The sequence below is a fragment of the Rutidosis leptorrhynchoides genome, chromosome 8 (assembly GCF_046630445.1).
Source record: "Rutidosis leptorrhynchoides isolate AG116_Rl617_1_P2 chromosome 8, CSIRO_AGI_Rlap_v1, whole genome shotgun sequence".
Lineage (NCBI taxonomy): Eukaryota > Viridiplantae > Streptophyta > Magnoliopsida > Asterales > Asteraceae > Rutidosis > Rutidosis leptorrhynchoides.
In genome coordinates this window covers 337,101,558-337,173,646 of record NC_092340.1, presented here as the reverse complement: position 1 = coordinate 337,173,646, position 72,089 = coordinate 337,101,558, and the positions used below count along the sequence as shown (strand labels likewise).

The window sequence follows — 72,089 nt, the reverse complement described above, 5'->3', positions numbered from 1 at the left end:
AATTATAAATTAAAATATAGTTACTAAAGTAATATTATTATTACTTTCAATATTAATATCAACATTAATATTTTTAATATCATTATGTTAAATATATAACATATAAACATGAAAGTTGGTGTATATAAATATTATTAATAATATTACTACTATCATTAATATAATTAGTATTATTAGTATTATTATTATTTTATTATTATTAATATTAACAGATTTATTATTATTAGTTTTATTAATTACTAATATTATTTATATAAAATTAATGTTACAATTCTGTTTCCTATCTCTTTCATGTTGTAGGAAAATTTTGTGTTTATCCCAAATATTGAAATCAGTCGAATATTGTCAATACCATCCAAAATTTTGTTACATGTATATATCAGTTTATTTTCTTTTATATATAATCGATTGATTACAACCCTTGTACTTATTGTCTGCGATTTGTTAAACATCCATTTCATGTCTATATCATCAAATCAATTAGAATCTAATTTAAACTGTTAAATCATGTACTAAGCACATTATATAACACTAAACTTCACTGCAATTTAGGAATTTAAAACAGAAATAAAAAGAAATCAAATGTCGACCTCTGTTCTTGGACCTTTTGGCCAGAACTCAAATTTAAACACCATTTCAAAATCTGGATATGCAGTCTTGTTAGGAATTATCTAAGTAAACGATCTGTAAGTTTCCAACTCCCAATTCTTTCTATAAATTTCGAATTTGCGAGTCAAAGATTATTTTTAAAAAGTCAAACATATGAACAAAGATCAAATTCAAGTTAGTTTTAATGTTTAAAGTTTAATTAATGATTTAAAAAGTTTCTAGTAGTGATTTACTACACAATTAATGTGGAAATCGATATCTAAAACGCCCTAAAACTAAAAATGTGATTTAGTGTTCTTCGTGTTTTTGACTGTGGAGAACATTAACTTCAATTCACATGAATTTTAAAAATCTGTTAATGAAGTGTTGTTAGGAATAGTCTATTCAATCTAACTGGAAGGTTTCAGTTTTCAATTCATCAAATTGAAATCAAATTTGTGAAGTCAAAGTTTCAAAACCAAAAGTCAACAGATTGTTCATGAAGAAATTCAAGTTTGTTTTTGTATTTCAGATTAAATTAATGATTCATAGAGGTTATATGGATGATATGAAACCTATTTTATGTTGTAAGTATTAATCAAAACGTTCTCAAAATGGGGAATCAATTTTTTTATAAAAAAAAACCACGAACAGCACAGATATCTGTTTCTGTTCTTCTTTTAAATTTTTTATTTATTTATTTCGTTTTCCATTAACACAATTAAATATCAATGGTTATATATATTCCTAATAGATAATCTAAACAAGATTTATAAACTGAGTGAAGGTAGTTTGATCCTTGGATGTTTCACTCTGGGCGACTGGTAGAAGAAGCGACTGGTAGAAGAAGAAGGTGGAAATAAAAATACGCGTTATATATTTATGTTTATGGAATAAATCAGAATAAACGAATTGGACTAGATGGTTAAATATTCTTACGGGTTAGCGGGAGGTCTTGGGTTCGAGTCCCGTAAGCGGCAGTTTTCTTTTTAAGACTTCTTTTGAGGTAGTTTTCATATTAAAAATTAGTATTATTATTATTATTATTATTATTATTATTATTATTATTATTATTATTATTATTATTATTATTATTATTATTATTATTATTATTATTGTTATTATTTAATGTTATTATTGTTAAGAATATCATTAGTTTTACTATCATAATACCAAGTATTATTATTATATTGATATCATTATATAAATATTAATATCATTGTTATTGTTACTATTGCTATTATTATCATTATTATTTTTATTATTGTTATTACTATTATTAGTAGTTAAAATTGAGTATAAACACATATGCTAAAATTAATAATATAATTGTTATTATCACTAATAATATTATTATTATCAGTACTAGTATTATCAGTAAATATTATTATTATTACCATTATTATTAATTTTATCAGATTATTATTAATATAAGTATCATTATTAATATTATTACTAGAATTACGAATTAATGTTATATGAACTTTAGTCATTAGTTTAGAAATTAAACACAAAGAGATTTTGATGATTATAGACATAATAGTTGTAATGATATTGTTAAGATTATAATAATAGAAATATTGAAAAGAAAATAAGTACTATTATGAAAATGATTAAGTTAAAGCTATAAATAAATAATGATTTAAAGAAATTATTAAAAAATTATTATAATTATTGATATCATTGTTATTATAATATAACGAAGTATTAAAATCACTATTAAAATCATTATTATTTCTGTTAACCTTATTATTATCACTTTTATCATTATATAAATATAGCATTATTATTATTTCTAATATTAGTAATATCATAATTATTAGTAATACTATAATTAGTAATTCTATCATTATTATTATCACTATTAGAATTATTAATATTAATATTTTATCAGTAATAGTAAGTATTATCAATATTATCAATTTTACCATTACAAATATTATCTAAGTATAATTAAAATTACTAATTTCAACAAACAAATGATAATCATATAAAAGTATATTTAACTTAACTATGTTAATATGTTCATTTAAAATGAATACATTTAATTAAATAATAAAATACATATAAGTTATTAATACAAAGATTTTATCACTAATAATAATAGTATATAATAGTGTATATATATATATATATATATATATATATATATATATATATATATATATATATAAGTTCGATTACAATTATGTGTATTAATAAATATACAAATGATATAGGTTCATGAATCCGAGGCCAACCCTGCATTGTTCAATGTCGTCATATGTATTTTTACTACAAAATACAGTATTGTGAGTTTCATTTACTCCCTTTTTAAATGCTTTTGCAATATATATTTTTAGGAATGAGAATACATGCGCTGCTTTTATAAATGTTTTACGAAATAGACACAAGTAATTGAAACTACATTATATGGGTGAATGATCGAAGCAGAATATGCCCCTTTTACTTGGTAACCTAAGAATTAGTAAACCAGTCTACTAATTGACGCGAATCTTAAAGATAGATCTATTGGGTCTAACAAACCCCATCCGTTGTAGCAGATGCTTTAGTACTTCGAGTTTTTATATCATGTCTGATGGATGTCCCGGAATGATGGGGATATTCTTATATGCATCTTGTTAATGTCGGTTACCAGGTGTTCAATCCGTATGAATGATTATTTTTGTCTCTATGCATGGGACGTATGTTTATGAGAACTGGAATTGAAATTCTTGTGGTCTATTAAAATGATGGAAATGATTGTTTATGATAAACTAATGAACTCACCAACCTTTTGGTTGATACTTTAAAGCATGTTTATTCTCATGTATGAAAGAAATCTTCCACTGTGCATTTGCTCATATTAGAGATATTACTTGGAGTCATTCATGACATATTTCAAAAGACGTTGCATTCGAGTCGTCGAGTTCATTAAGATTATTATTGAGTCAATTATAGTTGGATATATTATGAAATGGTATGCATGCCGTCAATTTTTGATGTAAAGAAAGTTTATCTATTAAAAACGATTGCAATGTTTGTAAAATGTATCATATAGAGGTCAAGTACCTCGCGATGTAACCAAATATAATGTATTCGTCCAGATGGATTAGGACGGGGCATTATAACCAACATCGGTACCGGCAGCACCAGTACCACTAACAACAACATCCGCATCCCAAACCTCAATTTCACAATCTGTCCCACGAACATCAACATCATACGCACCATCGATACCAAGGAGTACCAACAACAATGAACGATGAAGTATTGATCCATAACTTCATTGAAGAAATATTCTGCGAAGAATATGTGGTTTCTAAAAGTTTTAGAGATTATTCATTCTAATTCCAACCGAAAACTAAATGAGATTAATATCATATTAACTCATTAAATCCATGATTACATCTGAAGAAAATATATATGTATATATGTTTTCATAAAGATTGTAATTAAAAATTCTTTTGTGCAAACTGTTAATGGTGAAAATATTTTAACGGGTAGGTAATACTCGATGAATATTTAGATTTCACATAAATAAGTTACATTGTACACTCTTCGAATCTGATTCAACGGTCATTTACCATCCTACTTACATCCACAGATATACGAATTCGTTCACCATAGAATAACCATTTTCATTCAATTTCATATTTGGATTTTTACTTATCAGAATCCAACAAGTGGCATAATGAAGAAAACATTGGACAAAATAAATTTTGTTAGAAACAAACTAATTAATTATGAAGAAATTTTTTTTAAGAATCCACGCTAACAAAATCCTAGCTAACTGTTCCTAGCTAACTGTTAATTCCTTATTACATTTATTTATCGCAATTTAATTATCGCAATTTTAATTCTCGTAATTTTATTTATTGTCATTTAATTTCTGTTATTTATTTTACGCACTTTATTTATCGTCATTTAAATACTGTTATTTACGCATCTTAAATATCGGGACACGTATACAAGGTTTTGACATATCATATCGACGCATCTATATATATTATTTGGAATAACCATAGACACTCTATATGCAGTAATGCTTGAGTTAGCTATACAGGGTTGAGGTTAATTCTAAATAATATATATACTTTGAGTTGTGATCGAGTCTGAGACATGTATATAACGGGTCATGACACGTAATAATTAATTCGAATATTATATATTAAACTATATATGAATTGTTGAACTACTAATTGTGGACTCTAACTATGGACTAATGACATTGGACAATTAAAATGAATTAAAATATTGATTATAACATATGAAACTAAACATTTCTTCAAGTTTGCCACTTGATTTCATCTTAAACCTCATTTGCATCTTGACGATTACAATCTGCGTTCAAACCTTTCATGATTCTTGAAAACACTTCAATCGAGAAAATGAACCAACCGCACTTCATCTACGGAAGAAAAGATTGATGCATATAGTCATGCACCTGAAAACACTCGGTACCTGGGTAAACGTTTAACACATAGCTGTGCTAATTCCTTTAGCGTTATTATTACCGAAAATAACTTTGCAATCTCTTTTTAAATTAGCCAATTTTGTCACAGCTCCATTAAATCAACATCGACCTTTCATTCGAATGAGTCTTATTATAACCTTGATATATATACATTGTCTTTTTGTCATCATTACCGGAGAACCTTTTATATTCCACCATATTACCAGCAGACGTACCAGCAACCTCGTTGCTCTTTGGCTTAAATCTCTCCGACAAATCACTATACTTATCTATTGAAGTCTTATCATGAACTCATCGGTATCTTGTAATGATAAATACCGTACCAAATACCGGTAGGCATCAATCGATAATCTTGAATTTCTCAGCGATTCTACAACAACAAGTATATATATGTATAAATATATATATATAACTTCTATCTCCAGTATTTACGAACTTCAATTCTGAATTTTTGAAAAACACTTTAGCCTATGAATTAGTTTTCTGAGTTTTGAAAAGCTGATAAAGTAGTGAAAGCTGAAGACTGCCTTAACAGTCAAAAGTTTGATGATAAAGAATGAAGTGTTGAGAAAACTCCAAAGTTTGACACTGAAAAACAAATTGAGCAAACCATGAAGGAGGCTATGGACAAATCACAAAGTCTAAACCTACTTCAAAGAATCCAAATAATTCAGTATCTATTGAAGTCATTAACGAATACCTTGCTCATGACTCTAAACCTTTACGGACAAATCTTCTTCATCATCCATCGATATTAGAAATTCTAAGATATCATTGTATCTTTCATTATAAATATCCTCGATATTTCTGAAGATATTTTCATAACTATTCTTATCTGAAATCATTTATCTCTTCACGCTATCGGTATTACAATAGAAAGGAAACTGTTTTAGTTTCTAAATTCTGAAACCTTCGAGTTTAAATTATGAATGTTTTTGAAGTAGTGTTGGAAATTGATGCATGAGTTAGTATAATATAATGACATTTGATCAACGTGATTATATTACAGTAAGTCATGCTGAGTTTCTAATGGAACGTGATGATTCACAGACCCTAATGTCATCATGTGACATGTTACCCGACTCTTACATTCTAACTAATATCTAAACATATCAAGAACATATTAACTTAATAGTTCTACATTTTCACTTGAAATTAGGAATTCAACCGTGACTCCGTCACCAGTTATGATGAATCTACATTTACTCATTTCACTCTTTTGTGATAGTTTCACCCATGCTCTTCGAATAGTCGAATTATCTTATCCATATTACTCACCAGTAATAAAACTCTATTTATCAGCTCATATTCGTCAGGAAAACATTCTTATTGTTAGCCATGACGACCACACTCAAATTTTGGGACGAAATTTCTTTAATGGGTAGGTACTGTGACGACCCAAAAATTTCCGATCAAATTTAAACTTAATCTTTATATAATTCCGACACGATAAGCAAAGTCTGTAATATTAAGTCTCGAAAATTTTAGAACTGTGTTCATATATTCAAATACCCTTTGACTACTACCGACGATTCACGAACAATTAGTTACAAATAAATATATATATATATATATAATTTATAAATATTCAATATCTGATAAAAAATATTATGTAAAATATATATTACATACCTATTAAATATTACATTAAATTAATTACAAGTTTAAAATATAAATTGTTATACCAATGTTATTATTACTTCCATTATTATTAGTAATATTAATATTAATATCACTACTTGTTAAATTATTGTCTTCAACATATAATATATAGATATGAGGGTTAATACATGTAAGATGTTATAATTACTAATATTATTATTATCATTACTAATATCATTATTATTATAATTAATAGTAAAATTTTAATTAGCATTATGATTATTATTTTTGCAATTATCATTATTACCATAAATAATACAAGTAGTAATATTATCATGAATAAAATTATTATTATCAGTTTTATATAGTTAATATCAGTATTATTAATATTATATAATTGGATACATTTAATTACTAATATTATTGATATCATTACTATTTTTCATTATTATTAATACCAATCAATATTAGTAATATTAAATATTAAAATTCTTTTAAAGTTATGATTATCACAATAAATACTGAAAATATCAATATTACTATATGAATGATTAAATTTATTATTTAGTTGCAAGTTAAATGTTATTAGTCATTATGATTAATACTACTATTAATATTATTATATTTATAATTATAATTACAATTAATATTAGAAACCATTATAAATATTATCATAAAGATAATAAAAATTATCATAAATATCACTAATAATAACATTCTTGATCATTATTAATATAGTTGTTAAAATTATTAATAATAATAATTATTATTATTTAGATAATTATTATTATTATTAATATTATTATTATTAATCTATTTATTTTTTTATACGAATATATAAATAAAAAGGGGGAATCTGTTTCACGTAAACATCAAACTGTACATAATTTTGTTTCCTATCTATGATTTGTACTGAATGATTCCAGTAGATATCAATTACCAAAAACAATCCAAATTCAGTTAGCAATCGTTTTCAACCTTTATTAATATATTTTTTTTATTTTATTTGTTCTTGATGTCTGATGGAAATAAAAATCGACAACCACATTATATATATAACGTATCAATACAGGGATTAACGCAGTCATTCCAAACTCTTTTCACTATCAAAAACAATTACAACAACGTGTTTACATTTAAGAATTTTTAATTAAACTGAATTTTTATAAAAAGAACTCATTATTCTCTGTTCTTGAATATTTTGCCAAAAATTTGAATTCGAGCTTTAATTCAAAATGTAATAACGCAGTAATGTTAGGAATTCACCAAATGAACTTTCTGCAAAGACTCAACCTTCAATTTTTCGAATTGAGCAAGAATTTTTGAGTCAAAGTTCAATCTTCAAAAGTCAATCAGTCTGTTCATCATAAAATTTGAATTCAATTGGGTGTTTTAAGTTAAATTAATTATGCAGAAAGTTTCTAAGAATGATTTGACACCTTTTTCATGTTATAAACTTTGTCTAAAACGTCCTTAAATTGTGAAGTCGATTTTGAGTTCATGAAGGAACTTAAATGAGCTGTTACAGCTTTTTAATTATATTTTTTGATGTTTTCATTAACTGAGTTAATCTCTAATCCTTTCTGTATATACTTAAATCGTAAAACCAATCAATTTACTCATTTTAATTGGGTTTGATCCTTGATCGATTTTTTATTGGTGAAGAAGATGATGAGGTTTGAATACGGGTTTTAATTATATGGGAATGGTTTTAATTCAGAAAAACACAAAGTGGTCGAGTGGTTTGGAGGGTTGGTGTTTGTGCTGGAGGTCGTGGGTTCAATCCAGGTTGTGGTCATTTTTTTTATCGACTTCTTTTGAGGTAGAACCTTTGTTATTATTATTATTATTATTATTATTATTAGTATTGTTATTATTAATAATAATATTATTATTATTATTATTAGAAGTGGTATTATTAAGTATTAGTAATATTATTATCAATAGCATTGTTATTAGTATTAAGTATTATGAACTTTATCATTATTATTATTACTAACACATGTATTATTATTATTAAGATTATGACTATTATTATTATTAACATAAGTATAAGTATAATCATTAATAATATCATTATTATTATTAATATCCTTATATATATTGTTAATATTAAAATTTTTATCATTTAGATCATTAATATTATGATGAAAATAATAAAAGTTACTATTAGTTATATTAATGTTAGTACTAGTGTCATTTTTGAATTATTAATATTATTAAGCATTATGATAAAATTTTCATGATTATAAGTACAAGTATGAACATTATTATTATCATCACTAACAGTTGTGTTATTATTATTATTTTGATTAGGATTATTATTATTATTATTATGAAAATAATACGAGTCATCATTTTTTTTCATTAATATTAGTATTAGTATCACTTTTGTAACTACTAGTATTATTAATATTATTATTAAACAAAAGTATTATTATTATTAACAATACCATTATTATTAGTAATATTATCATTTTTAATCAAGTTATTATTATTATTATTATTATTATTATTATTATTATTATTATTATTATTATTATTATTATTATTATTATTATTATTAGTAAACTTATTATTATCAAAACTACCATTTTCAACAAATAAATATTAGTTTCATAAAAGACACTTATTACATTTACTATAATTAAGATAATATCCCATATAACTATATATCAAACAGACTAACCTTTAAAATACTTATACAATATCGATTTTTAAATATAACACTAAACATATGTGTATATAAATATCAAGATAACTAAAAGTATAGATATTAATTATTATAATGATATATATATATATATATATATATATATATATATATAAAATAAATATATATAACATATAAGTTCAGATATGATTTACATAAATAAAGAATATGTTTTTAATGAAGATTAGAATAAATCCTAAATAACTACAAAGATATATAAAAAGGATGTAACTAATATATATATATATATATATATATATATATATATGTGTGTGTGTGTGTGTGTGTGTGTGTGTGTGTTCGATTACAATTATGTATATTAATAAATATACAAATGATACAGGTTCGTGAATCCGAGGCCAACCCTGCATTGTTCAGTTGTTCAATATCGTCATATGTATTTTTACTACAAAATACAGTATTGTGAGTTTTATTACTCCCCATATATATATATTTTTGGACTGAGAATACATGCGCCGATTTTATTAATGTTTTACGAAATAGACACAAGTGATCAAAAACTACATTCTATGGCTGGATTATGAATATTGAATATCACCCCTTTTTAGCTTGGTAACCTAATGATTAGGAAACGGGTATGGCCCCTAATCGACGCGAATCCTAAAGATAGATCTATGGACCTCGACAAGTCTCATCCGGGGTACAGATGCTTTAGTACTTCGAGATTATTATTATTATACAGACGAGAGGTTATGTTTTGGGGATATTCTATGCATTAAAGTTAAGTCGGTTATCAAGCGTTCACCATATGACTGATTTTTAATTCGCGGGTTACACGTGTTATTATGTACTCGGGTTACGTATACAATTGAATATCTGAAATCTTGTGGTCTATTAAAATGATGGAAATGAATGTTTTTGATAAACTAATGAACTCACCAACCTTTTGGTTGACACTTGAAAGCATGTTTATTCTCAGGTTTGAAAGAAATCTGCCGCTGTGCATTTGCTCATTTAGAGATATTACTTGAAGTCATTCATGACATATTTCAAAATACGTTGCATTCGAGTCGTTGAGTTCAACAAGATTACTATTTAGTTATTTATAGTTTGGATATATTATGAAAGGGTATGCATGCCTGTCAACTTTCGATGTAATGAAAGTTTGTCTTTTAAAACGAATGCAATGTTTGTAAAATGTATCATATAGAGGTCAAATACCTCACGATGAAATCAACTATTGTGAATCGTTTATAATCGGTATGAACGGGGCATTTCACGACTTTCGTACAAAATATAAGTTTTCGACTACATGAGTTTAAGTTCCAAACAAAACTACGAGCATGATGTTTGGGGATAAACTACCCAATCCTAAGTCGAAACCAAAAGTAATCCAAGCAAGCATCAAAAGGGAAAATCATCTAATCCCGAGCATACCCTTGTCACGTCCGCCTCCGAACCTAAAAATGTAAACAACGAGAGGGTAAGCTAATGCTTAGTGAATGCAATACTTATACGCATACATACATAATTCAATCATGTAACACCTTAAATTTTTTTATTTTTTTTATATCACAGCGGAAGACTGAGTTTACATAAATACCCTTAGTTAGTTACAAACATGATTATCACAAATCATAAGTTAATTACTTTATTACAAACCACAGGTGTTACGTTAAACGACTAGTTACATATTTACAAAACTTAAAACATCAGAGTTCGTCTTGTCAAACATATCGTCAGCCCAACTCCCGTCCCTACCAGCACTAAGATCCAAAACCTGCAAGGGAGGAGGTGAGGGGTTAGCACAAGACTAAGTGAATGGAACTATCAAAAGGTCTAGCATACAGTACCAACTTGTACTCCTATATCAACAGCTATATGCAACCACATACAACAAACAACAACTAGCAACTGTGCTCCAACTAGAGGATCGGCGGCTTGTACGGGCACACGACCACTAGCTGATCAGTCTAGCGTCTACCGATAGTCTTTACTACTGAATCCCCAGTATAGTCATCGACACGCAGGTGATGCGTCATTCAGCACTATACTCAACAAACAGTAGCCAACTAGACCCAACCACAACTAGGTTGACCTCTCCGAGCTGAACCTAACAACAATAGGTTCCAACAACAACAATAACAAATTGTGCACATACAACCAGTCAACTACTACTATTACAGGCAACTAATACTACTGAAAGTATGACAACCTTAAATGCGATCAACTGTACAACATAACTACTAATCATGGCAATTATCAACAATATAAACATAGTAGCACGACTTGCTACTCTATACTACACCAAGAGATAATCCCACTCACCGATTACCAGCAACTAGCTCATATAAACTATCACTGAGCTTCTTCCTTATCCTTATCACCTGAACATAAGGCAAATCAAGTTAGTTTCCATCCGTTAACACAAAACAACACAATATAGCAAATCAGTATCAAAAGCGCCACAAAAAGGTCTACTTAACACTTATGCATTTTCAAAATTTACATCATGAACACCAAAATACAAACGGGCAGCATAACGGCTAAAAATCAACACTTAGTAAAATGTTTCACTGCCAAAGACACTCGGTCGACTGTCAGAGACAGTCGGCCGACCGTCCACACTCACTCGGCCGAGTGTCTAGTCACTCGGTCGATGGTCTCTCACAGACACACTCGGCCGATGGTCGAGTCAGTTGGTCGATGGTCGAGTCAGTAGGTCGAGTGTCAAGAGACAGTCGGCCGACTGTGTTTATCTGCAGGAGCTGAAGAACAAAGTGACGGGTTTCTCACCAAACTCACCAATTCTTGATCTAGAGCTCATTTTTAACCTCAAAACTTACCAAATCTGATACACTGATCATTCTAAAACACAAACCCACAAAGTTTTGACACAAACAACACTAAATCAACCCATTTTGACCCAATTTACACTTTTATAAAAACTAACTCTAAGTTCTTAATTTCTCAAAGATTAAATCACGAAATGTTACAAATCTTACCTTAAAAGAATCAGTGAATCGTAGAGAACACAAAGATATGAACGATTTGAGCTCTAGAACAAGGATTAAAGATCTAGGGTTTGAGGTAGGAGATGAAGTGGGTACAGAGTATAATTTGGAAGCTTCAAGAAAAAGGGAGATGTGACGATCGCTCCAAATCCATATGGACGAACACGTCATTCATCGATTTCATTAAGAGGTATTTAACCTCTATATGATACGTTTTGTAAACATTGCATTCTTTTGAAAAGGCACACCATAAATGAATATTTAAATCAAAGGTTTTCGACATCTGATGATTTCTACATATAGACAATCATCGTAAATAATAGTTTACAATAGTACTTCCATTGACAATGCAGTCAAAATAAGATACATGGTGATGATTTGGTGAATGCAACGTTTCCTTGATAAATATGCCATGTAAGACTCCATGCACATAGCTTGTCTAACATATAAGCAAACAGCGGAAGACTTCTAGGGAACCTGAGAATAAACATGCTAACAAGTGTCAACACAATGGTTGGTGAGTTTATAGTTTTAGTGTTTCGCATAATCTGTATATAAAGGTGGATCACAAGATTTTAGTTGTTTCATCCAGAAACATTTATCAAAATATTCTACAAAATTGAGCACCCTGGTAACTAAACTTAACGTATATATATTTTATACCCTTTGTATAATCATCTTAATAATACACGCAAACCAACGTGTACACTTCTCAAATAGCATACGTCTGTTAAAAGGCTAGTGCTCTAGCTCGGACGGGGATATCAAGCCCTATGGATCCATATACAACTATTCACGCCCACCAGTTCTTATAACCAGTAGTTAATAGTTACCAAAGCTAAGGGATTTTCGGTTCAAACTCGGTGTAGAATTTAATATGTACTTGTATCCATTGCGTTTAAAATAAATTGCATGTATTCTCAGCCCAAAAATATATATTGCAAAAGCAACTAAAAATGGATCAATGAAACTCACCTTAGCAGCATATAAAGTCGTTCACCAAAATGTGACTGAAACTCGGATTACCAAATAACCGTAGATCTCAACCTAGAGAGCATATGTTGGTCAATAAATGTCTATTAAGCTAGGTCAGGTCATAGTGTATCACAATCCTAATGCTCGAGATCAATATACAAAAGTTATCCAAAGTCGTTTCAAAAAGTTAATTTTGACAATAGTTCAACAAAACGAGACGTACCTTATATAAGGATTCATTTACTCGGTTGCTAAAATTCAAAAATCCAATTTATCAATCTTACAAACAAGTTGTTTAAATATTAATTGCAGATTCAAAAGCAATTCCAATTAACGTCAATCATAATTCAGTTGACCATATCTTTTAATTCGTTCATCGAAATTACGCGATTTCTAAATGAAAATTTATTGATTTTTCGCCAGCTTTCCCAAAACATGTATATCATATACCTTTTACCAGTAATATATGTATTTAATTCGTGATTCATTATAAACTGTTTAACGACAAAATTTAGCATACAAGCATGCGTAAATATATATACTCGAGTACTAGACATGGATACACAATTAATATATAAAAGATAAGATATGAATGCTCACGTATCAATATTGTGATTCAATATTGCAGGGAAAGTATGTAGACGCAACAGAGATGATAAACACTAGGTTAGACTTGCGAATAATACCCACGTACATTACCCATAACCTCCATAGCTATAGCCCATAGTTTCCTTAGCTTTGACTCATTTGAAAATTCGGTTTGAAATTATTTGGACATGACCTCGTCGTAGTATTTTATGTATAATACTAATAATATTACTAATAATAATTAGATTGATAATAATATTAATCTTAATCTTAATAATAATAATAATAATAATAATAATAATAATAATAATAATAATAATAATAATAATAATAATAATAATAAATAAATAAATAAATATTATGGAGTATATATCTATATCTGTGTAAATATGTGTGTGTGATATTCGTTCGAGCAAAAACACTTGAATTTATAGTACATGGCCAGTTGTTTAGCCCCATGCGATCGCATGGGTTTTCAGTGCTTTTGCCATGCGATCGCATGGCCGCCTGATCCGCTTTTGTTTGCTAGTTAGTCGATATCAAATAGTGTTACTGTAGCAAAGTCGTTTTCACTGTAGCACCGTAGCAAAGTCGGTTTCACTGTAGCAAATAGTGTTTCACTGTAGCAAATAGTGATTTTCGAAAACACTGTAGCTTTTCAGGTACTGTAGCAATTCGAAAATTCTGTAGCAAATTAGTGTTTTACTGGTTCATCTTAAACGTTTTAGTTAACTTATCTAAATATCAATCGAATCAATAATCGAATGTTACTATCTTTTACTAAATAACTTGAAATCATATATATATATATATATATATATATATATATATATATATATATATATATATATATATATATATATATATATATATATATATATATATATATATATATGCACATTAAGTTATATATATATTGTTCGTGAATCTTCGAGAACAGTCAAAGAATAATTGATTACATGAATATTGTTCCAAAACTTTCGTGGCTCAACATTACAGACTTTGCTTATCGTGTCGAAAACATTAAATCATTTAAAGATAAAGTTTAAATTTGGTCAAAAATTTCCGGGTTGTAAGAGAAGAAGCTGACTTCTTCTTTTTATATTTAGGTTAAATACAATACCCCATCACACACGGGTATTTACCAGTTATCTGATAACTTACTTACCTCGTTAGGCGGCCCTAACGGAGTCCAAATTAAACAAACGAACCTGTTCTGTGACCCTTGTCACAAACTGGTCTCAACTAAACAACCAAATAATTATAAACATATAATTATTATAATAACATACAATCACACCCAAGGTCAAAAGGGTCATTTCAGCTAGGCCCGGTAACAGGATGTTACAAATCACTTGCATACACCTACACAAACAACACAGTATCATTAGCAAACCGCAATAAACGTAAAATCGTACGTACAACAAGTCAACACCATTAGCATAGAGATCTCAACAATAATACGTGCCAACAACAAAATATGTACAATGCTAGTGAAACTTACACACCCCAACATACACAATGTCGATATTCGACTCGATGGTGGTCGACAAAGAGCGGTAGGTCAAATACGTTAACCACTCACCACCCATCGCAACGCGTACGTGGCCGACGAAGAGCGGTAGGTCAAATACGTTAACCACTCACCACTACGCACCATGAGGCCGATGAAAATTGCAACCGAAACGTTAACACTTACCTCAATCACAAGAATGGCCGACGAAAAGCGTAACCGCTTACCATCCTACGATAAGTGGCCAACGAAGAGCGGATCCCTAAACGGATAACACTCACCACTTACCCCAACACACATATGTGGCCGACGAAGAGCGATAGGTCAAACATTAATCACTCGCCACATAACCAAGCAAACACATGTGACCGACGAAGAGTGATAGGTCAAGCATTAATCACTCGTCACATAACCAAACACACACATGTAGCTGGTGAAGAGTGATAGGTCAACTGTTAAACACTCGCAACATAACCAAACACACACATGTGACCAACGAAGAGCGATAGGTCAAACATTAATCACTCGTCACATGCCACACCTCCAATCGTGGTCATAAAAGAGTTATTCCTTCCGGATATCACTCACCACATATCGCAACCAAATATAGCCAACGAAGAGCTATCCACACGGATATCACTCACTATATTTTCCAACCCAATTGTGGTCCCCGAAAAGTGAATCCTAACGGATGTCACTTACCACTCCGCACACAAGCAACCAAATTATATACATAAACGTATAAATATTTCACTCACCTCGGTTATGAGAAAGGCAACTCCCGCTTGAGCTCCTAATCGTCCAAATGTAAATCACCTAAGTAATTCACAAACAAATAAGCTAAACACTCTAGCTTATACCCAAAACACCAATAAGTGCAATATTGACCCATTTGCACTTACTTCCACTTTGACTAAGTCAAATCTCACCCGAAAACCCCCATAATCACAATCGACTAGTGATTATGTTCCAACAACTCATTTAACTCGAGGTTTTATCATCAAAACACATTACTTGCAACATTTGACACAAAACTCATTTTGACCCAATCTCAAAGTCAAAACACCCATTTTGCAAGCTTACACCTCTAATCACTTATAACCTGAGTTAACTAGTGATTTCACACCCAAACATGATTATCAACTAATCAATTTCATCATCCAACCCAAAACCCACCAACAATGGTTATCGACACCATTTACTAGCTCAAATCACCCAATTATCAACTAGTGAGTTTACTCAAGAACACCCAAATCAAAACCCCAATTAAGAATACTAATCAAACTATGAAAACTCGGAGTTAGAACTTACCAACACTACCACAACGTAGCTAGGAACGAGATGAACAACTTTAACACTCGAGCTTTTGATCGATTCAAGATCCTTCTTCTCCAAATCTCCAAATCTCCAAATCTCTCTCTAGAATCTCTCTCTATCTCTCTCTAGATGAAAAGAGAGTGTTTGTGAATTTGAAAATGATCTAAAACTAGATCCAATTCTGGTATTAAGGCTACAGATCCGTCCTCAAGTGAAATGACCAAAATGCCCTTCATTTAACTCTAATTAAAAGAAAACAGAAAACTGCCATCAGACAAGGTGCGCGGCGCGCACAAGCTCAAACTCAGTCTGTCAGTTTCGATTTAATCCAGTTTGATTATTCAACGTTTATGTACACCTGTACACTTGGGTTTAGGGTCTTACATATAGTGATCTTTCGTTTAGTTGACCACTTGGTTCTCACTATGGATAGTGAGACTAAGCATATGATATTTATCGGTTGAGGCTATGCACGTGTTTTATGTTGTGTTTTGTTTTGTTTTAATTTCATTTTATATTTCATATTTCATATATTATATATTATGTGATTTATGATTTGTCATGGGAGAATTTTATTAGAAACACGATTAAAATAAATTAAAATTATTTTAATTTGTTAGACGAGTATTGTATCCATGAAATATTCAGAACACAGTTTTCTATATTTTTATCAAAACTGTAATTTATATACTCGTCATTTGAAGTTACCGTTCAATCGTTTTCGAACACTTATTATTTTTTAACTACGCTGACGCAGGTCCCTTTAGTCGTTTAGTTTGGTGGTTGTAATTTTGTGTGTTGTAATTTTTCATTTATATTCTTTGCCATAGTTGTATTGGTCAATGAGTTATATATATTCCTTCGTCATTTCATTTTATTTCATTTATTCCACAATTTTTATCCAGTTTTTTATTTTTCTGAAAAGAATATAAAATAAAATAATAATTTAGGCTCGATTCAGGGATCGTCAAATTATTTTCCAGAGAGAAGAACATCTGACGATTAAAAACCAATCGATCCTTCCATCCATCGATTAAGATGGTAAGATTTCTTCCTTCACGTTTAAAATTAGTGATGTTTGTCTTCGTTAACCCTAAAACATTCATTGAATTTATATTTATTTATTAAAAATTCATCTTCACTTGATGAATTTTATGGAATAAATAATTAATAAGCAATAATGTTTATTTATTTAATTTATGCTTAGGTGTGCATAGCTTGTCTGTTGCCGCTCTTCCTTGTTCCGATTGTAAACCTATTGCCCCTCTTGTTTGACACTATCATGGTATGCAATCATTGATCTTATATTTATTTATTTACAGGATAATATTTTTTTATGTATTTTGAATTAATGTCAGGCAAGAGTGTATAGACTTTTAGGGTGGGAATACCGGAAACCAGAGCGCGCACCGGCAGCCTGTCCTTATAAACCTGCTGCTAACATAACCAGTGAAAAGGTAAGAAGCCTTTTTTTTTTTGTGATTGTTTCTAAGTAATAGAACTTACTGATATGCAGTTTACAGTATTTGTCCATAGTGGCACTTGAATTCAGCTAGGGTGTTAGGTGTGTAAATTAGGTTAACTGAAACCAAGATTTGGGGTTATAATCGGATTACTTTGGAGTCGCAACATTTGTTCCCAATCTCAATTATCCTTTTTGTTTTTTCTTTTCTTTCTGAATTTTGAACATCCGTAGTATTGTTTTTATTGCAATGGTGGGCCTCAGTTATGATTGGGAAACGTTAGTGATAATGACAATAGTTTTTATTAGCTTCAGTGTTGTAAAACTCGGCCGAGTTCTCGGTTTAGATCACCAGCCGAGTTCTCGGTGCCCAACTCTGTCAATTACTAGGTCAACAATCTGAGTTACTCGGTCAACGGCCGAGTTTCTTGGCGAACTCGGGGAGTTCTCGGTCCACTCGGACAATTCGGTAAAGATGTTTGTATGGCTGTTAAGGAGTTTTTTGAAACAGGCAAGTTATTGAAGGAATTGAATGCTACTTTAATAGCATTGATTCCAAAGATTGAAACTCCTTCAAAGGTTTCAGACTTCAGGCCTATTGCTTGTTGCAATGTTTTGTATAAGTGCATTAGCAAAGTCATCACAAATAGGTTAAAAGTAGGGCTGGATAAGGTTGTTAGTTGTAATCAGAGTGCCTTCATCCCTGGAAGGTCTATACATGATAACATTTTGGTGGCACAGGAGGTGCTTAAGGGATATAACAGGATTAAAGGGCCAAAAAGATGTGCCTTAAAATAGATATTCAGAAAGCTTATGACACTGTTAATTGGTGTTTTCTAAAGGACATCCTTGTTGGTTTTGGTTTTCATCATGTTATGGTTCAGTGGATTATGGAATGTGTATCCAGCTCTTCATTCTCTATATGTGTAAATGGTGGCATTGAAGGCTTTTTCAAAGGTGGGAGAGGGCTTAGACAAGGTGATCCCATGTCACCGTATCTTTTTACCCTAGTTATGGAGGTATTATCTCTCATTCTTAGTAAATACACTCAAGGCAATAGTGGGTTCAAATATCATTATAAATGTAAGAAGATGAAGTTAACACACATATGTTTTGCTGATGATCTGATGGTGTTTTGTCATGGGGATGTCCATTCTGTGAAAATTATCAAAAAAGCATTGACAGATTTTGGTGATATTTCAGGATTGTTGCCAAATATGGGTAAGAGTACTATCTTTTTTGGTAGTGTAAACCCTGGTATTCAAAACACTATTGTGCAGGTTCTTCCATTTGAAGTGGGGAATTTCCCTATGAAGTATTTGGGAGTGCCCCTTCTTGCTAAAAGGCTGGGGATTAAAGACTGTAAATGTCTGGTGGACAAAGTTAGAATTAAAGTTGAAAATTGGAAATTGAGGAAGCTGTCTTATGCAGGGAGGCTTCAATTGGTAGCTTCGGTTCTGTCTGCAATGCAAACTTATTGGGCTTCGGTTTATACTCTTCCTTGTGGGATTATCACTGAAATTGATAAAATGTTAAAAGGGTTCTTGTGGGCCCAGGCTGATAGTTCAAAAGGTAAGGCAAAAGTTGATTGGAAGAATGTATGTATTCCAAAGGATCAAGGTGGTCTTGGTCTTAGACCTTTAAAGGAATGGAATGAAACTCTTATTGTGAAGCAGATTTGGAGGTTAATCACAAAACAGAATTCATTGTGGAGTAAGTGGGTTAATGTCATAAAATTAAAAGGTAGGAGTTTTTGGGAGATTAAGCCTAGTTATAATGACAGCTGGGGATGGAAGTTCTTGTTGAACTTGAGGGATAAAGTCAAAGATCATATTGGTACAGTTCATAATAATGGCATGTTAAAATATGTTTGGGTTACTAATGATGGCAGGAAAGTGCCTTTTTCAACTCATCAGGTCTGGAAGGATTTTAGAATAAATAGACCAAAAGTAACCTGGAGCAATGTTATTTGGTTTAAAGGGTTTGATCCTAAACATGCATTTATTCTATGGTTGGCTGTGTTAAATCGTTTGAGTACTCAAGATAGAATGTCTATTTGGATGAATAATCAGAAGCTTAGTTGTTCTTTATGTGATTATGAGATGGACTCTGTAAAGCATCTGTTTTTCAAATGTCCATTTAGTATGAAGGTGTGGAGATTTATTAAGATGAAGCTTGAGTATAGGGGATTGCCGGATCAATTGAATGAGATAGTTCATGGTATCTCAATTTATCCCTGTGCAGGTAAGATATGGAATGTTGTAAATAGATTGGTTGTAGCTGCTTGTTTATACTTTTTGTGGCAGGAAAGGAATCATAGACTGTTTAGAATGGTTAAGAGGTCTGATGAAGATTTATGCAAAGCTATATGCAGTTATGTTCAATGTAAATTGTTGACTATTAGGGTTAACCATAGTGGGGCTGTGAAAAGAGTTGCTAGGAATTGGGATTTGCAGTTGAAAGATGGTAGATTTTTCATATAGCATGTTGTTAGTTTGGTTGTATTGGCGATATTGTATTTTTCATTGCTTTCTTTTGGGCTTTGGGTAATGTCCAGCCCTTTTGTATGTTGGTTTGAAAATTAATATATTTTCTTTGTTTGCCGGGAAAAAAAAAAAAAAAAAAAAATTTCGGTAACTTGGTCAAAAACTCGTAAAATTAGTCAAAGTCTATTAGAATTTATGTTACAACATATATATATATATCTTGGTAAATTTAATTACTTCCAGTTAGTTGCCAGTTTGCGTACTATTAATTTGCGCACATGGTCCCTTCTAGTTAAATACCCGAAAAACAGAGATATTGTTTCTGTGTTATTAGTTCTTCTAAAAAATGGTGTATATGTCATTTCAAATGTGTAAGGGGACCAATGTTGCAAAGAGTTGGTTCTTTCAGCGACCAAATATGCAAAAGATCTCGAGGAGGAATTGAATCCTCAGAAAAATGATACTTATGTCCCTCAAAAATCGGAAAGATCAACCCTAGCCGTTTCAACCCGTACTATAAAGTTCTTGTTTTGAACATTTATCAAAGACATCTGACCCACCTTTTAATCACATTTAGTCCATATGTTGTAATAGCTGTAATTAAAACAAGATTTTTTTTAGTAAGCCATCATTTGTCATGGTGAAAGAATTAACAAATGGACCGGATAAAGTTAGTGATGCTGAGTAAAGGAAATTATGGACTACTCTAGAAATGGATGTGTTATGTTTAAGCATGTAGGTTGATCATTTACCGAGTAAAATTTTCAATATACGAGGAAGATATATCACTTCTTTGTTTATTATTGTAATTGTAATTGCCAGTAAGCATCATTTAGGTTCATTTTGTCTGACCAGTCCTCATGAATCTCGTTCATCATGTCTTAACAGGTTGCAGGTGAGCATGCTCCTATAGCTGCTGATATCGGTCATTCAGCAATGGCAGCAGATAATGGCAAACTTGATTGAAGTTAAATCATGTTATCTATCTATTTCCTGTATTTTTATCTTTGTTGCAAAAACAGATCTTATACAGAATTTAACATAATATTTGCTGATGTAATTTGGAAACTTTAGTATCTGAAACTATAGTATCTAAAATGATTATCTATTTTGGGACTGACATTGTGATTATATCTTTGTTTTGTGTTTACACAGCTTTATATATCACTATTCATATTTGTATGTTCATTAACTGCCTTGTCTTTATAAAATTAAATAAGAATCTTGTGCAACTCATGACCAAGGCCACGAGTTAGACAATCCAATATGAAATTTATATAATTGCAAGCATATACTATATAGGAAGGATATCTTTAACTTTTTAAAGTCATAGATTCTTGTTTACCTTAATATTTGTGTGGATACATTTATATAGCTAGTCTTGTAAACTGTATATGATCAGTCTAATAAAGGGGAGAACTAAAGCCCTCTTGAGAAGATAGCGAACGAACTGGTTGGTGTCTCTCTGAACCCAAAGACGATGTTTTCCTGAAAGATGGTCTCTTGTTGAGATGATGTAAGGTTCTCTTGGCGTACATTTTCCGAAACATAGGTGCAGCTCGTTCTTTAAACTTAAGCACAACGAAAAATAGCAATCTGTAAAATACGAGAATGGCTACAACAATCACTAGGTCCCACCACTTCGAGTGGTCCAGTGAAATCCCGAGCATGTCGGTTAAGATGAATGTACCGGAAAGTTTCGCTCCCCCTTCGTACGGAGAATCAAACTCTATACCGATCATATCATTTTTATATGCTCCCTACCACACAAAAACATAACATATTAATTTAATGCAGTTTCTCTTAGATTATACTCTCTATGTCCCATATTAATAGTCCGATATTCTTTTTCGGTCAGTCCCAAATTAATAGTCAACATCCATAAATAAATAAGAATAATTAGTTAAAGTTCTTTTATACACTTACTTTACTTTAAGTATGCAATACAAAAAGGTAGGTAAAAAGTTGGAGGTAAAACTGTAAAGTATACAAAAAGTACTTACATTTCCTAAACCATGTATCTTTTGGTCTGGTGACAATTAAATTGGGACGGAGGAAGTACAATCTAATGCAGAATCTATTAATTATACAATCTTGAGGGTTACCTGTAGGGCCCATGACATAGAATTGATGTAAGAAATTGGATACCGCCAAAATACTTTCGGAAGATCAGGGAGGAGACGAAAGAAGCCTGCAGTCATCATCATAACACCCTGCAGAAGGATAACAGTCAAAGAAAGTCAAAGTACTTTACGTGCAAAATGCGTGATTATTGTGGATTTGATCTTACAATGAAACCTGAACCGACAATGATTCCCATCATGAAGTTTGGAACGAGTGAAGCAACAACCATCATGCAGCTCTCAATGACAGCCATGGATAATAAAAGATCAAGGCAGGCGTACGTAATGTGGGTGAACCCCGACTGGAATTTAACCATGTTATATGTTACTATTGCAGTAACAAATGACATTATTGTTAAAAATGGGAACGAAGATATGAAGTTCGAAAACATAAACACTCCTACTCCGTAGTGTCCATTTAGCCTCTCTCGATGAAAGACCTGCACACAACAAAGACTAGTACTAAATCGACCTCAGTTACATGTTTCAGTTTTTAGTTTCGCATTTCATTTGTCATCTTTTAGTTTTCAGTTTCGCGTTTCAAAAAAATTTAGAGAAAAAATATGTTTTTAGTTTTTATCTCATTTTTTAAAATTTAGGGAAAAAATTAGGTCTCGACCCAAACCCAACCCGAACCGATTGGGTTCGACCCGTTTAGACCCATTTAAAATGCTGACCCATTTGGGTTCGACCCATTTTGACCCAAACTCGACCCGACCCGATTACTAGGTATACATATAACATATGTATGTTGTTGATACCTTCATTTCTTCGATGAAGGAAGGGAAGCCTCCAATGGACATGAAAATCATAAAACCGGAGATGAAACCTCCACAAGCTCCACGTGCATATGTTGCATGGTAACTCGTGCCGACATTGAAAAACACAGTACCAACACATAGTGAAACCGCAAGGTAAACCACTATCCTCAACCAGTAGTACCCAATATCTCTATACATGTTAACCGAAGATCTTTTTGTCAGTGTTGTAAGTTGCTTCCACCAACTTGCTTGACTCCCACTTTGTGTTTCAATCGCAAGCCCGGCCTAAAAATAAAAAAAGATTATTAATTTATTTATTTTTAGACAAATCAAACTTGGTTAGTCATTAGATCATTCTTTAAATACTCGTGAACATGAATGTTTTGTCAAACTTACAACGGATGAAATATCTTGAATTCTTTTTCGTGCGAATGCTGCGTACTCTGAGCACTTGTAGTTAGAAACAAGCATTTCTTTGATCTCTGCTGTTGATGTATGAGTGATGAATTTGGTTTCCTGATCCTGCAATGTACCGATAAACAACATAAGTTTGTCAAGATTTTTCAAATTACAAGTCTTTTATGCAAACAGAGCAAAAGTTGTTACCTTAAGCCTTTGAGAACCCTGCAAAGTAGCATTGACCTTATCGAAATCCGAATTAACACAACGAAGAAAGTGATCCGAAGGATTTCTTTTACTCGGACATGGTATACCCGCCTCAGAAAAGAACTAAAAGTCATGAAAAAGTACATACATAACTACATAAGGTAATAAACCAAAGATAAAAATGATGACTAATATATTATTATTAAAAAAAGTTTGTAACTTTTAGCTATAAGTACCTTCAAGGCCATTTTGGCTTCACCAAAGAACACAGTTTCACCACCTGATAACAAAAACAGGTCATCAAAAAGTGCAAAGACTTCACTACTTGGTTGATGGATTGAGGAAACAATGGTTAGGCTAGCCTCTCGAGCCATGTTTCTAAGCGTTTGAATGACAAAAAAGGCAGACGCACTGTCGAGGCCGCTAGTAGGTTCATCAAGAAACAACAAAGTTGGCCGGGTGAGGATTTCGAGTGCGATACTAAGTCTCTTTTTTTCGCCGCCACTGATTCCTCTTGAATGCCAATTACCGATGTATTTATGAGCACAATCTTGAAGACCCATCTCCATGATTGTCTCATCAACTATTTCGTTCACTCGATGTTCGCTTAAGCTTTCTGGTAACCTTAGTTTTGCAGAGTATGTCAAGGTTTCTTTAACTGTTAGTGTTCCCAGTAGTACGTCTTCTTGGGTCACATAAGCCTAGTCACACATAACATTAGTTTACATCGATTAATCATTACCACAGTTACATGCAATTAAATTGTTATTTGATGACATTTCAAATAAATCAAGATAAATTTTGTTTTTCAGTATCTAATATATTGTATTACAGTCGCATTCAAGTGTCGCATAATGTGTTATCAATGAGCATCAGGACCAAATTGGGATTAAGAAAAATACTCACAACGGCACCATAGTCGAGCCTTGTTTTCCTTCCATTGAGAAGAACATTGCCCATCATAATAACATTTCCGGCTAGTCTTCCTGTGTGTGCATTAAAAAACCATAAAACAGTATAACCTCCCCTAATATAAAGTTAAACATACTATGAAATGATATGTAGCTTCTAATTTGAAAACAGAGAAAGTGTATACTAAAAGGTTGTCTTTTGTGTTCTTGTCTAGAGTTGGCTTTTGTTAAAAATCACGTTCACTGAGACTGAACTAAGCTGTTTTTTCTATCAGTTTAGATAAAATTTTAACATATCTTGCTATAGGTTTATATCTTCTTAGCTTAAATTTTAACATATATGCTTTTAGGTGACATAATATTTTCATTTAAGGTAATAATCTTGGACCATATATATAGTTATTATTAAGGTCATAAAATATTAAACAATGCTATGTATCAAATACAATATGCATAATTTTTTTTCTAATCCTTTTAAAAAACTCCAACAAAAGTTTAACATAAGTTTATTACGCCAAGTTCCTTGAAAGTTGCCATGTATTCGTTTAACGAACCCTCATATTAAGCATCACGTCAAATGAATGAAACAGATGTTCATTTGAATTTGTTCTACTCGCCCAACTAACTTGATAAACCAAATAAAATACTTTCAAATTTAATACCACATTAGAAATAGATTTTAACTCATTAATGAAACTATATAAGTTTTTCAAGGAACATTTGGTTCATGTTATCTTAAGGGCTCAACCTACCATCTCAGTATCTCACACCAAATGTATGAAAAGACATTTACCAGATTATCATGGTTTATATTATGTCCTAAATTTTATGAAACAATAATGTGATATGCCCTATCTTGATTTATCATTAAAGTTAGTTTTATGAGATTGTCAAAGTTACAATTTGGGTATAATAAATAACACACCCAGTTAGTTATGGTCATATAGATTTCAACTAAATTACATCACTTAAAGGAATCTCATTGTTAATGATGATGGTGATCCCAATTTAGTAGTTAAGAATTAATAAAATCGTCTCTTTTTTGTTGTAATATTTGATTTGATTATTAATTATTATAGAATAGTATATATCTGTTTTTGAAAGAAATTACCGAATAATTAGGGGAAATAGCAGAAGTTTAAACATGCAGAGTATAATTTAAAGAAACATATGAAAATATAATCAACTAGACTTAAACAAACATGAATTCGAGTGAATCCCCAGGCAGTTACTCGAATAAACCACATTGCATAAGTTTGAAAACTAATGACTTGGGACAAGACTCATGTTCAGTATTTGATATTGTAACAAGAACACCAATTAACTCAAAGGGTATTCTACATCTTGTTAGTTTCTTACTTTATATCTAGTATAGGTCCTCGAGTTTCGCTCAAATTAGTGTTTCTCATGTTGTAATCCTCGTTGTATCATTTCCTTATCAATAAAATTATCTTGCTTTTCAAAAAAAAAAAAAAAAAACACAAATAAAATTTTCCAGTGAAACACTTTAACTCAGTTTTCAGTATTTGATATTGTGTCCAATGACAGAACCATAAATGTGTACAAATTCAGTCGTGTGTTTATCAAAAAAAGGTTTATGTCTACCATGATATAAAACTACTGATAAAATACATGATCATGCGAAGATATTTTGACCTTAAAGTGTTCTAGTTCACATGATTTTGTGTACATGGTCAAGTTCATTTGATAATTTTTGCTGATTTATTGTTTATTTGGTCTATATAAACTTAAAAGATACCTTAATTAAGGTTCATATATTAGTTTAAGATGCTTAATAACTAGCAAAGTTTGTATGATTCAAGAAACATATGAATTACCTGATAAAGAATCAAGAAGGGTGGATTTTCCAGAACCAGAAGGACCCATTATAGCCATGATCCTTGAAGGTTGAGCAAAACCAGTTACATCATTAAGTATCCTTCTGGTTGGCTTAATCTTACCATTAATATTAATATTAATACTAGTAGTGTTTGGAACCAAAACTGTAATGTTTTCCCACATCAAATAAACGTCACCACCGTAGTCTCTGTTGTCATCATTGCAACCACCGTTCTCCATTGAATTCATCACCTGCTCCTCTTTATTTTCTTCTCTCTTGCCTTCAACCATTACCACTTCTATCTCCATGTCTCTTGCTACTCTTTTCTAAAGTATTTTGTTACATTAAGCCTTTTTATATAGAAATTCATTTACATTTTGCATAAAGAGAGAGAGGGTAGAAAGGTCAATAGCATGATCAGTTAGTATATATAGTGATAGTGATATGAGTAATCAACCACAAGATTAAGTGTTATTTTACATGTGTAATGTGTTAAACTTCGTTCCTATATGAATAATGGTAGTGGTTCAAATCAGAACCAAGAAAATGTAAAAGAAAAATATACAGTAAATCCTAAGAACACATTGGCTCATATAGTCATATGTGAAGGTTTATACCTTTCACATGTAAATAAATCAATAGAAAATTTGTTCTAAATACACTGTTTTTTTTTTCCAACTTTCATTGAGTTCTTATTTGAAGTTTTACAAATATTCAATTTCAACTCATGATAAATTTAACAAGTAATCCTATGGCTCTGATAAGTCACAACTCTTTTCTTTTAGAGCAGAAAGTCAACATCATAACTCACTCACATACAATATACAATCTGTTTAAACCAAGGTTGCAGAAATCGGTTCTCGGCAGGGTCTCCAAAATGAGAACTCGGAGAACTCGGGGAGTTATCGGCGGTTGACTTTCGTTGACTTTTGAGATTTTATCGAGTTTTTTCCGAGATTTGACCGATTTTACCGAGATTTGACCGATTTTTCCGAGATTTGACCGATTTTTTGGAGATTTGACCGATTTTTGGCCGTTGGCCGATTTTTTGACCGATTTCAAAACGAGTTCTTGCCAGGAATGAAATTCCGAGTTCTCGCCGAGTTCTCCCGATTTTTGCAACCATGGTTTAAACACTTATAACTGTGTTAAACGACAACAATAAGAGTTGTCGTTAGAAAAATCCAATTTTTAAATAAGTATATAAAAGCTATTGTGGTCTACCATCGAAATGGCATATGATAGATTATGCAAATAACTATGAAACCTAATTAAAAACGATAAGAGCAACCAATTCCAAATCTTAATTACATCACCTATAGATCTGCATCACATCCCCACTTAAACAACCAAGTACACATGAGTTCCACATCTGAGTGCATCTCACATCCCATATCTGGTTCTTTGGTGTTTTAAGACGCTGAACAACGTTCAGATTCGACATGTCATGCAACACCAACTCAGAGGTAACCTCGTTTGCAGAAACAAACATAGTATGTCTTTCTTTGTTAATGATGATAGACTTTGGTAACCGTATGCTATCTACTTGGGCTAACAAGGAGTTAATTTTCAGATAATTTTGTGCCCCACTCCGTTTGTATATTATATGAGAGCCTTGAACTCCACCAGACATTGAAGAAATTGGAAGTGATTGAGAGACAGGCATCACAGTTGACATTTCAATCTTGGGTCGAAATGAAGCAACAATATCGTCACTACCAGAGTGTGCAAGAGATATACAAACTCCTTGGTTTTCTGATTCAGGAACCAGATACGGCCTTCAATAAATATGTTTTGAAGCGCAATAGTTAGAGAGCATAAACAAAGAATTAAAAAGGATGATTAAACATAAACTTATTGTCATGCAAAAAGAAGGCAAAATGGGTGGGTTGGGTAGTTGGATCAAAACAAGCTTTTGGAAAAAAATGGAACTTTTGTAGAGGTTGAAGGTCAAGTTGAATAGGACTACAAAATTATAAGTAATATTTTTAATCATAATCCAAGTTTTTAGCAAAACTGTTGAACCATCTGTGTTTAAGCTAACTACTTTTGTTTACCCATTTGACCCACTAGATATATATACACCCAATATATACAGAAATATACGAATTAACCGATCCATAAGAAAATGGGTTGCACCCACATTGTCTGTATGATACCAATATACGGTATTCCTAATCGAGTGAGAAACTTGTATAAAATAGTACAATTGTTTTGAAAATACTCAGTTTGACAAAATAACATTCACGTTGTTTAAACAGAATATTCATTGCCTAAGGTTATAAGATTATGTCAAGTAACGCAGTGTAGGAGGATACAAAAGTGCTCATATTTTATTAGTTATAACAAAAAAAAATAGTACCTTTCTTCATTGCAACCAATGAACCACTCACACATCCCAATTTGAGAGGCGGTTAGAAGGGATCTTGTACCAGAAGGAAGTAATGATTCAGGTGCAACAGAGATCACGGTATGAACAGGATTCGAGGACAACCCAGTCCTAGATTCTAAGGGTGTCCTAGTTTGACGCATATCAAAAGCCATTACCATCCCATTCTGCATGCAGAGAAACAAATAAGAAATTGCAATCAGACTATTTTGACTCATTTACTTAAAAAAAGGGTCAAAAAACAATTTAAATTTAAAAATAATAAAAAATAAAGGAAGGCTAAAAAGGAAGCGAGTAATATAAGGTACTTGTAATCCAGCATAAACAAGATGTGAAATGTCAATATCCCATGAACAGGACCAAGCAGGAACCTGAAGTAAATAGCAACAACATTCACAATAAAACAGAGTGCACAATCTTAACGGACTTATGGAAACTTAATATTAAAGAAAACTTACGAAGGACGTTTCATGCAAGTATTAAAGAAACCAACAAATCTATTCCCTACTATAAAAAACAAAATCTAACAGAAGAAATGATTCAGAAATCTCTGTTTCTCTATAAAAGCAGTGCATCACAAAAAGCGTAAAGAACATTCAATAAATTTACATAATAGAATGAAAAAGACGGGATTTTACCGGTAAATCAAAGGTAAGAACAGTGTTGTTGCTTTCGGTACTGAAGACAATATAAAAACCAGACATTTGTTCAGGAAAAGGAAACAGTGATAAGTAATATTTAGGTTTAACAGAGATACGAAGGAATATCACCTCACAACTGATAATTTTTTCCCTAAAGAAGTAAGAAGCGCAAGCCTGCTATAAGGTTTAACACAAAGAGACCTAACAGCTTTTGTATTTGGGGGAAGCTGAATATCCTCTCTATCATTTGGATCTACCAAACTTATCTGCACAATACCATTAATAGTGACTGATTCGGGTAAAATAATTCATGGGGGCACCATTAAGAATTCCAACAAACGCAGAGCCCATTAGTAATTGATACTCGGATGTATGTAATGGAAGCAAGCTTACTTTTGTCAGTATGTCGTTTCCTCCTATTCCATTTAGTCTTCGAGCAACCATTATAAGTTGACCAGAAGCATCCATGTCAAAATATCGACCACCATCTACCCGAAACTCTCCCTAGGGTAAAGATAATAATCAGAATCTGGATAATTAGTGTGGAATTATGTATAATAACAAGCAAAAATATTACCTGAATATGATAGTAAATACAGTATTTCAAGTGTTTCAACTTACTTATACATATTATAATAGTGAAAACAAGATGAACAAGCAAAGATAACCCTGTCGAAGTGTATAGTTTACACCTAACATGTGACCAAAGTGTAGTATATGTGAAGCTGACACTGGTCATAGCCAAATTGAAGGGAGATGAATATACTTGGATTCATGCAATTTCTAACAAGATTTTGGGTCTCTAAACTTCCATCAAGAAACTAATGTTGTCAAACAATGTACATGCAACAAAATGTACAGTGTGTGCAATGTTGCAAAAGTCGACCTAGACGGCCAACTAGTCGGATTCGGGGAGTTGGTCAGCCCGACTAGGCCCAAGTCGGTCAAATTTGCGGTCAACATATCAAAATCAGTTAAAAATGGGATTTAGTTGGTCAAAGTCGGATTTAGTTAGTCAAAGTCGGATGTAATCAGTCAAAGTTGGTCAATGGTAGACTAGTCTCAACTTGACTGATCCCTACAAGGTCCTGAATGACCAGTCCCGACTAATGCTTTTACATCCATGAATGTGTGATGGTCTGTTTTTGGCTAGTGTGTGCTTGATAGAGAAGGCTGGCGGACAATATGTTCCCTTCTTTTAATATAACAAAAAATAAATATATAAATACGTAGAACAAAAAAAATAAAATAAAAAATAATTACATACATACATATATGATTTTTAGGGTCTTTTTCCTCATGTGAAATCAAATAAGATTTCAACTAACAGATGTACTAAAAATAATAAAAATTGCTTCCTTTAAAGATAAATTGATAGCATAACGTAATCGTAAAACGTGCTACGAATAAACAACCATCAGTTAAAATCTATGACCACACCTTGAATAAACAGAAAAAACTGAAAAGAACGTAGATTTCACTAATTTTATTATGTTAGATTCTAATAAACTGAAAGCACAGAGAAATTATTACCTGTAGAGCAAATATCCCTGGAAAAGTTTGGCTTCCAGATCCATTGTCTACGCCACATGCTACGAGTCATATAAAAACAAATTAAAATTCAGTATACATTATAAATAGGCACTAGACCAACTATAAATAGATATTATTAGACAGTTTTCAAAAGGTTATCTATAGAACTTTTACCATTTATAACTCTACTTTGATAGTTCTGATTACAGTTGAACGCCTGTGACTCTCTCTGTGTACGTTCTAGCAATCTCTCCAAATTTTCTGCTTTCTAGCACAAGTTTTATGTTTAAAAATAAATGAGAAACATACAAAGCAGCTTAAAATGGGATCTCTATAATGTGAGAGAGTAAGTATACCAAAGGATCAACAACATGTGCGGAATAGTTAAAAGAATAACATAACTTGCATCCCTTTTATTAAAACAAACTGATACATGGATCAACAGAAATATATAATATATAAAATTTATTAAGTAACCAGCAACATACAAAAATAAAAGATACCTTTGTTAGCTTCTGCACTTCAAGATGCAAATCAGCTTCTCTTTCTTGTGCTTCAACTTCTTTCTTGCAGCACTCAATATTCTGATAAAATAAACAGGAATGTAGTTTCCATTATCAGAGCCGAAATAAGTAACCATCCTGAGAATGTAATATCTTATGCAAGTATTCAGAAACAACAATCTATCCAATCATGTTTGTATAACGGTGTAAGTAAAACAAAGAAATAACAAAATAGAAATACAACCACATCAAAATAACATGAACAAAACATCAAAACATTGTTTCTCTATCCTATTCTTGACTTAGTGGTGCCTTGGGTGATACATTTGTGACTGAAAAAGTAATACTGAATATAGATTAAGTTCCGCTACTCGCCATTATCACAACTGCACCCTTTTCAGGTGGTTAATAAACAGTATTGTTGTTTAAAGATGAGGCAAAATGATAATGGAAGAGGCCTTGAACCCCTATTCACCTGTCTTTTTACTCAAAATCAACTTCGTACCTTACCGTAAGCTTAAGATGATATCCATTAAACATGATATAGAAAACTGAACATGTGCAGACCTGATAGTCAAATAAGTATACATACGTTATCATATGGTTGCCATCCTCACTTTTCTTCCACCAGTTAATTAACAAATGTTTTGGTTGAGTATGATAACGGTTGTGACCTTAAACCCCTCAAAGCTGTTTTTTTTTTTTTTTTACTAAAGAGCAGTTGTACATTAAAATTAGCTATAAATAAAATCCATTTAACAGTATATCATCATAAGGAAAAAAAATGCCAAATTCATATATATCATGCTCAAATAGAAAAGACGATATCCTCGGGTCTTCACCTGTCTTTCTAGCTTCTGCTCAAGAGAAGCACATTTAGCTTCGAGTGACCGCACTTGCTGCAAACAAAAAACATATACTTAATCAGGAGATGAAACAATAAACATTTTATCTACTCATTTCACAGTATCATAGTCACCTTTTGTAATTCTGCATCAACAACACAAAGCCTTGATGCATAAAGCACTCTAACATCTTTCGTTGTGCATCTTCTGTTGCATTGAGGACACTGGTAACAGGAAATCAATGATTAAGCAAAAATCAAGATACAATTAAAGTGATACAAATTTAAACTAACATAAGTGATATAACAAACAAACCTTCGCAGAACTTCGGCTTTGTCGAAGCCACTTGCTGATGCATTTATATCCAAATATGTGCCCACAGGGAAGGCAACTGCAGTCATAATGCAAACAGAAAGAGTCAGATTCACCCAAACCACATATACTTTACAAGTTTGTTCATGATTATATAAAAAATTGATGAATGAAGGTAATAATAATACCTAATTTGATGTTGTCCAACATTAGTCCAAGCTTCCATACAAATTGGACAGCATAAACCATCAATCTCGAGCCCGTTATTATTATTATCATTCGAATTAGATTTAGAATTAGGTTTAGAATCATTACTATCGACCTGACTCTTTAATTTGTTGTTGGAATCATCAACCGCCTGCACCTGTGAAATACCTGTCCGCCGTGAAACCCTAACTGACGAATCTAACTCAGTTTCTTCCGATTCTTCATCAGTTTCTTCTTCAGATTCTTCCTCTTCTTCAGTTTCATCCTCTTCTTCGGTATCAGTATCTTGTGTGTCGTCCATTATAAGCACTCGGTTGTAATGATCATCATTCATCCTTGAACTTACGAATTTCAGTAATTAATTTAATTAATAATTGAATTGAATTGCAAACAACTATTGATTCTTCCACAAACACACTCACTCCTTTAACCAATTATTGATCTATTGATCTACGTTCATAACACAAAACGAAAAGGAAAACGAAAAAATAAAAACAATGAAGGGTTTTCTTTTTCGCATACGCAATGGAGGGAAAGCCGGAATTTATTTTCTTACTTACATTATTTATTTATTTATTTATTTTTTATTTAAAAAAAACAAAATATAATGAAAAATAAATGAGACTTTTATCAAAAAGATGACAATCCCAAAAAATAGACAAAATTTCGTCGTTGATTCTTCAACTCTATACCAAACAGCGTAAATGACCTTAAACTTTTATTTTGACTTCGTTGACCACGAATAGAATGAGAACAAAAAAAAAAAAAAAAAAATCCGTCAACAAGTCCGCTACACTAAGTGCACTAATAGTCAGACAATGTCCATACTTTTTCTAGAAACTCTCCACCTCGGCAATAAATTTCTTACTTTAGAAATCGGCATGAGGAGTTAGTCATCCACCTTTGAGAAGCGAAATGCTTTAATCGAGCGAGAAGAGAACATAAATCCCAAACTGAGCTCTGCCGACGAAGAGGAAATCAGATCAACATACTCGTCGACCTCAACCACATTATCAGTCCGGTTTATTTTACTTTAGAGGGTTTGTATTTACGTGTTATTATATCACGTTTTAAAATTATAAATACAAATAAAAAATAGTAATTCATTGATACTCTGTATTGTTAACAAGTTAAGCATAAATATCGATCTTTATCGACCATATATGAAAGTGTAATAGCTCCCTCACTTTTTTGGGTAAAGAATGTACCGGGTAAATATAATTTAAAAAATAATAAAAGTACAAATAGGAACAACGATCACAAGCGCGTCTTGCGACCTCACCGCCAACCAAAAACCAAGCTAGAATCTACACACCAAACAAGGATTAGCAACACTGAGAAATCTAAGACCCATCTAAACAAGGACATAAACATTACAACCAGCCAAACTTCATTCCAAACGGAGTCGGAGCCTTAGTAACCTTTTCCCTGCCATAAACCCGGTCGTTTTCTCTTTATCGGATTCAACATCATTCTGTTTATCGACTAGGTTATATGAGTCATTATTTATAGCTCCTGAATGGATTTTGTATACACTTGTGGACCCTTACTTGTCTCACTTTCCAACCCTCTTTTATCCACTTGTGCAACCTTCGGCGAGCCATTGTTAGTATCAATAAAGATGAATACATAACTAAAAGACCACTGGCGTAACGGTATATGATATTCTCCGTTAGTAACCATAGTTTTCATTATACAAACATTCCCATTAGTCCACTCCCAATGATTCTGCCTCACTCCCACCCTCATACACCTACATGAGAACACTGTTGGCACCAAATTCGGCCTCACCCACCTTCAATTGTAAATTGATGTATTTAATTAATACAGTGAGTTTAATTTTGTTTACGATTGCAAGTGATTCTGTCATCAATCAGTCATGTAGAGGAAGTGATGGTGTACACGTATGTGTTAGTATGTCCTAGAGAGGAAGTGTGATGGTTGAGAGTAGCGGCGGAAGTACTTATGTGGGGCTAATGTAGCATTGATGTGTCGGTTAGTTTTGGAGGTATGTGATGGTTGAGAATGATCTTAGACTGCCTTTAATGCGACAGAATTAACGGATTATGACTTAATTTTTTTGAGCTTGACGAAGGAGATCAAGGACTCCATTAAAAAATTGTTATTTTATATATCATTTTCAACAATTTTCACCATCTTTTGCTCACAACTTTTAATCATAATTTGACACATCACCATACCATCACTCCTTTTCATTGTTCTCCTTTTCCCATTACATTTGTCACGTCACCACTATTACCTCAAAAAACCTAAACATCTAATCACATTATCATTGCCAATAGCACCACCAAAAATAGTCTTAGTAACCATGACTCTGACTCTGATTGTCATCATCCGCAGTTCTACTTATTACTGCATTTACAAATTTTGTTGGTACAGTAATAACAATCAACTAATCCACACATAAACACACTCATTCCTTAATATGCTAATAAACCAACAATAAGATTGATTTTTGTTCACAACCAAAAATAAATCGAGGGGTTTCTTTTTTTGCACCCATAACGGATGAAAACTGAGTAGTGGGACGTTTGGGGAGCTTATATTACATGCTTGCTTGCTTACTGCTAATTAACAAATAAGCCCAAGTTTGTACCAGTATGAGGCTTTAAAAGTTCCTTCTAATCTAAATCTAAATAAGCAATAAAAACCAATTTATTCAATATACACTAGAAGGTGAAATCAGATAACGTTGATGGTAAGACCGTAAGAGTATGGCTCACCATGAATGCAGATATAGACAATACACGTTCTAATTAGTACAGTATTTAGTATGCAAGGATGGTCTTGTTAGCTATTCCTTTCCACTAGATCCACTCATGTACAACTATTTATGCACATAGTACAAGTAGTTATTGCATAATACTGAGTGGATCTATCGAAGTTGTAAGTAGAAATATCATATCATATCATTACCTATGAAAATATATACAATAATAAATGTCAAATAAACGTATTAATGCAAAATCCCATAAGATGCCAAATCAAACAAAACCAAATCCATGTCCCTTAGACCCTACTAGAGCTCAGAACCTCATTTGGGCCAGACTCAAAAGAAAGAAAACTCAACAAAAAAGAAAAGGAAAAAGGTCAACACAAACACGCGTTCTAACAGCAACAAAATACATAGCAAGACTTTGAATCAACAGCTCAATTGAAACAAACTAGAACATACTCTTCTTATTCCTGCATATTCATTACCATTGAGAAAGAGAAAAACTGGGTACACAAAAACAGATACTGCTAATAACGTTGATGGTCTTCTTACTGGCTTTTACCATTTTGTTGAGATGCAGCATAGTTACGAATAACTTCTATTGCCAGTTGATGAGCAGTCTTATTCTCGATCCTTGCAAGTGCATCTACAGCTTCATATGTTTCTTTGTCGGTAAATAGTTTCAAGTAATATCGAGATGACGACTTTGGTACCCCTTCCCACTTGTCAACTATCTCTTGAAGCTTCTCAAATCCCTAAAGCAACATAAAAAGAGGGTTTCCAACTAAATATCAGCCCACGTTGTTCCAAATGACTAACAAAAAGAAACTTCTTACATACAGAGATGACATTTTCACACCGTTTAATTATATATTTGCCGATTTAGGTTACGTTTAAACTCTGATCGAACAGATAGAATAAAAGTAATTAGCTACAGTAGAAAGAACATAAGTTTCAAATAAAAGTTGCCTAAAGTGCATTTTAATATACCCCACCCATTTAGCCACCTCTAAAATTCATACAGGCACTGACCAGGCGATTTGTGAAGTCTCCGAATGATTCTTTAGATTTCCTCTTCAATCTCCAGCTGTAGAATAACGGTTCGAAAACCTTCTCAAGGTCATGGATCTTAACCTTGTTCATGAAAGTTCTTGCTAATATAGTTTGAGCTGGTGTTCCCCCGAGCCATATCTAAACAAAATTTTTTTTTTTTTTAAGATCTAACAATTTAGGGGAAAAATTTATGATAACTCCTAGAAGCGAGTAGAAAACGAAACGACCAACAAAGGATGGTAATATCGATAAGGTCTTACCTGATAGCTATTAGGACCATCACCAACTAATCCAAGTTCAGCCATGTAGGGTCGAGCACAGCCATTAGGGCAACCAGTAACTCTTACTACTATTGATTCATTATATGGGAGACCAACCTGAGACCACAATGTTCATGACTGTTAATACAACAGAATGTATATAGAAATTTTATAAACACAATAATATCATAAAAGCTACAGTGGATTTTGTAACATTTCAAAATAGGCAAGCTTAATCTTAATAAAGTAAAATTGGGCAAGATAAGATTGGCCAAAATACTTCTAGTCCAAGTATTTTTTATTATATGATAAAGTTAAAAGTTAATGTGTTAAATGTAAATAAAAAACTCATATACTTAAATAAGTAATAACATGTTTTGGGAGGTTTTATCAAGGATACACCCCTTGGGCATCTTTTGACCCCTTCAACCCATTTTACAAATTTCCTTTTTATGAATCTACTTTCATTTTAACCATTTGATCCAGAACATAACCAAAATCGACCCATTATTGAAATCCATATCTTGGGTAAAACATACCTTCTCAAAAACAGCTCGAACCCGCTTAAGAAGGTCAGGAATTCCTCGTTCAGCTTCAGTAATGGCAAGTGGGCAAAGAGGCAGAGCAGGGCAGGCCATTGCAGTTATGTTGAGAGGGTCCACATACGTAGGGGGCTGACAAAAAATAGATAGATTCCAATTAGATCGTGTTAATTTAATTGTGTACGACTTGAATAATATGAGCCAGTTATGATTAAAAAGAAAAAACCATCGATTGTACTAACAATCAGTTATCAAAAAACCCACAAACATTAGATGCAAATTAGCAGAAAAAGCAAATCTGGTATTGCAACAACACGCATATGCAATTCAGACACTATAATTAATAAATATAAGATGCCCATACGTACAAACAATATGAAGTATAAACTTATTCCACATATATTAAGTTCTCAATTAACTTTTGATTAATACTCCGTAATAGTTTAATAATAATAATATAAAAAGTCATAAGAACATGGATGTCTTACCAATATACCACCTTGAGCCAGAGCGACAGTAATGGGACGTTTCCAGGATGGTCGAATATCACAAAGGACAATGTTTTGGTTTGGTGTGATCCGCACATTCAAGTTATACTTCTCAATTATTTCCCGCAATGTCTTCTTTGTTACCCCCTTAACCCGTCCACTATCAACATGTAGCCCACAAAATAAACGCCCATCACCCTGTCACAAAAAATACAAATAAATAAATAATACTCATGTATGCAAACAAAATCGTACAAAGATAATCTAAGACCAAAACTGACCTGTTCATGCCATCCCAAATGGCTTTTAAATTCCCACTCAGGCAACTCTTTGCATGGTTCAAACTTCTTACCATAGTACTGTTCAGTAACAGACTTGAACTTTTCGATCCCCCATGAATCTATCAAGTATTTCATTCTACTATACCTACGGTCATCTCGTCTACCATTTTCTCGTTGCGTAACTACAATCGCCTTCACTGCATACAAAATATCCTCCTTAGGTACATAACCCAAGGAGTCTGCTAAACGAGGAAAAGTAGTTTCCATTCTATGTGTTCTTCCCATGCCACCACCAACCTGCAAAAGAGAAAGTCATGAGCTTGATGCCAGAAGGCATAAATTAGATACTACATCCGCCCCAAAATTACTGTCCCGCTTTGACTTTTTATGTCTTTCTACTACAACTCTGACTTTAATATTTTTGGTTTTGTTATATAATACTTGATGAAAGTCATACCAATGAAAACACATTTTAAAACTGAATTCATTCATATAAATTTCATCAAATATTATATAGCACAGATAAAAATATTTAAGGTCAAGATTTTGAAAAATCAAACGGGACAGTTATTTTGGGACGGGGGAGTAATCATATTCTGAAAAATTATAAAAGAAGTTGCGAGACATACATATATATTAAAGCCCTGAGGTTCACCGTTTTCATCAGAAACAACTACAACACCGATATCATTTGTGAAAAGATCAACTGAGTTATCTGTAGGAACAGTAACTGCAACTTTAAACTTCCTTGGTAAAAACTGAGTTCCATATATAGGCTCAGCTGAATCAGGGAAATTGGTCCCATGAGAATTATCATTACGCGCTGTCACAACTTCTGCAGGTTCAGCAGTCATAAACTGTTCACCATCGACCCACATATCGTAGTAAAATCCAGACTGTGGGGTTAAAAGTGCAGCAATATTGTCTGCTGTTTTCTGGGCAAAAAGGTAATCTTTGCTCACAAACGGGGCAGCAGGAGCAAGAACATTTCTGTTGAGATCACCACATGCACCGAGTGTGGACCCCATGTTTCTGATGATAGTGCTCATTACGGTTTTAAGGTCCTTTTTGATAACACCATGGAGTTGAAAAGTTTGTCTGGTTGTTAACCGAAGAGTACCGATTCCAAACTGATCAGCAAGATCATCCATAGCAAGGTACAGTTGGTTGGACACCTTTCCACAAGGGTTTTTGGTACGAAGCATAAATGAGTATGATCTGGCACCTCTTTCGTCTCTGTTATATTGCTGATAGCTTCCATGGAACTTGATCAGTTGTGTGGCAGCCTCGTTAATATTAGGTGCATCAGTTAACAACTCCTCATTAAGAGGGTATCGTATGTAGTTGCTTTGTTCCTTGAATATCTCAACCTTACTTCGCTTAGTCTCAACGGCGGTTTCAGGTTTCACTGGCTGCAAATATAATCAAAATAATATGTAACACTATTAACAATAGTAAGATTAATATTAACACTTGCAATTAATAGTAATAGTACAAATGATATTTATGAATAAATACCAAATTACAAAAAGGAAGTGAGTGTATTGGTGAAAAACAGATGGTTGAATAACACAGATAGACTAAATAGATGCACAAAGGTGTGGGGTTAAGTGATTGAAAATGTATCAAACTTTACCAAAAATTGCATTGGATGTATCAACGTTTATATTTTAACTATCGAACTACCTAAAGTTTTAATGTACAGTAATAATTAAAAGTTTGATGATACATAGAATGGACACTTATAAAGGTGGATAATTTGGGGTGGATATTATTGCATTTCAAAACATCTAACCTTACAGAAAAAACAGCATCATGTAAATCGAATGTGAGCTCCTAACGAATTAAGTGTCAGTTTGATATCATCATCATTAGAAAGAGCTAGCATCTCAAACTCTAAAGCATATAATTTAGCTAGTAAAGGTCAAGTTAATTTGCAAGAAACTTATCCTGTTTCCAAATGATCTTTCCAAAAAACTGATTATTTTATTAATTTTTTATTTTGCAGTTTTCTACATTTCTGTTCTAGATATGAACATAAACACCATGGTGACGTGTCCTCTAAACTTGGGACACATCTCAATCAGAATAATATAACTAGAATCAATTAGAAGTTGTTCTGTAACCAAACGCATCTATCTATTATATCTACATATATGAAAAGTGCATGTGGTACATTTGAACACATTTCTTCTCATTCTCGGTAAAGAAACAATGAATAAGAAATATAAATACGTAAAAAAAGGTTGATTTAAATTGAGAGACCTTAGCGTTACATAAATATTTGGATATGAATTTATTAAGTTAATCAGGAAAAGTACCGTAGATACAGCTCTGATCGAGGAAGATGAGAAGGGAGTATGAAGGCGGCGGCTTTGTTTATCCAACAAAAGCGAATAACCAGTAACAGAGTAACAGTTCTTTTTCAATCCACCATTATTAATAAAATTGCTTTTTAATTGAAGCTCCTCTTTCGCCAGAGCGATGTTTGCAGCTCCGATCGATGACGCCGCCGCTGCAGTCATCGTAAAACTGAATAATTTATGAAAAATCACAAAACTAAAGCTAGGGTTTATAAGAAAACAGAGAGAATATATGTAAGAGGTTGGTAAAGAAAGGCGACTGAGGAGTGATAGATGGATGGTGTAATTGCTTCGCTCATTCAGTGGGCTGCTGAACTGTATATTGCCATGTCACGTGCCAATCACATACCACACACGTCCATTTTTCTTATTTATTGCTACTCACGCGCTTTTTATACTATCGTTTCTGTTACTCGCGTTTAAAAATAATTGAGTAACGGGCAAAAACGTCCAAGTTCAATGAACCACAGACCGCCTCCACGGCTCCACTCGCATCATCTTCTCAAAACAAATTTTGTTTTCTCATTCACAGCGTATCACACGCGTATCTTTCACGCGCCTCTTTCACGCGCCTCTTACTTGGCCTTCCAACAACCCCATCCGACACTATAGCCTCTAGAGGGACGTTTGTTAGGCTACATCAGCACCTAAATCCTATAACTAACCCATAAAATCCTATAAGACCATTTTTAACCAGGCGTCAGAGGGGTCCCGTCAGACGCGCTGGCGTCCGGTGACGCCCTCTGACGCCCCTAGTGGGGCGTTACCGCTGACGAAGGTGGGGCGTCAGTCACCGTTTTCACGCGACAGTTGGGTGGCGTCAGGGCGACGTGGCTTTCTCTGATTGGCTCATATTTTATGCCGTTACACAACGGCTATTTTTTTTTTTACTTTTTTTTTTTTTTAAAACTCTATATATTATTATCTATATAAACCCATCCATTCTACACCTTTAACACACTCATTCTCTTTATTTTTCTTTAAATTATATCCCTTAAATCATATAAATTTCTCTCATCATCAAGTATTTTTCGTTCATGGCATCATATTTACTTAGTTTCGATTCCGATTCGGAAGACGAGCGTATTATTGCACTAATTCAACATTTAGAAGATGATGATGACGAAGTCGAATCCAATCGTGTTCCAAGATCACGAATTTATATTCCAAGAAATCGTGAAGAAGCTGCACAAAACTTATGGAAGGATTATTTTAGTGACACACCCGTGTTTCCGCCATTTAAATTTAAAAGGCGTTTTCGTATGCGGATTGAACTATTTCTCCGAATATCGCAAGGTATTTCTAATTTCGATTTTCATGATACTCCCGAGTATTTTAAATTTTTTAGGGAACGTTTTGATGCTATCGGTCGGCCGACTTTTACAATATTGCAAAAAATGACTTCGGCTCTACGCCAATTGGCGTATGGAACTGCCGCCGATATGTTTGATGAATATTTAAAAATGAGTGACCAAACCTCAGTACTTTGTTTAGATAACTTTTGTAAGTGTATTATTACATTATACAAAGAACGTTACATGAGAACTTCCAATGCATACGATGTTCAACGTTTATATAGTAAGCATGAAGAGAAACATGGTTTTAAGGGTATGCTCGGGAGTATTGATTGTATGCATTGGGAGTGGAAGAATTGTCCCGTTGCTTTGAAGGGACAATACACTAGGGGTGATCACAAGAAACCTACCATTATGCTTGAAGCAGTTGCTTCGTATGACTTGTGGATTTGGCATGCATTTTTTGGAATGGCGGGTTCCAACAATGATATAAATGTTTTGAATCAATCTTATGTTTTTGATAAACTTAAAAAGGGAACATCTCCACTAGCACCATTTGAGGTTAACGGTAATCAGTACACAAAAGGCTATTACTTAGCTGATGGTATATATCCTGACTGGGCTACGCTAGTCAAAGGTTTTGCGAGTCCGACAGAGGCTCCAAGGATTAAGTTTACTAGGTTTCAAGCTAGTGCCCGAAAGGATGTAGAGAGGGCATTTGGGGTCCTTCAAGGTCGATTTCATATTTTAAGGTTAGCAGCACGCACTATGTCGGTAAACAAGATGCGGAGAGTTATGGACTGTTGTATCATATTACATAATATGATTTTGGAGGATCAAGGATTTGCGTTAAGTGATTGGGAGGAAGAGTTCATTACTGAAGATATGGAGAACCGTCCAGAACGGATACCAAATAGAGGACGGGATCAAGACGTTATCATCCGAGAAATAAGAGATAGGACGGTGCATGAGCAACTAACCGATGATCTAGTTGAGCATATTTGGAACCTTCCGTTCACATTCCGCACCATGAATGGTTAAATTTATGTAATGGTTTAATTTTATGTGTTTTTAATTTTATGTAATGGTTAAATTTTATGTAATGGTTTAATTTTATGTGTTTTTAATTTTATGTAATGGTTAAATTGTATATAATGATTTAATTTTATATGTTTTTAATTATATGTAATATAATTTGTATGGTTAATAAAATAAAAAAGAAAAAGAAAAAATAAATTGGTGGGACCTGTTTGACACTGGAGGGGCGTCAGGGTTATTTTGGTGTCAGATGGTGACACTGCCACGTCAGAGGCAGATTGCACTTTTTGGCCAAAAAGTGTACAACCTGCCTGTGACGTCACAGGCAGGGTTAAAAATGGTCTAACTAAACACTGCCTATCATAGCTAAAACATCTTCCTCTTACCTGCCACATCATTAATTATTTTTTTATATTTATTTTAATCAACACAAAAAAGTTGTAAAATATGCATAAAAGGTTTGTACATTTGGTGAAAGGGGTATTTTTTACAAAAAGCTACTAGCATGTGGGGTGAGTAGGTCCCATTTTTTCCAATAACCATTCGTTAAATCCATGGTGAGACTCCTATAACCAAGGTTGCAGAAATCGGTTCTCGGGGAGTTCTCGGCAGGGTCTCCAAAACGAGAACTCGGAGAACTCTGGGAGTTATCGGCGGTTGACTTTCGTTGACTTTTGGGATTTTATCGAGTTTTTCCGAGATTTGACCGATTTTACCGAGATTTGACCGATTTTTTTGAGATTTGACCGATTTTTCCGAGAATTGACCGATTTTTTCGAGATTTGACCGATTTTTTGGAGATTTGACCGATTTTTGGTCGTTGATCGATTTTTTGACCGATTCAAAACGAGTTCTCGCCAGGAATGAAATTCCGAGTTCTCGCCGAGTTCTCGTCGAGTTCTCCCGATTTTTGCAACCATGCCTATAACTAATATCTATAATGAATCCGTGCCTATGGCATTATGCGGTTAACTAACGGGTAATGACTGGTGGCTACGGGTAATGCTCCCATAGGGAGTGGTCTTAGTTTACTGTGGTTTTATTTCTTTTTTTTTCTGAAAAATATTTTAAACGAGTTGTGGAGCCCTCGCTTCGCGCCAGGGGCTCCGTTTTGAATGCGAGTTAAAAAAAAAGTCTTGATCTATTTTGTAAAAAAGAATTTTTTTCGACATCTAACATTGAAGGGTTGTTCCTTTTGTGAAAGTTGCTTCTTTTATCGTTAAGGAAGAAAAGAGAAAAAAAAAATGTTAGTTATTTTTTTGTAAAAAAGTATTTTTTTTACATCTTTTGGTATCATTGAAGGGTTGGTTCTTTTACGAAAGTTGCTTATTTTATCGTTGTGGACAAAAAAAAAGAGAAAAAAATTGTAAAAAAGAATATTTTTTGACATCTTTTGGTAGCATTGAAGGGTTGTTCATTTTATGGAAGTTGCCTCTTTTATCGTTGAGGAAAAAAAGAGAGGAAATAAAAAGTTAGTTGATTTTTTTGTAAAAAAGTATTTTTTCGACATCTTTTGGTAACATTGAAGGGTTGGTTCTTTTACGGACAAAAAAAAAGTGAAATGACAAAAATATCCTTGATTACTATTGATAAATAGTGAAATAGTGTTTTGTTATTACGTAAAAATTACATAAAAAAAATTAAAAAAAAATTGTAAGTATCATTCTAAACAATACATAAATATTACTCCGTAGTGCATAGGAATCTTATCGTGAGATGAAACTTGTCTCATTAAGCTTGTTGATACTCCTTTTTCTTTTATTTTTTGACTTCAACATTCAATTTTCTAATGTCAAAGTTCAATTTGTCTTCCGTCTCTAAATAAAGTGTTAACGTGACACTAACTAAACGGTTTAATTATTCATTCTACTGTCGTGTGTAGTCTTCTAGTAGTTCGTTAGTTCAATTTGAAGGGCAAAGTTTGCTTTTCTAGCTAATATGTCCAATAGCAGCCATGAAACCTGTCTCATTATAACGGTTCTCATATAGAATAATATGTGACTAACAACGTTTTATGTAAAATAAAGTAAATAGAGATATGAGGAATTATCACTGTCACGATTAAATCATAATACATGTCTAATAACTCAAGTCTTGAACATACAAATGCCATGAAGCAAGTGATGAAATGACTTTCAAGAAAATTATGAACTCTTTCAAAAACTCTCTTGTGCAGTCATCTAATCTATTGTGGTATTATTGCATATCAATCACTCAGTTTTTTGAAACTACAGAATGATTCATAAATAGGTCGCAAACAACAGGCGCTGTGAGACACTAGATTGTATGTGCCACAAAATGGTACAAGCTTTGAAGCTAACACAAAAAATAAAAATAAAACGTAAATAATAGAGATATTGTAGTATCATGAATCATTAGTCGAGTTATAAGCAGCATCGGCTGTAGATGTATCCATGTCGTTCAAACCTAACTCCTCATTTTGTTCCCAACTCCTCTCATATTCCTCAACTGCATATAACACCACACAATCACATTCCAAACACGAAACAAGATAGGACACTAATAAGTAATGTATTACACCCAAAAAAAAGGGAATGTTCATCGGTTGTGGATCAAAGGCTGGTTTGACAAAAGGAGTAGAGGGTAACCTCTATGGATCATCTACCAAGTAATCAACTTTCTTCATCAAGTTCATCCGTGTATTTAAACTAAATTATAGGCCACCCACGGATGTACTTCGTTTTATTTATACAAAATTTGACCAGATGACAAATAAGTGTTTTATAACGAACTAAATTTGTTATGGGTGTTTAAGACCTACCTTTAATAACAATACTTCATTTTGTTTATTCAGAAGTCGACTTACTTGTTAACTGATGGTCATCTTTGATATCATCACAAGCAGGAGCAATGAAGGAGTTTGCAAGAGCATCATCCATAATTAAAGTCCAGGGTTCTTCAAGACTCAAAAGCTGGAATACATAATAAATTAACGGTGTCATCGCTATCTATTAGCTAAGCAGGTCATAGTACATCAGTGGTTTGTTTTACTGTAAATGGTTAAAAGCTGAATTATTAAAACCCCACCAAATAAAAATGTGAAAAGAAAAAACATTTGTCAAAACTATTGAGCAAACTAGGTCTATATTATATTTGGTTTCAGGAATAGCAAGTTAATGAGATAGTAAATTTGGCCTATTTACTTATGAATGGGTCAATTTGGCTTATCTTTTACCCTATTGTGTCAAAAGCGCTGAGAATCAACCAAAGTGTATTCTTATACAATTAATAAAAACTATATTATAATGTGAGCAAATACATGTTTACACCCAAAAATTCAAAATATGTGAACAAAAGTGATCGCATGCCGGACACGGAGAGTATACAATTTGATGTAAGCCTTCTTTAACCACTTCTGAAACCCGCCTAATTAGCCACCTCAAAAGGCTTTTACCTCCTGTTTAGTATTTATCCTACTTCTATTTTAAAGTTTTTTAATATCCTTGTCCAAACAAATACTACCATCCAGCTATTTTTTTTGCTTAATAAGTCACTATTTTACTTCTCTTAGAAAAACAAACTTTTTTTAGAAAAGTAAAATATAATGCAACACAAAATTTAGAAAATGAGGAGTATGATATTTTGTTTATAGTGGTCAATTGACAGTCTTGTTAAACTTGCCCAACTAATGAAAGCTTATAGAGAAAGATGATAATATTAGAAAAAGTGCAAATCAAAAGATGTTTTAAAAAAAAAAAAAAAAGGACTGGAGAAATATAAAGAGGCTGCCAATGAACACCTCACCTTAATGAGTCTTGCTCTAAAGTCCTGCCATTTGTCCTTTCTGCCCTCCTCCAAACTATCTCCAAAGGTAAACCCATGCACTCTCTCAAGAGCTGCGATTCAGTTTCATTCTAATTATAATTATAAATATAAATAAAATATATAAGAAATTTAATATAAACACACCATGGGTTTGTATTTGAAACAATGTTGTCACAATAAAAGAAATATTACCTTCACTTATCTTGGTAACCAAACCTTCAACAGTTGTCACAATACCTCCCAATGTCCCACTAGTCAACTCCAAATCAATTTCTGGAATTATTACACTCGCAGTATCCGACTGAAATATACCAAGATAAAAAAACTAATAACTCAATGACAAATGGAAGGTTCTAAACTTCTAATTGGATGCAAGTGTTAATTGGCTTTAACAGATATGTTGTATTTGTATTGGTTTTACAGATTAGATATAGAGGGACACACCTTTATGACATCACGACTTAAGTCACGTATGTTTTTCACAGACACAGAAACTTTATTCCCTTTAGCAGGAATAGCCCCACCAGACTTCAACTGTAAGAAATGAAATATTCTATGAGAATACTTAAAAATGATATCATAAAGATACATACATTTCATATATATTAAAAATTTCAAGCACAAAAAGAAAAACAAAAATGTATATGGCTACGAACCTCAGAATTACGGTAGCCACAAGCATCACAAGAAGATGCCATGACAATCACTTCTTGAAAGTAAGGAATTTCTAAACAAAGTCGAGTTAAGCAAATATCAACATCAAGTTAAAGGTAATATGTTAAGATAATGGTATCTGCAAAAGATGGTGATTTAATAATTTGACATATATTATAATTATTACTAGATTTTTGTTGTTCTTAAAGAACAAAAACGAGCATGACCCTCAAAATTGCAATTAAATGACGAAGACAGGAAAAGAAAAAAAAAGGATACTGGTGACAAACATCCGAGTCTCACAGCTTACAGCACAAGCACCACATGTTGATGGGAAAGTCATCACCTGTTATCAAACAGTTATAAGATCAAGTATACACACTAACACACACGAATGTATTGCAATACAACATGTTGGAGAAATTATGTAATAATCAGTTGCTTGAGTGGTTGACAAAATATACTGATTACGCGAGAAGCTAATAGATTTACTTACCAAAACAGACTAATTTATACATAGGGTATGTTTAGCAAAACTAGCTGGTAGTTTGTAGCTTGCAGCTGATAGCTGGTAGCTGGCAGTTTTTCGTTTTTATGTATGGTGTTTGGCAAAGTAGCGGGAACTATTAAAATTATTAGTAAAATGACAAAAAGCTAGGAGCGTTTTCTCAAATGCTAGTTCAAGTCTTTTAGCTTTTAGCTTTTTCCCACCCTCTAAAAGCTTTAAGCTCCTTAAACCAAACGAAGTTTTTTTTATTAGATAGGAGCTTTTTCAGAAAAGCTAAAAGCTCCTAAAATCTCTAAAAAGCTCAGCGCCAAACATAGCCAATAGCCCAAGTATTCATTTGGAATTTAAAATATTACCATTTATCTTTAACCAACTACGATTTTTTATATACTTTATGTATGATGTATACCTCTTCTGGTGCAGTATAACGAAACAAAGCTTCAGCAATTTCTGCACTGTTGCCTTGGGCTATTGCTCGTCGACCAGCCACGGCTCCTACTGATCCATGCGGTTCAACATTATTTGGTACTACTGCTTCGTTTGCAACTTCTGATGGTATTGGTTGATATCCAAGTGATGCTTGTTGCTCGTGAGTTCGTTCATAGAACTCGATACTTAATGATGGATCAGAAGAAGGGGCAAATCTGTGAAAAAAACATGTAGTAGGTTAACTTAGTTGTAACTGAAGGTGGCCATTTCAGCCCATTTGTAGGAAAACAGTTGATTTGGGTCAAATTTTTTCTCAAACGGGCCAAATGGGCAAACTTTGTTACACAATATTGCCCAAACTGTATAAAAATGTAGAAAAGAAATAAAAGGAGGTAAGCTTGATACTTAAAATATTCAATAATGAAATCAGCCCCAGCCTGTAGTAAAATTTTAACTCATCCATTTTGCCACTTCAGTAAAAATCTCATATTAAAAAAAGAAAATAACTAATACAATCAATTATTACATGAATCCGCCTAACTAATCACTGCATGCCGTGAGACTTAAAAAGAAAAAAAAATAGAATATAGGATGCTAAAAGTTTGTGTCAAAGATTAAATTATATTTATATTGGGGTAATAAAGAGCTCTCACAAAAACAAAACAAAAAAAAAAAGGAAATTTTAAACAGGAAAAAAAAGAATATAATAAATATTTCAACTAGAAATCACATCACTTTTTTACATGAAGAGAGTAACTTACGGGTTTTCGACGAAACTGTTTCCTGCAGGATCATCAATTATAAAGGTAAAAGCTGTATTTCCCGTAGCACATGCTTTTAATTTTAATATAAACTTGTCTATTGCCTCAGCAATTTGGGGATCCACTTTCTGGAAAATGACAACAAATAGCATAACTAATAAACAGTGCAAGAACATTTTGTTATGAAACGATAAATATAAAGTTTACACATACTAACCTTTCTCTCATCTTGAAGGGCTTGTAACTCTTCAGAAGCTCTTAGTAATATCCCTTCTACCTGAGGCAGACAACGTATTTGTGTCAGTATGCTCCACGATACAAAAACCACTAGTGCTTATGTACATTATTGTTACTTTAGACATGACATTAATGACATGTTTGAAACTACAACATATATATGCAATTCATGATTTCATGATAAATTATATACAAATGAGCTCTACTTAAGATTTGCATAATAATTAGAAATGCAGATAATGCAGACAGCAAAAATGTATCCACCGGCAGTAATTTCTACTTTTTTAGGGGAAAATAAGGGAAGGAGGAAAGTTAAGAGTACATACGGTTATAAAAAAGTGAAGGTGTTCACTAACAAAATTTCATGAAAAACATGAAAAAGAGTTCAAGGATTATTTTTCAAGAAAAAAAGAAAAAGGCCACTGTAAATGAAAAGCCAAATTTGATGTTTATAACAGTACTTTTGAAGACTTCATTGTACACATTTCAACTGTTTTCTTTTCTATAGATAGAACACTTCTTAACAAACTCAGAATTGAAAATAGTCGAACATGTTTTGAAAAAACCTGGTTTTCTGGAGATGAAATAACAGCTCTTAGTTTCTAAAAAGGTGGAGATGAAAATTTAGAAAGAATTTCGTAGAACTAAACACACCCTGAGGTTTTTATTTACAAAGAATGCAGATAAATACGCACACACACATACGTATACGTCACTTGGAAAATTGAAATATTCCTAATAGACAATATTCAGAAAATTAGATAGAGAACAAACTGTTGATAAAGATCCACGTTGTGCCTCTGGAGGAATCTCGAATTCCAGTTGAGGAATCTGCATATATAGAAATGTCAGTCAAAAAAGTTACAACTTATTTCTGACTAATTATGGTTTGAACAAACACAAACATAAAGCACGATGCACTAAACGGGCATGTGTGTTTTATCTTTCTGAGAAAACAAAATAGAAAATTAATTCTGGTAGCATCAGCTCAACAGTTCTAACTCCTTATACACAAAACTACACTTGATCAGATAAATTGCTCATCTATCAACAGAGTGGATAGATATTGCAAGTCAAATTGAATTCAGTAATGTACCTTGATTGTGGCAGTCTCCGATTTAACTACTTGTCGATTAAGCATCTGCATTCGAATAAAAGAAAATGTTACCATGCCTGTTATATATAACTAGTCCGATTCATCTTCCAGCCCATGTTATATATAACTAAATTTTGAGTGCAAAAAAGGGGATTTATTCCCAACACATTAACTTTTACTTCCTACAACCTTTTGATCACCTGACGTGAATTCCACACGGTAGATAGACCCTCGAGGCTGTATCTCACCGGCAAACTGCACCTCATTATTCCTAGCAAAAATCAAACCAGATTTAAAATGTTTAACGATTAACAAAACCTACCCACTAGTTATACATGGGTTCATGTTCGCTATGTTTTTTGCCATCTCTACGTGTCTACTTAGGTGGTAATTTAGACCCACTAGTTATACATGGGTTCATGTTCGCCATGTTTTTTGCTATCTCTACGTGACTCCCTAGGTGGTAATTTAGACCCACTAGTTATACAAAACCTTAAGGACTCCTTAGGTGGTAATTTAGACCCACTAGTTAAAAATGTTTTTGCTATCTCTACACACAAATGAAAAGAAAATTGATCAAAGTAGTTGAGCAGATCAGAAACTAATAGTGTGTTTATGGTCAGGTGCAATCCAAGGAGACTCCGTTTGAGACTTCGAGCTATACTAGAAGATTACCTGTTTTGAACCAATATGCAATTAAAACAATTTTAGGTAAATGTAAATACAGGGATTTAAGGACTTGCCAAAATTGTGATGATGTTAAACTTCACATACCTATACGGTCTAAAAAATAAATCACTTTTTTAACACACGGTATGACTGTTATAGACATACTACAACAAAAGTAAGTAAATAGAAAGGCTTACCTCTCACCACAGTGTGGGCATTCAAAGGCCGACAACAAGATCTGCAATTATACATGAAATATACTTATCTCTTAGTACAAAATTGGGCGTTTTCAATATATACATTTAAAACTATGAAAACCATTATTTTCCACTGCAAGTTCACCATTGAAAAGGCAGCATTTGATGTGGTTGTCTAGATTCAGTAACAGGGGCACACGTATGAAGAGTCAGACCGGGGTCAACAGCCCTTGACGACCCTTTTTTTGTGTGTATTTATGTGTTAAAGTTCAACGTTTAGTGTATTGCGTTAAAGTCGACATTTCGCCCCTGTTCTCTTGTTTTTTTCAAACTTTTAACGTTTGTCACCCCTAAAAAAATATTGGATCCACCTCTGTTCAGTAGGGAAAATTATGCAAATGATTTGGCTACATTTTCAAAGCAATTTGCAGCATACAAACTAGTCCAATGGATAGATAATTACTTAAGAGTAGAAAATGTTAATCTTACCTTTCTGAAATGTGGAATCAATGTCAACAAAAATTTTGTCACCCCCTGTCATATGAACAGTATGAAACATGAGGTCATAAAGCATTCTACAACTACATATGCAAACATGTGCATATTAAGAGACACTGTAGAATTAAACTCTATGTATAATTTAGCAGTTAAAACTTAAAAGTCCCTTTTAGAAAGATTCTTCTGCAAATTACTAAGCTGCACATTCAACGTCAATAAACACGTCTATGAGATCGATTACAATAAAATGCTTTACAATTTTGTGAGCTTTAGACAATGGTCCTACAACTACAACTGTACCAAATTTCATTTTAGGGACATGAAGTACAAGTAAGAAGTTACTGAAAAATATGCCAAGGATTTCAATTTGTTACAAAAGACATGATTTTTGAAATCAAAACCTTATGTAACAACTCAACTAAATGCAATTCTATCATCATAAGGGTAACAGATACATCAAAAGACAAGTAACATCTATGTTTATTGAATCGATAGAGTATAGATAGAGTGATAGTAGTATTACATTTTCATGGCAACGCATACAAAGGCTTTCGACCTGATAAACAGGGGCAGAGTCATCATCCGTACAAATTGCTTCAACAACTGACCTCACGTCCATTATCTCCTCTTCCTCATGCCTATTATTTGTTCCTTCCATTTTTTGCTTTTAAAACTATATTCACTCTTGTTGTTCTTGATGTTTACGTTTTAGAAACCCTAAATAAATTATCCTCGTCTTCTTAAAACCTAAAACCTCTTGTGCTGCTCAAAACCTATAATGTTACGTTTTCCACCCACAAATTCCCATATTTGCAAAGTAAACCCCCCAACATTTCATAATAAAGTTAGGTCCAACATTTTCCATTTTTTTATAAGATTTTGTTCACGGAGACCCTTTGAGTTGTCGTCAACATGCTTTAAATTATTGTACATCTTAATAACCGTCATTTTAAAAATGACTGATAAAGATTGTCGTTAGCAAAATTCTTTTTTATAATATGACATTTGAAAAAAGAAAAGAAAATGTACTTCGTAGATCTGTTCCCAATTCTTATCATGAAAATAAGTGAAGAGAATTTGAAGGAAAAAAAGTGTGATCCTTCCGATTTTGAAGGAAATGTTTAACAAAATTTAAACAAGATTATGAGAAAGTTGTAGAAGTAGCGAGATATTGGTAAAAGTAGTGGGAAAACTCTTAATAAACACAATTAAAATTCATTAAAGTTGTACATTAAAAAGTTATAGTACAATATTTTTGAAAATTTACAATATTAGTTAAAAAGTTAAAATAACTACTTTTACTATGTGATTGATATTGAATAAAACTTTGTTGGATCTCCTCATCCGCTAGTTGAGTAACTACTTGCAATAGCTCATCTTTTTGGAATAAAAATAATTATTGAATATCAAATTAACGAAATCCATTTTGTAATAGTATGTAACTATAGGTAATTAGATGTGAAATGTATGCGAATAGTATTGACAATATTAGTAGATTTTTAATTTAAGTTTATAGCCGTTAGACCATTTTCAACCGTGCCTGTGATGTCACAGGCAGTTGGGCACTTTTTGGTCAAAAAGTAAAAAATGAATGTGATGTGGCACTGATATTTTGTAACCGTTGTGTTAGTTTGTGTGTTAAATATTGAGTAGGGTGATGTGGTAAAATGTAATTGAAAATGGATGGGAAAAAATTAATTAATAATAAAAATAAAAATTATATATTAAATAAATTTGGAAATTATGTCATTGGACCATTGCAAAACTCATGCACATCAAACAATCCGTCACATAAGTAACTAACGGATCCAACTGACGTCCCGTTAGGGGCCGTCAGTTTTCGTCACTTTTCTCCACATCATCTGACGGATGGAACTAACGCCCTGTTAGGAATGGTCTTAAAGGCTGTTTTTTTTATTAAAATAATACATTTTAACCTCCCGAGCAGCGTTTTGTTTTAAGTTAAATACCTGACTTATTCTCCTTATGTTGATCATGTGATGGCGGATGTCTTCATAGTGCAGGTGGCATTGTTGTGAGCTCTAGGTTGGGGATGAGTATATTGAGGTGGATAGATCGAAGGAAAATAACAGACCACTGTTGGAATCAAGTATGGTTGCTCCATTGTCTCTATGCTAAAACTCCAAAAGTGGGCTGAAGCCATCATGTTGAGACGTGATATAGTCCATGGCCTGATCCATATGGGTCAATCAGCATGACAATGTTAGTGTTGTTGATTAGCTGTCTCTCTCTAGGTGTTCATGTCATATTTGATCAATGAAGGGTATGAACTGGATCTTTGGTACTTTTTGTCTTCTGAATCACGATCTCTGCTAAAAGATTGGGTTATTCGATAGAGACTACGGATGAGATTATGCTGGTTTGCGACTACAGATGGGAGTCTATCAATATTCAACCGCCGCATGATAATATTGACTTTTCGTGGAAGAAATTTAAGCACAAAGAATGAATATTGATGAATTTCAGAAGGGGTATGAGGTAGATTGAAGCTAAATAACAATATGAACGTAATAACCGTCATATATCCTAATTATATCTATATATTTATATATAGATATTATCTTGCAGGAACAATTGAAATCTGATGCCCAAAAGCTTATTGCTTCTGTCACAAGTTTAGTCTCCAATCATATCAGTCATCAAAAAGAGATGGCTGATGCACGTTTAGCTAACATCAGGGAAACAGCTATTGGAATTAAGATAAAGTTGGATGAACATGTTTGTTCAAGTGATGGAATCACAACAGATGCCAAAAGAAAATGAAAAGAAATTTCTATGCAAGTCGAATATACTCCAAAAGATAATGACGACTGTTTTTGTTGCTATCGCCTGGTAGAGTTATTTCTGCAAAAATGGTATGCAGGAAGTTTATTGAAAATCTTGTTAAATTTAATGTTTACTATATAAGAGCTTATTGTGATGACGCTATCTTTATGTAACTTTAACCTCCAGGGTTGATGCTACTGATACGGCATTGCATCATTCCAAAAACACACATTAGCTGGTGAATGACATGAGTAAAAATCTACATATTGAGAAATCGGTACTTATGAACAAGAAGTGACAGTTCAAAGTTGCTCAAATCTACAAATTGAGAAATCAATACTTATGTTGAAAAAATTTCAATCCCTACATTAAAGCTAAAGATTTAAAGATCGTTATCCACTCAAACCATAACTTTAACCACAGAAAATCCAACATCATTTATTTAATTGAACTGTATTTCAACAAAGAATCTATTTGTATCAAGAGATCCACAGTACATTTCATATGTGAAAAGTAAACTAAGTCGCATTTTCAATTGTTCTGCAACAACATTTTACATGAACAAGAAGATCCCGCAAACACATCCTTATGCAACTGGCTTGTACAGCTTCTCCACCATTTTCCTGTATTCTGCAAACATAAAAGCGGCATAAATAAAATCAAATCAAAATCATCATTCAAAATAAACAATAAATGATACAACTACACAACAAGAAATCTATTCCATCAATGTTACCTTCTTGATTATCCCAAAGTGCAGCTGCTTGTGTGTTCAGAGGAGAACTTGTGTTTGGTTCTGCAGATCAGCATCAACAATAAAACAGTTAACAACCAATTTTTAATTTCATAATTGTTAAAACTCAGCCACAAAATTGCATCCAGTTTGGTTTGCAAAATAGATAGATGAACAGCTCTTTTACCTCCAAGGAGACTTTGGATAGAAATCAGAATAGTTCTCACATCATAAGCAGATGACCATTTGTCCTGAAATATATAAAGGTACATTTTCAAATCAGTCTTACAAAGTTCGGAAAACAATTACTGCAATCAGGATACAGGGATACAATAAAGGTCTATATTTTTACCTGAAGAATATCCAAACATATGTTTCCAAAAACGTCGACGTTCGGATGAAAGCAACCCGTCTCGAATGTCACCTTTGGAGGCTTGAATGGGTAATCATTTGGGAATGAAAGTGTTAGTTTATACTCTGTGCCTTCAAAGACGGTATCTTTGCTTCCTGATATCGTTCCTCTCCAACAAAATATGTTATCATCCTTAGGAAACGCAGATACACCAGGATCACCACTCATCTGTAATCGCATATAAAAGATAAGCGCGCCCATTAATCAATCAATCAGTAAAAAAAATCCATCGAAATAACAAAAAATGGCCTAATGTAGAACAGAATACATACCATTAAGGCCATCAGTTCCGACTGCAATCTGTTGCAGCAATTAAAGACAATATCTAAGTATAATTAGTATCAATAATAGATAGATGGCCAAATAATTAAAGTTACTAAAGAAAATATCATATACCTCTTACTACTGTATATTATTGTTATTATTTGTTATAATCAAGTAAAAATATCATACTATAGATATTGAGTAACATAGTATCCAATGAAATATTCAATTTGATAAGATGATGTTTATCTAAACGGTTTCAATTTTTGGACAAAGTAGGAGCCCTAATTTTTTTTACAGCAGATTACACGATCAATATTTGGATCAGATGACATGGATTTGATTAAAATAGGCAAATCAAACCCTAAATAACTCGATTTTGTAAATTTAAATTGTCAGATCCATAAGCGGACACTAATTGGCATCCATTCGAAACTTAACACAAGATATAAAATAATATAACGAAGATGAGTATAAAATATAAATTAAATAATCCAAAATAATTGAATAATTAATATAAAGACCTTTTAGAAACGGATTGAGTATCAACGGATTTAGGTTTCGGAAGAGACTGTTTGGAAGCATTCATCGTCTGAGCAGCATTAATTTGTCTGTTGTTGTTATTGCTCTCTTGATTGTTCATCGTCGCCATTTTATTATTGTTTTACAATTTGAAAAGTGTAATCTAATTGAGATGAGAAGACGTTAAATGGATATGAAATCAGAAAACGAAAATCAGAAGAAGAAACGGAGACGATTTGATTTCTTCTTCTAATTTTATTTTAATCTTGATCTTGATCTTGAGGGAAAGAGAAAATTAGGGTTTGCAAATAATGGAAATTGGAATAAGAAAGAGGGGGTTTTAGTAGTGGTATTTTTTAGAACGTTAGAGATCGGACTATGGGCTCTTTCTATAACGGCTAGTTTTTTTTTTCCTTTGTTTTTTGTTCAATTAATCAATTAAATAAATAATTATTTATTTATATTTTATATGTATTATACAATTATAATTATTATTAGGAAAAAGCTAACTTGTGCTCTAAGGGCACATGTTAAGAACCATTAATGATACTAAAATTTCCATGAATAATATAAAATAGTAGGAAAAAGCTAACTTGTGCTCTAAGAGCACATGTTAAGAACCATTAATGATACTAAAGTTTCCATGAATAATATAAAATAGTAGTTAATACATATGTAAATTAAGAAATTTGTGAGTTTAATAAATTAATTTTGTGATATATCTGGAAAGTTTGAGTGTAATAAATGAGGCTTAACTTGTGCTCTTAGGGCATACGTTAGCCAATCCCTTATTATTATTAATATATAACGACAATTTTGACATCGAATACTCTCATTTGCCACTCACACACCCGTTAGAAAGAAACTCTTCGCATCCATCGCGCAAAGCGTATCCGAAATGCTTTAGGTTAACTGATTGGCCCGCACAAAGTGAAAGACACCAGAGGCACAACCTCGGAGAAAACTAACTCGGATCTGAACCTGCACCTATTTTTTCAAGGATATGTGCCCAGAACCAATTGAGCGTTTTTGCTACTCAACCAATAATTATATTATTATTAATTATCATAATTATTATATTACTCAATCTATGTCAAATTAATAGTATGCTCTAATTAGAAGTAGTAATATTTATCTCGGCTGTGATTTACACGAATAATTATAGTTATAGTTGTTATTATATGTAGTAATTAATAATTAATTAACCATATATACTAATAACCATATATACTAATACCCACCAAATTTTTTGTAGTTTCAATGTATTTGGGATGTAGTTTTGCGTTTGCGTTCACACTGCATTCGACCCCTTATCTTTGCCTCAATTTACACAACGACCCCTCAAATTTACATTTTCTCAGGAGTAAAAAGTGTAAATATACAATTTTATTAAAATAACCATATATACTAATTCCCACCAAACTTTTTGTAGTTTCAATGTATTTGGGATGTAGTTTTGCGTTTGCGTTCACACTGCATTCGACCCCTCATCTTTGCCTCAATTTACACAACGACCCCTCAAATTTACATTTTCTCGGAGGTAAAAAGTGTAAATATACAATTTTATTAAAATAGCCACCAAACTTTTTGTAGTTTCAATGTATTTGGGATGTAGTTTTGCGTTTGAGTTCACACTGCATTCGACCCCTCATCTTTGCCTCAATTTACACAACGACCCATCAAATTTACATTTTCTCGGGGGTAAAAAGTGTAAATATACAATTTTATTAAAATAAAAAATACTAACTCCACCCAAATTTTTAGCGGGCCCTATCTTCTCGCTTGGTGCGAGTTAAATTTTTACGAGGCCACCGTTCAACTCAAAAAAATCCTACGAACACAACGAGACTAATTATACGCGAAACGGACACTTAAAAAAAACGCTCAATACCTCGGACTATATTCAATACATATACACACCTATAACACGCTCCGTTAACTATGAATACGCAACCCAAAGGCCCCGCGGCATCGCGCGGGCTCATTTTTCTAGTATATACTAATAGCCACCAAACTTTTTGTAGTTTCAATGTATTTGGGATGTAGTTTTGCGTTTGCGTTCACACTGCATTCGGCCCCTCATCTTTGCCTCAATTTACACAACGACCCCTCAAATTTACATTTTCTCGGGGGTAAAAAGTGTAAATATACAATTTTATTAAAATAAAAAAAACTAACTCCACCCAAATTTTTAGCGGGCCCTATCTTCTCGCTCGGTGCGAGTTAAATTTTTACGAGCCCACCGTTCAACTAAAAAAAAATCCTCCGAACACAACGAGACTAACTATACGCGAAACGGACACTTAAAAAAACGCTCAATACCTCGGACTATATTCAATACATATACACACCTATAACACGCTCCGTTAAATATGAATACGCAACCCAAAGGCCCCGCGGCATCGCGCGGGCTCATTTTTCTAGTTGAAGTCATTTGTGAAAGTCTATACTAACTTTCAGATCAATCTTGATCAAATAATCACACACTTGATCTTACAAATACTGAAATACATGATCAATAGGTGTTCAATTTTCCGGGTTATAAAATTGCACACAAGGTTATCACAAGGTATTCCTTTACCTTCAAATTCACCTAGGGTCGCCTTTCGCACATTGTGTTGCGGGGGTAGCGGGAGGGGGTGGTTTACCAGTCATGCCCTCGAATTGGTTCGGGTTTCTTTCGGAGTAGCTGAGATGACCCGTCCTAATCCATCTGGACGAATACATTACATTTGGTTACATAGCGAGGTACTTGACCTCTATATGATACATTTTACAAACATTGCATTCGTTTTTAAAAGATAAACTTTCATTACATCGAAAGTTGACGACATGCATACCATTTCATAATATATCCAACTATAATTGACTTAATAATAGTCTTGATGAACTCAACGACTCGAATGCAACGTCTTTTGAAATATGTCATGAATGACTCCAAGTAATATCTCTAAAATGAGCAAATGCACCGCGGAAGATTTCTTTCATACCTGAGAATAAACATGCTTTAAAGTGTCAACCAAAAGGTTGGTGAGTTCATTAGTTTATCATAATCGATCATTTTCATCATTTTAATAGACCACAAGATTTTCATTTCCATTTCTCATAAATATACGTCCCATGCATAGAGACAAAAATCATTCATATGGATTGAACACCTGGTAACCGACATTAACATGATGCATATAGAATATCCCCATCATTCCGGGACACCCATCGGACATGATAAATTTCGAAGTACTAAAGCATTCCAAATTCCAGAATGGGGTTTGTTAGGCCCATAGATCTATCTTTAGGATTCGCATCAATTAGGGGTGCACTAATTCTCAAAATTAGTGATGTTTCCTAATTCTTACATTACCAGGCTAAAAGGGGCATATTCGGCTTCGATCCATTCAACCATATAATGTAGTTTTGATTACTTGTGTCTATTTCGTAAACATTTATAAAAGCGCATGTATTCTCAGTCCCCCAAAAAAAATATTGCAAAAGCATTTAAAAAGGGAGCAAATGAAACTCACAGTACGATATTTTGTAGTACAAATATGCATACGACGAAACTGAACAATGCAAGGTTGGCCTCGGATTCACGAACCTAAATCAATTATTATATAACAAATAATATTAACACATATAATAATAGTAAACAATTATTATTATTATACCTAATATTTATATATATCCAATTCTTATTAAAGTACTTTAATTAGAATATATATATATATATATATATATATCATTTATTATAAATTTTATATATGTTTAAAATATTATAATGTATCAAAATTAATATTTATCTTTGATTATGTGAAAATATATATATTTATACTATATGTAAATTTATATATAAAATTGTAGATAGTAATATTTTATAAAAATTTATGTAGTGTAATATAGTATATGTAATAAGTATATCTTTACTTATAATAATAATACTTATAATGATAACTTTTATATAAAAAAAATGATACTTTTAATAATATTAAATACTAATAATAATAGTTATAAAAATAATGATTTTACTATTAATAATAATAATACTAATATTTATGTTACTAACTATAATGATGATATTACCACAATACTAGTACTTAATAATAATATTTTCATTACTAATGATAATATTAATAATAGTGTTCCTAAATAGTAATACTATTAATGATAATAATAATATTAGTAATAACAATGATAATAATAATCATAATTATAATTATAATCATGATGATAATAATAAATGATAACTAATACTATGGTATAAAAATAATAATAATAATAATAATAATAATAATAATAATAATAATAATAATAATAATAATAATAATAATAATAATAATTAGTACCTTAGAAGCTTTTCTTAAAAAGAAGGAAATAAACCGCCTGAAGCGGGACTCGAACCCGCGACCTCTCGCTAACCACAAACAACACCAAACCACCTCACTGTTACTTCCTATCTGATTTAATACCCCACTAAGTATCATAACATGTTTTTTTGTTTTGGCCCAGCAGTCCTTCGGCCCAACATAAACTCTGGTAGCCTGCGGTCCAACAGGCCCGTTGTATTCACTTGTTGGTGTTCGGTTTTTAAAAATAAAATAAAAGAACAATTGTTTTGCAGGAGCCTTGGTTCGAACTCAAGACCATTCGTTTAACAACACTCTTCCAAGCCAACTAGCCTGCCTTGCTTTTCTGATATATATTACAAACACATCTTTATAACTCTTCGATTTTATTTGTAATAAATATCATAATAATAATATGGATATATATTAATTCCAGATAATATGATAATTTTATACCTAATCAAACAAAACGTGTGGGGTTGCAGGATTATAATAAACAACTCGATCCTCCATTATTTTCGTTTAATCATGATCATAACATCATCAAACCATCATCACCAACACTAACATCATCATCGTTGTTACATGAAACAGAAAAGAAAAAAAAATGTACCGCATAAATATATACGCGTATAGCAGCAATTCACGATGGATTTTGGGTAGCTTTTGTCGAATAATAGAAACAGAAAGAGGACAGCTGTAACACGTGACTGTAGAGGCGATCTATGATGGTTTAATGAAGGTTCTAATGGTGGTTTTAAATAGGAACTCAGATGTATGTTGCAGCGTATTTAATGGTGGTGTTTGTTGTGCTGTAAAACAGAAAAGTTAATGGTTTCGATGGTGACTCAAGTGGTGATCGACTAGAGTTGATAGGGTGGTTCAATTGGCTTACTGTTTTCATGAAAAGCATATGGGGTTTTAGTGGATCAACTTGGAAAGAGCCCTTTTATAAAAAAAATTCCAAATAAACAAAACCCAATTCATTCTCGTTTTAATTAGAGACACGACACAAACACATCTCTGCAGTAACAGTAGTTGGGTAGTAGTTCTTGCGACAGAAAGGATGAAACATGAAGTGGGTCTCATTGGTATTGTCATGGTGGTAGTGTGTGATTATTTAAAGTAGAAAAATAATCAAGAAATTAGTTGATGTTTTGGTTCACGAACAGAAGAAGAAGTAGAAACAGGAGAGAGAGTGATGGGTGTGGTTTACATGTTGAGGGTGGTGTTTAGGCTTGGGGTTGTTCTTGGTTCAAGCAGAATCAGTAAGCAGGTGAGGGTGGTCATGGAGACGGGGTGGCGATTAAGGTTGAAGATTGGTGGTGAAGTGATGGCTCGGAGAGAAAACAAGCAAGAAGTGGGTGTGGTATTTGTAATCGTAAAGAAGAAGTAGCTAGGATAACAAAGTGGTAGCGGTTTTGATTAATCATAAAAAGAATGACACAAACTCAATGATTGTGGTGATGATGATGGTGGTTTGAATTTTCTAAGAAAATTAGAAGAAGAAGAAGTATAGATGATTATAACAGAGGAAGATATCGTGTATATGATTGTGTATGATTGGTGATCATGTAATATGTAAATATATTTATGTAATTTGTAAGTTTGTAAGAAAGTTTTCAATCAAGGAATTAAGTACAGTGACCAATAGTATAGCAGCCTTCTTACCAACATTATGTGCCGACACTTTATCACGGATGCCTATATCGTGTCTCTTGCTAAACAGTTAAAATTTTAAAGTGTTCCTAACAATCTCAAATTTTTAAATTAAGTCCATTTATTTATTCTGGTCATTACCTGTTTGAAACCTGATCAAAAAGGTTCGTTAATTATTTATTTTCTGTTCCGAATAATATGTACGAAGTACTTAAAATTTAAACTAAAATGGTAAAAATATTTTTAACAAAACTAAAATCTTCGTAATCAATTTACAGTCCAACCTTTATCTTAATACTTCATATATATGTATTAGATCTATATGAACACTAATGAAATGCCAACCCAGTATTACTGACGTTTACTAATTAAGCTCAAAATCATTCATTTTTAATATCTTCTCTTTATATATATAAATAGTTTTAGATTGCAAGTTTATTAGGTAAATAAATATATTATATATTTCCAAACAAGTAAATTTAATATTTTATATATATATATATATATATATATATATATATATATACACACACATATCTATTTACAGATAGTTGTATCGTGAATCGTCGGGAATGGTCGAAGGGTAATTGCGTATATAAAAACAGTTTGAAATTTTTGAGACTCAACCTAACAGACTTTGCTTATTGTGTCGAATTCATATAAAGATCAAGTTTAAATTTGGTCAGAAATTTCCGGGTCCTCACAGTACCTACCCGTTAAAGAAATTTCGTCCCCGAAATTTGATAGAGATCGTCATGGTTGACAATAAGTATGTTTTCATGACGAGTATGAGTTGATAAATAGAGTTTTATCATTATAGATAAAACAACTTGATTATGTGAAGCGTACAAGTGAAGCTGTCAAAAAAAATAAATATGAAATGAGTAAATACAAGTTCGTCTTAACCGGTGACGTAGTCACGGTTGATTTCCGGAATTTAAGGGATTTAGAGAAAATCTTCATAATAAGATTTGGTTCTTTGGTAATTAAGGAAATTATGATCTTCTTTGGTTAAATGCGATGATCTGTCACGATTGTTCTGTCGGATATTTCACTATAAATCTACTCCCTTCGTTTCCTTTATATCTTGGAGTTCCATCTTTTTGTTTTCTCTTCCCGACTTTAAGTCAAGCGAATAATGATCCAGAATTCGTAGGTCTGAGGTTTCGAATGAACATGACTAATGTTCTGAGAGAGATTGTAATAGCACGATCTTGATTGGTTAAATTACTAGAATTCAAGAGAGACGATAGAACTATCAAGAAATTATGTTCTTGATATGTTTATATATTAGATAGAGTGTAAGAGTCGTGTAACATGGCACATAATAATGTTATGATCTATGAATTATCATGTTCCATTAAAAACTCAGTATGACTTACTGTAATATAAGCACGTTGATTAAGTGTCATTATATTATACTAACTCATGCATCAGTTTCTAACCCTACTTCAAAAACATTCATATTTTAAATTCGAATTTTTTTTTATATTTTAGAAACTAAAATAGTTTCCTTTCTGATGTAACACTGATATTGCGAATAGATAAATGATTTCAGATAAGATTAGTTATGAAAAATATCTTCAGAAATATCGAGGATATTTATAATGACAAATACGATGATATCTTAGAATTTCTGATATCAATGGATGATGAAAAATTCATTCACAATGATTTAAAGCAATTAATGAAATGTCCCGTTCATATTGATTATAAACGTTCCATATTAATTGATTTTGTTGCGAGGTTTTGACCTCTATATGAGACGTTTTTCAAAGACTGCATTCATTTTTAAAACAACCATAACCTTTATTTTATCAATAAACGTTTTAAAAGCATTACGTAGATTATCAAATAATGATAATCTAAAATATACTGTTTACACATGACCATTACATAATGGTTTACAATAGAAATATATTACATCGACATATGTTTCTTGAATGTAGTTTTTACACAATATCATACAAACATGGACTCCAAATCTTGTCCTTATTTTAGTATGCAACAGCGGAAGCTCTTAGTATTCACCTGAGAATAAACATGCTTTAAACGTCAACAAAAATGTTGGTGAGTTATAGGTTTAACATATATATCAAATCGTAACAATAGACCACAAGATTTCATATTTCAATACACATCCCATACATAGAGATAAAAATCATTCATATGGTGAACACCTGGTAACCGATATTAACAAGATGCATATATAAGAATATCCCCATCATTTCGGGACACTCTTCGGATATGATATAAATTTCGAAGTACTAAAGCATCCGGTACTTTGGATGGGGTTTGTTAGGCCCAATAGATCTATCTTTAGGATTTGCGTCAATTAGGGTGTCTGTTCCCTAATTCTTAGATTACCAGACTTAATAAAAAGGGGCATATTCGATTTCGATAATTCAACCATAGAATGTAGTTTCACGTACTTGTGTCTATTTTGTAAATCATTTATAAAACCTGCATGTATTCTCATCCCAAAAATATTAGATTTTAAAAGTGGGACTATAACTCACTTTCACAGATATTTCCTTCCTCGAAAATAAGACTTGGCCACGGATCAATTCACGAACCTATACAAATATGTACATATATATCAAAGTATGATCAAAATATAATTACAACCATTTTTATTATGTTTTAAAGATTTGAGTGTATTAAGTCAGCTGTCCTCGTTAGTAACCTACAACTAGTTGTTCACAGTTAGATGTACAGAAATAAATCGATATATATTATCTTTAATCAATCCACGACCCAGTGTATACACATCTCAGGCTAAATCACAACTCAAAGTATATATTTTTAGAATCAACCTCAACCCTGTATAGCTAACTCCAACATTACTGCATATAGAGTGTCTATGGTTGTTCCAAATAATATATATACATGGGTCGATATGATATGTCAAAACATTTGCATACGTGTCTATGGTATCCCAAGATTACATAATATATTAGAATACATGTATAATTTGTAACAGACTGAAATCGGGGTTAGAAGTAAGATTACTTAATTACCCTTAGGTTTATATTTGTGGTTAAAATATGCTTTTATTTTATAATATGTTTATTATTAATTGAATATGTGGTTAAGACCAGTTTGTGACAAGGGTCACAGAGATGGTTTGTTTGTTAAATTTGGACTCCGTTAGGGTTGCCAAATTAAGTGCGAAAGATATCAGATAACTGATAAATACCCGTGTGTTGTGGGGTATGGGTTTTAATACCATCTTAATAGTGTAAACTGCTTCCTTCTTCTCATTTCTAGATAATTCTCAAAACTAGTACGTACCAAACTCTTTCACTCTCAAACCCTAATCTAATCCAAGCCATAAATTGAATTAAGAGGCTTTAGGATCTGAATCTTATCATCCTTGTGATCATTTATCCAGGTTTGTTTGCTTAGATTCGTGATTTAATTCTTATAGAAATGGGTTTGGGTATAAAGTGGGTTTTTGATGAAATTAAGCTTGAATCTTCATGATTTGTGTTTGTTATGTTTAATTGATGTTAGAAATAGTTGCTATATAGTTTATATGATCTAATTATGCTGTGAATTGAGCAAGAACTTGTTAAAAATGATGAATTGTGTGTTAGAACTTGAGTTTATGTTAAAGTGAGTATTTTGGGATGAATTAATCCCAAATCTTGATTGTAGATGCTAGATTTTGATGTTTATAGTTGGGAAAAGTGTTTATGTATGATTGGTATGTTTCTTTATGCTTGAATTTGGACTATAAACCTTGAAATCGAGTTTTTTGGCCTAAAATCACCAAATCAGCGAAGCTGGTGGTGAAGAAGAAGCTGCTCGAAAAACTCGCTCGAAAACAGTGTTCGAGACTCGCTCGAAAACAGTGCTCGAGAACCTTTTGCTCGAAAACATATTATTGCTCGAAAAACTCGAGTTGCTCGAGAACCTTCTGCTCGAAAAACTCGAGTTGCTCGAGAACCTTCTGCTCAAAAAACTCGAATATGTTCGAAAACTCGAATTCGCTCGAAAAACTCGAATTTGCTCGAGAACCCCATGTTGCTCGAAAACCTTGCCTGTTATGTGAATATTTTCCGTTGAATGTAAAGTTGTGTATTAATACTTGGATATAATACTAACTTGAGATATTATGTGATGATTCACAGGTGATAAACAAAAAGGTGAAGGCTCAGAAAGATTAGACCTCTGAGAACCTTCAGCTGGTGGTAATCGGTGAGTGGGTCTATCTCCGGATAGAGTATTAAGTAGCTGACACGCTACTTGTTTAGACTCTTTATTACTATATTTATGTTCAATTCGATTACCATGCGTAGTTAGATATTGCCATGCTAGTTAGGACGATTGCATGACTATTTATCTGTGATCTTATGTGCACACTGTTAGTTTGACACCAACCGAGGTAGCAAGGTTGGGAACCCTCCGAGGCAGCAAGGCAGGGTTGATGTGAGGTCGACAGTGATAGCCTGGTCAGGTCATGAGTTACTGATTGTTCAGTATAGCATAGAAGGACGCATGTGTTGCGCCTGGACGGTTATGCAGTGAAATCAGTAAAGCGGACTATCGGTAGACTGTAGCTCGAGCACAATAGCATAGAAGGACGCATGTGTTGCGTCTGGACGGTTATGCAGTGAAATCAGTAAAGCGGACTATCGGTAGACTGTAGCTTGATCAACTACGTCGTGTGCTCGTACAAGCCGCCAATCCTCATATTGTCAGTTATTGTATGCTAGTTCAGGACGTTAGCATAACTGTGACCCTTGCATGCTCAGTTACTTATGCTTAGTCTGTTAGATAGTATCCATTCACTTAGCTGTGTGCTAATTTCCCCCACATTTTCACCCCTTGCAGGTTTAGGTACTGCTGGTTAGGATGGGTGTTGCTGTTGGGTTGAAGACATGTTTGACTACGTGCCTAACTCTGATGTTTTCTGGTTTAATAATGTTTCACGTAACACCAATGTTTTAAAATATTGTAATAACATTAACTAAGCTAAATTGATAACTATGGTTTGTAAATGTTATCTAAGGGTATTTATGCAATTCAGTCTTCCGCTGTGATATATATATATAAAAAAAACCAGGGTGTTACAAATACAATATAAGTTAGCTAGGATATGATTTGTATAGATTTGTTAAACATTTCCCGTAGCTAAAAAGATCAAAAATATCCAATCTTGTTTTACCCATAACTTCTTCATTTTAAATCCGTTTTGAGTGAATCAAATTGCTATGGTTTCATATTGAACTCTAATTTAAGAATCCAAATAGAAAAGGTATAGGTTTATAGTCGAAAATTTAAGTTACTTGTCAATTACTAAAGAGGTAGTCATTTCCGTCGAAAGAACGACATCTTGATGAACATTTTGAAAAACATACTTTCTCTTTGAGTTTAACCAAGATTTTTGGATATAGTTTCATGTTCATATGAAAAATTATTTTCCCAGAAAAACAACTTTTAAATCAAAGTTTATCATAGTTTTTAATTATCCAAACCAAAACAGCCCATGGTTTCACTACGACGGCGTATATCCGATTTTATGGTGTTCATCGTGTTTCCAGGTTTTAAATCATTAAGTTAGCATATCATATAGATATAGAACATGTGTTTAGTTGATTTTAAAAGTCAAGTTAGAAGGATTAACTTTTGTTTGCGAACAAGTTTAGAATTAACTAAACTATGTTCTAGTGATTATAAGTTTAAACCTTCAAATAAGATAGCTTTATATGTATGAATCGAATGATGTTATGAACATCATTACTACCTCAAGTTTTCTGGATAAAACTACTGGAAATGAGAAAAATGGATCTAGCTTTAAAGGATCCTTGGATGGCTTGAAAGTTCTTGAAGCAGAATCATGACACGAAAACAGTTCAAGTAAGATTTTCACTCGAAATAAGATTGTTATAGTTATAGAAATTGAATCAAAGTTTGAATATAAATATTACTTTGAATTAGAAAGATAACCTACTATAAATAACAAAGGTTCCTTGATCTTAGATGATTACTTGGAATGGATTAGAAAGCTTGGAAGTAGACTTGCAAACTTGGAAGTATTCTTGATTTTTATGAAACTATACTTATGGAATTTATGAAGAACACTTAGAACTTGAAGATGAAACTTGAGAGAGATCAATTAGATGAAGAAAATTGAAGAATGAAAGTGTTTGTAGGTGTTTTTGGTCGTTGGAATATGGATTAGATATAAAGGATATGTAATTTTGTTTTCATGTAAATAAGTCATGAATGATTACTAATATTTTTTTTGTAATTTTATGAGATATTTCATGCTAGTTGCCAAATGATGGTTCCCGCATATGTTAGGTGACTCACATGGGCTGCTAAGAGTTGATCATTGGAGTGTATATACCAATAGTACATACATCTAAAAGCTGTGTATTGTACGAGTACGAATACAGGTGCATAAGAGTAGAATTGTTGATGAAACTGAACGAGGATGTAATTGTAAGCATTTTTGTTAAGTAGAAGTACTTTGATATGTGTCTTGAAGTCTTTCAAAAGTGTAAGAATACATATCAAAACACAACATGTATATACATTCTAATGGAGTCGTTAAGTCTTCGTTAGTCGTTACATGTAAGTGTTGTTTTGAAACCTTTAAGTTAACGATCTCAATTAATGTTGTTAACCCAATGTTTATTATATCAAATGAGATGTTAAATTATTATGTTATCATGATATTATGATGTATGAATATCTCTTAATATGATATATACATTAAAATATCGTTACAACGATAATCGTTACATATAAGTCTCGTTTCGTAATTCTTGAGTTATTAGTCTTGTTTTTACATATGTAGTTCATTGTTAACACACTTAATGATATATTTAAATATCATTTTATCATGTTAAATATAGTGTATCAATATCTTAATATGATACATATGTATTTAGTAGACGTTATCATAACGATAATCGTTATATATATCATTTCGAGTTTCTTAACTTAGTAATCTCATTTCTTATGTATATCACACATTGTTAATATACTTAGTGAGATACTTACTCATCATAATCTCATATCAACCATATATATATGTCTATATATACCACAACATGTAGTTTTTACAAATTTGTAACGTTCGTGAATCGCCGGTCAACTTAGGTGATCAATTGTCTATATGAAACTTATTTCATTTAATCAAGTCTTAACAAGTTTGATTGCTTAATACGTTGGAAACATTTAGTCATGTAAATATCAATCTCAATTAATATATATAAACATGGAAAAGTTCGGGTCACTACAATTAAGGAGTAAGGTATTCGCTAAAGATTTTATCAGAAACAGAATCATCAGGATTCTTTAAATACAGAGTTTGGTCCTTGTATTTGTCCTTGGTCTCCTTCATGGTTTGTTCAATACATTTTCCAGTTCCAAATCTTCCCTTTTTCTGAGCTTTGCCAACACGCTATTCTTTATCATTAAACTTTTGGCTGTTTAAATAGTCTTCAGTTTTCACTGCTTCATCAGCTTTTTCAGAATTCAGAGATCTGATTCGTAAGCTAGAGTGCTTTTCAGGAATTCAGAGATTCCGAATTGAAATTCATCAGTCCAGAAGATATACATTATATATAGATATATAACTGTTGACGTATGAACGCAGTGAAATTCGAGAATTAATGATTAATGCTTCTCGGTATTTGGTATGGCAACTATCGTTACAAAATGTCGATGAGTACATGATCGGGTTTCAATAAATAAGTATAGCAATTTTTTGGAGAGATTTAAGCCAAGGAGCAACGAGATTGTTGATATATCTGTTGGTAATATTGTGGAATATAAAAGGTTACCCGGTAACAATAACAATGGCAAATGTATATATCAAAGTTATAATAAGGTTGTTTCGAGCGAAACGTCGAAGTTGACTTGCTGGAGCTGTGACAAAATTTGCTACTTTGAAAGGAATTACCAAGTTATTTTGGGTAATAATAATACTAAAGGTGTAGTGACCCGAACTTTTTCATGTTTATATATATTAAATGAAATTAATATTTATATGATTAAATGTTTCCAACATGTTAAGTAATCAAAATTGTTAAGACTTGATTAATTGAAATAGGTTTCATATAGACAATTGACCACCCAAATTGACCGGCGATTCGCGAACGTTACAAATTCGTAAAAACTACATGATGTTATATATAGAGACATATATATGGTTAACATGAAATTATGATAAGTAAGTATCTTACTAAGTGTATTAACAATGAGTGATATACATAAAAATGAGATTATTGAATTAAGAAACTCAAAACGATGTATATAACGATTATCGTTATAACAACGTCTTACTAAATACATATGAATCATATTAAGATATAGATACACTATGTTTAACATGATAAAATAATAATTAATTATATCATTAAGTGTGTTAACAATGAACTACATATGTAAAAACAAGACTACTAACTTAAGGATTTTGAAATGAAACATATATAACGATTATCGTTGTAAAGACATTTTAATGTATATATATCATATTAAGATATATTCATACATCATAATATCATTATAATGTAATAATTTAACATCTCATTAGATATAATAAACAATGGGTTAACAATATTAAATGAGATCGTTAACTTAAAGGTTTCAAAACAACACTTACATGTAACGACTAACGATGACTTAACGACTCAGTTAAAATGTATATACATGTAGTGTATTAAGATGTATTTGTACACTTTTTAAAGACTTCAAGACACATATCAAAGTACTTCTACTTAACAAAAATTCTTACAATTACATCCTCATTCATTTTCATCAACAATTCTACTCGTATGCACCCTTATTCGTACTCATACAATACACAGCTTCTAGATGTATATACTATTGGTATATACACTTCAATGATTAGCTCCTTAGCAGCCCATGTGAGTCATTAAACATGTGGGAACCATCATTTGGCAACTAGCATGAAATATCTCACAAAATTACAAAAAATATTATAAATCATTCATGAATTATTTACATGAAAACAAACTTAGACATCCTTTATATCTAATCCATATACCATCGACCAAAAACACCTACAAACACTTTCATTCTTCAATTTTCTTCATCTAATTGATCTCTCTCAAGTTCTATCTTCAAGTTCTAAGTGTTCTTCATAAATTCTA

General features: G+C 32.4%; 7 protein-coding genes across 7 annotated transcripts; 2 read left to right on the top strand and 5 right to left on the bottom strand.

Annotated features, from left to right (window-relative positions):
* The first annotated feature begins 17,609 nt into the window (after window positions 1-17,609).
* LOC139862388 (uncharacterized) lies at window positions 17,610-21,795 on the top strand. The gene is made up of 4 exons (XM_071850984.1): window positions 17,610-17,768; window positions 17,935-18,012; window positions 18,086-18,184; window positions 21,564-21,795. The coding sequence occupies exons 1-4, from the start codon at window positions 17,766-17,768 to the stop codon at window positions 21,639-21,641; spliced, it is 258 nt and encodes an 85-aa protein (XP_071707085.1). The 5' UTR covers window positions 17,610-17,765; the 3' UTR covers window positions 21,642-21,795.
* A 283-nt stretch (window positions 21,796-22,078) lies between these two features.
* LOC139864535 (ABC transporter G family member 12-like) lies at window positions 22,079-27,224 on the bottom strand. Its single transcript, XM_071853118.1, has 9 exons — window positions 26,915-27,224; window positions 25,072-25,151; window positions 24,402-24,866; window positions 24,166-24,288; window positions 23,956-24,081; window positions 23,560-23,844; window positions 22,966-23,238; window positions 22,781-22,888; window positions 22,079-22,435 (listed from the first exon to the last, which is right to left on the bottom strand). The coding sequence occupies exons 1-9, from the start codon at window positions 27,222-27,224 to the stop codon at window positions 22,079-22,081; spliced, it is 2,127 nt and encodes a 708-aa protein (XP_071709219.1).
* Window positions 27,225-28,050: 826 nt separating this feature from the next.
* LOC139862411 (uncharacterized) lies at window positions 28,051-33,803 on the bottom strand. Its single transcript, XM_071851011.1, has 13 exons — window positions 33,328-33,803; window positions 33,143-33,218; window positions 32,962-33,051; window positions 32,825-32,881; window positions 31,983-32,063; window positions 31,654-31,747; window positions 31,480-31,538; window positions 30,340-30,450; window positions 30,076-30,212; window positions 29,944-29,983; window positions 29,614-29,676; window positions 29,279-29,472; window positions 28,051-28,694 (listed from the first exon to the last, which is right to left on the bottom strand). The coding sequence occupies exons 1-13, from the start codon at window positions 33,678-33,680 to the stop codon at window positions 28,229-28,231; spliced, it is 1,821 nt and encodes a 606-aa protein (XP_071707112.1). The 5' UTR covers window positions 33,681-33,803; the 3' UTR covers window positions 28,051-28,228.
* A 2,505-nt stretch (window positions 33,804-36,308) lies between these two features.
* LOC139862749 (sulfite reductase 1 [ferredoxin], chloroplastic) lies at window positions 36,309-41,347 on the bottom strand. The gene is made up of 8 exons (XM_071851376.1): window positions 41,029-41,347; window positions 39,337-40,119; window positions 38,708-39,004; window positions 38,427-38,624; window positions 37,936-38,070; window positions 37,397-37,513; window positions 37,116-37,274; window positions 36,309-36,838 (listed from the first exon to the last, which is right to left on the bottom strand). Exons 1-8 carry the CDS (start codon window positions 41,230-41,232, stop codon window positions 36,632-36,634), a joined length of 2,100 nt encoding a protein of 699 aa, XP_071707477.1. The 5' UTR covers window positions 41,233-41,347; the 3' UTR covers window positions 36,309-36,631.
* A 760-nt stretch (window positions 41,348-42,107) lies between these two features.
* On the top strand, window positions 42,108-43,406 carry LOC139864534 (protein ALP1-like). The gene has a single exon (XM_071853117.1). The coding sequence runs from the start codon at window positions 42,108-42,110 to the stop codon at window positions 43,404-43,406; it is 1,299 nt and encodes a 432-aa protein (XP_071709218.1).
* A 2,096-nt stretch (window positions 43,407-45,502) lies between these two features.
* On the bottom strand, window positions 45,503-52,940 carry LOC139862750 (uncharacterized). Its single transcript, XM_071851377.1, has 16 exons — window positions 52,762-52,940; window positions 52,230-52,274; window positions 51,741-51,781; window positions 51,064-51,145; window positions 50,875-50,919; window positions 50,553-50,609; window positions 49,759-49,818; window positions 49,542-49,669; window positions 48,761-48,995; window positions 48,123-48,189; window positions 47,846-47,916; window positions 47,634-47,723; window positions 47,382-47,490; window positions 47,169-47,260; window positions 46,231-46,336; window positions 45,503-45,872 (listed from the first exon to the last, which is right to left on the bottom strand). Exons 1-16 carry the CDS (start codon window positions 52,894-52,896, stop codon window positions 45,769-45,771), a joined length of 1,467 nt encoding a protein of 488 aa, XP_071707478.1. The 5' UTR covers window positions 52,897-52,940; the 3' UTR covers window positions 45,503-45,768.
* A 2,522-nt stretch (window positions 52,941-55,462) lies between these two features.
* Window positions 55,463-57,226, bottom strand: LOC139862632 (ubiquitin-conjugating enzyme E2 20). The gene is made up of 6 exons (XM_071851250.1): window positions 56,959-57,226; window positions 56,443-56,470; window positions 56,111-56,338; window positions 55,946-56,009; window positions 55,762-55,821; window positions 55,463-55,655 (listed from the first exon to the last, which is right to left on the bottom strand). The coding sequence occupies exons 1-6, from the start codon at window positions 57,084-57,086 to the stop codon at window positions 55,612-55,614; spliced, it is 552 nt and encodes a 183-aa protein (XP_071707351.1). The 5' UTR covers window positions 57,087-57,226; the 3' UTR covers window positions 55,463-55,611.
* Between the last annotated feature and the right edge of the window lie 14,863 nt (window positions 57,227-72,089).

Excerpts from the sequence above, each read along its gene's own strand:
- LOC139862388 (XM_071850984.1), top strand. Across the intron at positions 18,013-18,085 it reads TCTTGTTTGACACTATCATG|GCAAGAGTGTATAGACTTTT; the intron begins GTATGCAATCAT and ends AATTAATGTCAG. Across the intron at positions 18,185-21,563 it reads CTAACATAACCAGTGAAAAG|GTTGCAGGTGAGCATGCTCC; the intron begins GTAAGAAGCCTT and ends ATGTCTTAACAG.
- LOC139862750 (XM_071851377.1), bottom strand. The coding sequence starts at position 52,896 with ATGGAAGGAACAAATAATAGGCATGAGGAAGAGGAGATAATGGACGTG. Across the intron at positions 49,819-50,552 it reads AACGTGGATCTTTATCAACA|GTAGAAGGGATATTACTAAG; the intron begins GTTTGTTCTCTA and ends TGTCTGCCTCAG. Across the intron at positions 45,873-46,230 it reads AGATGACCATCAGTTAACAA|TTGAGGAATATGAGAGGAGT; the intron begins GTAAGTCGACTT and ends TGTTATATGCAG.
- LOC139864535 (XM_071853118.1), bottom strand. The coding sequence starts at position 27,224 with ATGGAGATAGAAGTGGTAATGGTTGAAGGCAAGAGAGAAGAAAATAAA. Across the intron at positions 24,289-24,401 it reads AAGCCAAAATGGCCTTGAAG|TTCTTTTCTGAGGCGGGTAT; the intron begins GTACTTATAGCT and ends CATGACTTTTAG. Across the intron at positions 24,082-24,165 it reads AGGGTTCTCAAAGGCTTAAG|GATCAGGAAACCAAATTCAT; the intron begins GTAACAACTTTT and ends GGTACATTGCAG.
- LOC139862632 (XM_071851250.1), bottom strand. The coding sequence starts at position 57,086 with ATGGCGACGATGAACAATCAAGAGAGCAATAACAACAACAGACAAATT. Across the intron at positions 55,822-55,945 it reads TATCCAAAGTCTCCTTGGAG|AACCAAACACAAGTTCTCCT; the intron begins GTAAAAGAGCTG and ends GCTGATCTGCAG. Across the intron at positions 55,656-55,761 it reads ACTTTGGGATAATCAAGAAG|AATACAGGAAAATGGTGGAG; the intron begins GTAACATTGATG and ends TTATGTTTGCAG.
- LOC139862749 (XM_071851376.1), bottom strand. The coding sequence starts at position 41,232 with ATGACTGCAGCGGCGGCGTCATCGATCGGAGCTGCAAACATCGCTCTG. Across the intron at positions 39,005-39,336 it reads CTCAGGGCTTTAATATATAT|GTTGGTGGTGGCATGGGAAG; the intron begins GTATGTCTCGCA and ends TCTCTTTTGCAG. Across the intron at positions 38,625-38,707 it reads ATTTGGGATGGCATGAACAG|GGTGATGGGCGTTTATTTTG; the intron begins GTCAGTTTTGGT and ends TTTTTGTGACAG.
- LOC139864534 (XM_071853117.1), top strand. The coding sequence starts at position 42,108 with ATGGCATCATATTTACTTAGTTTCGATTCCGATTCGGAAGACGAGCGT.
- LOC139862411 (XM_071851011.1), bottom strand. The coding sequence starts at position 33,680 with ATGAATGATGATCATTACAACCGAGTGCTTATAATGGACGACACACAA. Across the intron at positions 31,539-31,653 it reads TCAAAGTAGAGTTATAAATG|CATGTGGCGTAGACAATGGA; the intron begins GTAAAAGTTCTA and ends TATGACTCGTAG. Across the intron at positions 28,695-29,278 it reads ATTGGTTGCAATGAAGAAAG|GCCGTATCTGGTTCCTGAAT; the intron begins GTACTATTTTTT and ends TATTTATTGAAG.